General features: G+C 28.7%; 5 protein-coding genes and 1 long non-coding RNA gene across 10 annotated transcripts in view; 4 read left to right on the forward strand and 2 right to left on the reverse strand.

Annotated features, from left to right (window-relative positions):
* The window catches only part of LOC112594388 (toll-like receptor 6), a 26386-nt gene extending 21824 nt beyond the window's left edge, over positions 1-4562 (reverse strand). The window contains exon 1 of the mRNA XM_025339150.1: positions 850-4562. Within this exon, the coding sequence (XP_025194935.1) occupies positions 850-4185 (3336 nt within the window). The 5' untranslated portion in view covers positions 4186-4562. The remainder of the gene's footprint in view (positions 1-849) is intronic.
* A 15824-nt stretch (positions 4563-20386) lies between these two features.
* Positions 20387-23466, forward strand: LOC112599734. The gene is made up of 5 exons (XM_025346787.1): positions 20387-20394; positions 21099-21447; positions 21499-22046; positions 22485-23215; positions 23267-23466. Exons 1-5 carry the CDS (start codon positions 20387-20389, stop codon positions 23464-23466), a joined length of 1836 nt encoding a protein of 611 aa, XP_025202572.1.
* A 2861-nt stretch (positions 23467-26327) lies between these two features.
* On the reverse strand, positions 26328-32867 carry LOC112601713 (vang-like protein 2). The gene is made up of 9 exons (XM_025349464.1): positions 32747-32867; positions 32387-32512; positions 32180-32321; positions 30423-30636; positions 29939-30196; positions 29115-29266; positions 27524-27908; positions 27225-27433; positions 26328-27150 (listed from the first exon to the last, which is right to left on the reverse strand). The coding sequence occupies exons 2-9, from the start codon at positions 32482-32484 to the stop codon at positions 26932-26934; spliced, it is 1677 nt and encodes a 558-aa protein (XP_025205249.1). The 5' UTR covers positions 32485-32512; positions 32747-32867; the 3' UTR covers positions 26328-26931.
* Positions 32868-33170: 303 nt separating this feature from the next.
* Positions 33171-33716, forward strand: LOC112601744. Its single transcript, XR_003115063.1, has 2 exons — positions 33171-33247; positions 33525-33716. It is a non-coding gene; the product is annotated as an uncharacterized LOC112601744 (long non-coding RNA).
* A 1084-nt stretch (positions 33717-34800) lies between these two features.
* LOC112601723 (alpha-taxilin) lies at positions 34801-39067 on the forward strand. Of its 4 annotated transcripts, none has more exons than XM_025349493.1 (10): positions 34801-35022; positions 36027-36153; positions 36223-36513; positions 36586-36732; positions 36805-37011; positions 37101-37229; positions 37307-37465; positions 37526-37859; positions 37919-38196; positions 38875-39067. In XM_025349493.1, exons 2-10 carry the CDS (start codon positions 36100-36102, stop codon positions 38908-38910), a joined length of 1635 nt encoding a protein of 544 aa, XP_025205278.1. In that variant the 5' UTR covers positions 34801-35022; positions 36027-36099; the 3' UTR covers positions 38911-39067. The 4 variants fall into 4 exon arrangements, with proteins under 4 accessions (XP_025205278.1, XP_025205262.1, XP_025205287.1 ...); XM_025349477.1 differs by having other exon boundaries at positions 34803-35022; positions 37916-38196; positions 38875-39065; XM_025349502.1 differs by having other exon boundaries at positions 34804-35022; positions 36805-36999; positions 37916-38196; positions 38875-39064.
* A 3324-nt stretch (positions 39068-42391) lies between these two features.
* LOC112597628 (prostaglandin E2 receptor EP4 subtype-like) lies at positions 42392-53663 on the forward strand. 2 transcript variants are annotated; one of them, XM_025343751.1, is made up of 5 exons: positions 42473-42889; positions 47685-47874; positions 48673-48890; positions 50447-50731; positions 53389-53663. In XM_025343751.1, the coding sequence occupies exons 1-4, from the start codon at positions 42473-42475 to the stop codon at positions 50693-50695; spliced, it is 1074 nt and encodes a 357-aa protein (XP_025199536.1). In that variant the 3' UTR covers positions 50696-50731; positions 53389-53663. The 2 variants fall into 2 exon arrangements, with proteins under 2 accessions (XP_025199545.1, XP_025199536.1); XM_025343760.1 differs by lacking the exon at positions 53389-53663 and having other exon boundaries at positions 42392-42889; positions 50447-50918.
* Positions 53664-63567: the final 9904 nt, after the last annotated feature.

Consider the following 63567-nt stretch of genomic DNA (forward strand, 5'->3'; position numbering starts at 1 on the left):
AGGTACACAGCGGTCGACGTCCTGAGCCTGGATACGCATGAGTCCTGCCGATGCAGTCGGGCCCACACAGAGCTCGTGTATGTCCGAGGAATCGTCGCAGAGACCACGGACGAGGACGAGGATCCGTCCAACCCCAGTTACGTGTCCATTGACCAGAGAGACATAAGCGCACCATGTGTTAGCAGTACCGGACCTGATTTACACCGGGGAAGGACTTATTCATTAGAGAACGATGATGACAGAGTACTTACTAATATAAATCATATTACACATTGTTAAGCGCAACGGCGATACTCACAGATGATAATTGTCGATCCTTAACTGACGAGACGGACAGTTTAGTGACGGATTTCACAGGAAACCGCGGTTCGATAATTTGCGGTCTGTATAGTGTTTTATTTATTATATTTATGATTGTTCAGCTTTGCAAAATGATTTTCTTCGGGATGTTTATGGTCGAACCTGGTAGTTGCAATACGCTGTGATGGAAGTTAATAACATCGATACAACGTATATCGCTGCATTAAAGCATGCAGCGCATGCACCGAACGAAGCGTACTGGGCCACCGGCCGGCCGTCGCATATCACCTTCTTCAGGTCACCACCGGCGCTGGTCATGGGCTTGGGGTCGGGCATCAGGTACCGGAGCCGGTCCCAGAACCGCTTCTCGCCCCACGTAACCACGTCACAGGACTTGAGCAGCGCCTGTAGCTCCCGGTCGGGCGTGATCGTGGTGGTCAGCAACACGACCACCGACTGCTTTTTCGTCTTGGCCCGTTCTAGGCACGCTTGGAACGCGGTGCGGAACACCGGTTTCTCCCATTCGTTTTGCAGGAACGACAGCGACAGCACGACGATTATCCGCTTCGACGCGTCCGACGCCCCGAGGAAGCTGTCCATCAGGTACGCCGGGCTGATGACATGGATGTCCCGGTAGTGCAGGCACAGGCTGTACCCGAACCGCTCCAGGCTGGTGGACAGTATGTGGTTGACGAACTCTTCGTCCTTGATGCTGTACACCATGTACGCGTCGTACAGCTTGTCCGTCTCGCTTGACGACGGAGACTTGCACACGCGCACGCCGTACCGGGAATGAGCCCACAGGCACAGGTCGTCGCGGAACACCAAGGCCAGGGCAACCAACACAAAAACGACGATGAACAGGGCCAGGCTGGCGGCCACGAACGGCACGTAGTCGGTGCCCAGCACGGACGTGTTGTAGAACGGCCGGTGGATGCTGGGACCGGTGTCGCGCTCGGACTGACATTTTTGTATGGCCGCGGCCACCGGTGTGGTCTTGTCAGAGCACAGCATCGTCGACGGCGGGTAATCGTTGTTCTTGAGCCATCCCTCGAGCCCTACGATCACGTCGCATTCGCACAGCCACGTGTTGCCGGCCAGCGAGACGGACGTCAGCGTGTTGGCTGCGTTCAGTTGCTGCCACGGCCGGAATTCGTTGATCTGGTTATTCTCCAGGTGCAGCACTTGTAGCGACTTGAGCGGCGCGAACGACCGGTTCGCAACGCTCGTTATCCGGTTGTCGTTCAGGTACAGTTCGGCGAGCTTGGGCAGCGTTTCGAACTCGCCGCCGTTGAGCCGGTCCAGCTGGTTGTTCTCGATGTGCAGCACCCGCAGGTCTGGCACTCCGTTGAACGTCTTGTTGTGCAATGACACCACGTTGCTATTATTCATGTACAACACTTGCAGTTTCTTTTTGCCGAGGAATACGTGGCTGGACAGCTCGCCCAAGTCGTTGCCGTCCAAGTATATTTCGGTCGCGTCCATCGGGATCCGGGCTGGAATGGACTTGTACCCGGCGTTCGAGCAGTCCACGATGTTGGATGACCAAACGTGATCGTGATAGCATGTGCAGTTATCGGGGCACGTCATCTCGCAATCGCACGCGTCAAAGTCACAACACTCGCACACGGAAAAACAGTGCGACTCGTACTCGCATAAGAACTGCGACGGTTTAAGGTCCAACAGCGGTTTATACTTTTCGGTCTTGGAGTGCACAAGTCGGCACATGATAGAGTCCATGTCCATTATTCGGGGGTGTTGGCGTTGCACGCTCAGTTGGTTGATGCGCTGCAGCCATTCGGTGGTACAGTCGCATTTTAGCGGGTTGTCGCCGATGTAGAATTGCGGTAGTTCCTTGTTCTCCGGCACCGGGTCGAGTCGTAAGCTGGCGATGTCGATGTACTCCATTTTGTTAGCGTACAAAACTACCCGAGACAGGTTGGCTTTACGCAAGAACGTGTTAATTTTGATTTTATGAATTAGGTTGTTGTTAAGGAAAACGTTTTCCACGCTATCCGGTATCGACGTGTCCGTGATCTCGGTGAGACGGTTGAAACTGGCGTCCAACATTTTGATCTGTATCGTATCGCGTTGCACATAATAGTTGCCTAAGTCGCTGATGGCGTTCTTGTGCATATCCAACCACTCGACGCTGGACGGCAGGTACATATAATCAAAATTGGCAATTTGATTGTCAGACACGTTGAGCCACACCAGTTTGGAGAGTCCGTCGAACATACCGTTTATATCTGATAGCGCGTTTCCGTCCAGTCGGATGGCATGCAGCTTATTGGACGTTCCGAATGCTTGCTGGTCTACGTGCGTTAGTCGATTAAAAGCCAGATTCAGCACCTGAAGCAGAGGCATCGTGGAAAACGTGTACGCGGTCAAGTTACTAATCTCGTTGTTTGACAAAATTAAATTGTACAACAAGTCGAGTCCGTCGAACGACGAGTTTTTTATGTGTCTGATAACGTTACCGCCCAGATCAAGTGTCTTAAGCATGTGTAATTTCGATAAAGCGGCGGGTACCTGCCGGAGAGCGTTACCGTACAAGCCCAGATCGTGTAGGTTTGTACAATTTTGGAACGCGTGTTCGTCCACGGTGTCAATACGATTTCTATCGAGGAACAGCTGGTTTATAACGTAAAGCCCGGAAAAGTGGAGTGGTTCGATGTGCTTAAGTTTGTTGAACGACAGCGTGAGCGCATGTAGGTTGCTAAGCGCGGCGAACGCCTGATCCGCCAACATTTCGATGTTATTGTGCTCAAGATTAAGTATCTGCAAGCTGTACAAGTCCTGGAACACATGCGAATCAATTTTCATCAGCTGATTGTGGCCAAGGTTGAGAACGACCAGCCGGACAAGACCGGAGAACGTGTCACGGTTCACCCAAGTGCTGGTCAATTCGTTGTGCGACATGTCCAACACGAGCAACTGGTCGAGTCCTTCGAGTAGACCAGGAGCCAGTACGTTTATAGAGTTGTTATGCAGATAAATTTCGCGCAGATACCTAGTAGAATGGAACAGTTCGGGCGGCAAGGCGGAAAGGCGATTGCTCGACACGTTTAACACGTTTAAGGACGTGAGTCCGACGAACGCGCGGTCCGCGATTTGGTTGATTTGGTTTTCTTGCAAATATAATTTTTTCAGTGCTCTAAGACTGGTCAATCCATTGTCGGGCATAGAAATTATGTCGTTGTTGGCTAAGTTCAAGTCTTCGAGAGCGGTGTTGCACGTCTTACCGGGTGCTGTGGGCCCGTTTCCCCAGTCTGAGAAGCCCAACTCGAACACGTCCTGCAGCCGATTTTTTGTGAGGTTCAGGTTGGCGAGTCCGATTAACGGACAGAATAGCTCTTTCGGCAAGTTCCATATGTTGTTGTCAGACAAGTCGAGTTCCCGGAGTTGGACGAGACCACGTAGACTGTCCGAGTGGAAGTCCATGGTCATTGCGGACCAATCGGTGTTGTGTGTGCGGATACGCAATTTCCTTAGTTCTCTGGACGTGCTGAGTACCGCGGGCGGCACGTACTTGATCTTGCAGTACTCTAGGTCCAAATGGTTGAGGCGCCGGAGCTGCGTGAGAAAGCTGTTCTCCAGGCTACTCTCAAAAAATATTACGTCGCTGCACTTGAGCGTCAAACTGGTAATCATGTCCATCTGCGCGGACGTCAGGTTAGATATGACGCTGTCCGCGTTGTTTATGGTTCGCAACGAGCACTTGAGTACGACGCGCAACGGTTGCGCCTCGTCCGTGGCCATTACGCGCTGCCAGTCGCACACCGGGTCGCCGTTGTTAGCGCACGCGGTGCCCGACAGCAACAGCAGCACCGACATTAGCAGCCACGGCAACGGGCCGGCGGCGTATCGTCTACGGTACGTCATCGTCGGGGGTATACAGTTTTCGGCAGCACTCGGTCGTTCGTGGGGGTCAAAAAAAAAGTCACAACCGAAACCGTCACCGGACGCACATCGCGTGAAAAAAACAGATGAAAAATTTTTTATAATTTTTTTTAAAATTTTCCCAAAAAAATAAAAAATAAAATTAATATTAATATTCTGCGACACTGGCGTGTCTCCGTTCGCGTACGGCGTACGATCTAAAAATCAAAAAAAAAAAAATCACAAACACGTAAAACGACGCACGCACATAAAATAATACACACGGGCACGGAAAAAATAAATACGGACACTCGCGACGATACTCGCGGCGCGCGAAGGATCGAGCAAAACGTTTGCGAACCGAACGGTACGGTCGACGGTGAGAAACTGACGCGGCGATCGGCGGCGGCCGTGTGTGTCGGCCGGTGGCCGGCCAACGCGTTCCGGCCGCGAGAGTGCGCGACGGACGTTCGCAGTCTCTGCCGCCGCCGACGCCGAGCGCTGGCGCGCGAAGTGCAACCACTTGTTTGACGGCGGCAGCCACCCCACCGGGAATCGACGGCGGCGGCTTCTGTGCATAAGTAACAGCGGTGGTTACGCCGCCACCGAGTGATATTATTCTTTCGGTTCTGTATTTTCTCTTTTTCACTCTCTTCATTTCCCACCCCCCTTCCACTACGGGCCGTCGAAAATATGTGTCGCGCCGACAATAGACACAGAGGGGTCGGTCGTATAACGCAGGGTCGCACAATGGGCTCTCTTCGGGTAACATTATGTTTTCTTTCGGAGATTTTTTTTCACCACTTTTACATCCACTACACGACCCGAAGGTTTTAGGTACAAATATATAATAAAAACAACAATAAAAATACAATATCATGTTATACAATATGATATTATTGACCACCGCCACCACCTGATTTCGAGCGGTACGCGGGCGCATCATGCATCCCGCAACAACAATATTATTGTGCGTCTCTTTGTGTCCGGAATTTCTTTTACACTCGCCGATCGGACCCGGAATACACGCACCGCACCGCTTCTTACCGCCGCGCCACTTGGATTTCCGTATAATCCATCGGACTCGTCGCATTTCCGGAACGCATTTCCAGAGCACTGCAGTCATATAGTAATGTTCTGCACTTTAACGTCATCGATATCTTGTGTGTAATCCACCAAGCGATCTCGTTGACGCTCACGACGATACGCGTCGTATTATTATTATCATACTTACAATAATATATACAATAAAGGTGTGCGAAAACATATTGTCGCCGAACACCGTTTAGGACGTTTACGTCGTAACGTTTTGTCGTCGTTATTATAAAGTCTTATCCGCGCGCACATACCAGTCACCGGGTTGTCGTAGGACGCGGGTGTGCTTCTGTGTCAACAATAATATATTATTAGTGAAATATAGAGAACTGGCGTTCGGCCCCTCGTAGTTTGCGGTCACGCAACTAAATGTACACGCATGAACCCCTTGAACGTCGGAATAACACGCCCGGGCGGTACAAAGTCATGACGCAGACAAAACTTTTACAGTAACACGGCCAAGAGTTAATGGAAAAACACTATTAATCTATCGCGAAACGTCTCCGATGTTGTTTTACAATAATATTAACTACTCAACTATAATCAACTATAATAATATTACAATTATTATAACATTTGTCGTACTATTAGACATACTATATAACGAGGCCGTCCGTTTTTACGTTTAATCTTCAACGAGTTTTCAATATACATACGATGTTTGTGCGTGATATTTGTCTGCCATTGTCGTCGACGGTCCATTATTATTATCATCGTTATTATTGTTATTTATTTTTATTCATACAAGAATAGATACAAAACTAAATGGCAATTTAAAATAAAAAAGTGTATTATAAAAAACAGCATTGGAATTCACGACATAAATGAATGATAAGTGGTATGTTATTATTATTTTTTTCAATTTAGGGACGATTGTTACGCAGATGTCGCAATTCGCGACTATTATATTACTTCAGAAAATCGGAAACGTACCTACTCTGACAAAAGAGTACCACATATCGTGTACAGCTGCGCCGCTGCTCTTTATATCATATACACGCACGTGGTGAGTGGTGAATTTTTTTTACATTTCCCGTATTCTTACACGCGTAAAGACATTTCGTAAAATTGATCTTAATCGGTAAAATGTATGTATTTATTTCGTATCGGTACGCAAAATATATATTGTATAACATGATATTATTATTACCATTATTATAACTTAGGAGAATTCGTTTAGAAATCGTGTGCTCGTCGAATGTACTTATATTCATTCACTCCGACATCTGCTGGCCCCGATTTCAAAACAATAAACGAAACACGCGATATTGTAATAACGTCTGACGAGTTTATTGAAACGATTACTATATAGGTACTATTACTGGAATAGTTTCAAAACATTTAACAGTTAAATGATATTTTCTTTTAATTGTTTTATGACATTATTTTTGCCGTTATGTCAACCTATATTTTCCAAATTCCAAAATATTAGGAGATACAATAACCAGAAAAACATAGAAACTGTTGTTTTACTGAAATGTTATCCAACTATTTTTCTTCGTGGCCGTAACCATAATATCGTTTGATGCACTAAAATTTTCAATTTTCGCACAAAAACATATTTTCTGTTTGATTGGATTTTTTCAGTAATGATATGAATACCTATATATTGATTTAGAAATCGTATATTTATTCGTACAATACAGTGAAAAATAAATTTTTATACGACGATGAATATGAATTATAATGAATTCTAAAGTTTGATAAATCCATTAGGTAAATTTAAAATTCGTAGTATAATTTCTAATGTCAGTAAAAAAAAGCATTTAAACTCTTTGCCGAAAAACTGTTTTATGTTTAAGTAGCATAAATAAAAATTAATAGTAAATAAAATAATAAAATATACTCATGCCAAAATAAACACTTAAATAAAGTGAACATTTTTTGCTTAGAGTGAAACGTTTAGTATAGGTACTATTTAAATAGGTACCATTGGTATTTTAGTAGTTTACCAACGAGTAGGTAGCGTATGTGTGTTATGTGTATTTACTTGCTGTCATTAATTTCAAACTTTTTATCCACAGGACTAAATAAATAGAATTCGCTACGGTATCTCATTATGAAACTATTTTCTCGAATCGCCGGTTGTCACGCGAAAACGAAACCATGGGGTGGCGGTGAAAGGATAGTATATATTATAAAATATATGTAGAATTCACACAATTCCAAATATTCCTGCATAATAATATGTCTATATATATATATTATATGAGTTCGTGTACAAATAAATGAATAAAAAATAGTATTGAAAAAATTATTCAAAGAGTGGAATAAAATATAATATAATATTCAGCATTAAAACATTCGTCAATAAGAGTAATTAAAAAAAAAAAATAAAATATTGATTTATTTAACCTAGCTTTGTATAAATATTAATAATTAAGATTTTTTTGTAACCTATTTAAAATATATTATGTATTATCTTAGTGACATGAGTATAACCATTTTACCTAACTGTAGATAATCAAGTGTTAAGGAAATACAAAATAAAATTAAACCACGTATGAGGATTTTTTTTTAGAAATTTTGAGATATCATGGAATGTTCGTAAAGTTTGAAAGACGTGGTTAAAAATAGTTGCTGGTAATGAATAGCAAGACAATTATAGATCTTTTTCAAAATTATTTCTGAATTCACCTACAGATAATATGATATCACGGCGTTTTGTATAGGCAAATAAAGTACTCACTTATCGAAAGTACACCTTTTCGCCTTTTCGGTATTCTATAATCAATATTATGAAAGAAAGGTCAAATATTAATAAAAAAACAAGAAAATAATAAATAAATAAATAAAATTTATGGTTGACTTATTGTCAATTGCACTTTTGTCACTTATTTATTAATTAGCTAACATTATAAATGTCTGTGTAACCGATTTCAACCAAGTTACTCCAAAACTTGTGCTTTTGGATAATATTATATATTTGGGTATTTTGATATAATTTATCGATGTGTGACTCGTGTAATAAATTAATAATATTATATTAAACATAATACGAACGTGAGTAAGCGAAAGATTGTAAAGAAGGTAGGTGAATTTCTTTTTAATAAGATATAAGGTTTTATTATTAATTTTTAGTTATCTTTTTTTTTTTTATGCATAGTGTGTTGTCTCAATGTCTATATAAAATTTTTTTACCACAAATCGCATGTGTGCACATGAAAGCCGTGGACTGTATAAGAAGAATGAATGACTACGACGACAACGTAGTTGTTTTATAAATTCTTTTTAAAAATGTACCACTTGATCTATTCCCTGCGGCTCGTGTACGCTTATTCTGCAATTATTCTTCTACCCTCGTACACAAAGTTTATCTAGCCATACTGTATACACTCGTAAAACATTAAATATTAAATCCAATTTGTCTGCGGCCGTTGATTTGCAGTACTGTAGGAAGTCAATCAGTCAGCCGCGCTTATTCTAGACACGCGTATGTCTCAGTCATTAGTCATTACCAATGTTCGGTGAATTATCTTTTATCTATAGATGTATATTTTGTAAACTTAATATCGTCTAAATAGTTTGAAAAATATTTACTTATTATATTTTGTTTGATAATAAAAATAGCAATTTCCTTTATTATCATCAAGATAATTCTTTATTATATCGTTCATTTATTTTTTTCTTATGATTTCCTAATAACTATTTATTATATTATATATAAACGTACAATTTCGTTATTTTCATATACATGATGATAAGGTAAATATGGTAGTAATAAAATCATATTAAAAATAATATTTTATGTTTCGTGGCTAAAGATTACTTACAAGTAATATAATGTTATTAGAATATTGTGTAGCGAAGTGTAAAGTACAAATACGAAAGTATACCGTTTAAATTTAAATTTATTTTTTTGTAATCAGCTAGCGCAATTTTAAAATTATCCGAGTATTCAACAATTTCACTAGTATTGCAAGTTCTGGGCCAGCGTGCAGTACAGTATAGGTACCCGTTTATACAACAGCGACAAAAATCTGTTCACCAAAAGTTTTTTGGCATAATAGAACACAATAAAAGATTGACGGTGACTCGAAATTGTATTCCAGAACCAGAACGCAATAACAGTCTCTATCGTCGCGATAATGTTTGAAATTCCGGAAAAATATAGTTTTGAAATATATTCTTTATACTTATAGTCTACTTGTAGAACCGTATAAACGCGCGTATGTACCAACTAAACATACACATAGCCACATAAGTACATATAGTATATGAAAATACATATGAAAATATTTTACACATGAAAATCGCGTGATACATAGACAATGAGTTTTTCCGAATTGTCCACGTGTATTACTAGGTACAATTATACAGAGATACTTCTGCAGCTGCACGTATTGTATACAATATGTATTGTCGCGTTTGCCAATTATGGCTGATTTGCCTCACAACATACGAGCCAATACATAAGAAGATTTTGACGAAAAAACATTTTTGTAGATTTTATTTCGTTATATACATAATATGTTATATACTATATTAAATAATACAATATACTATGTTATCACGTATATCGTTTATACAAACTACAGAGTGGTTCACTAATCAAGTATACACCAATTTTTCCCTTACTAATGTATACATTCAAATTCTAATTTTTGAAATTTAAAATCACATAACTTATTATAAGAATTATATTTTTTTAACTACTTACATTTGTATATGCTGTATCCTGTAGTGATACAAACTTCTTTTTTAAATTGGTATCAACCCCTTCTTGCAGATTTTTTCTTAATTAAAGCATTATTGTTTTAATAATATATAAGTAACTGAAGTTTCAAATCATTTTATTACATATATTTTCTAAACGTATAACCAGGAACCTAGTATCATTACTGTACACAAAGTTAAATAGCACATAAACTATCGTTTTAGATAAATTAAAATTTTCAAAAAAAAAAATCATCTGCTTAACAATTTAAAGTTTATTAATTTATAATTGAAAAATAAGTTTGTATCACCATGACAAGGACACTTCTTAAATAGTATACAAATTCTATGTATATTAAAGTATAGTCGTTATGTGTACTTAAACATTTCAAAAATCATACATTATTGAAATATTAAAGCTATTGGTGAGCCTGATGGGTGAATAACACTGTATATGTTTAACTATACTTAATTTCAGTACAAGGGCAATATCGGTTGCGTGTTATATATTATTGCGAGAGCATTGTTCATTCATTTAGCAACAATACCATTGCAATTATTAAATTATTTCCGTCCGTCGTCTAAATTGACATTTCATGGAATCCTGTGCACGGACGCCATTTTCCTTATGTACATACCTCTGCAAATATATAACATACGTAAGTCGCGCCATATAGTTAGATACCTTTCTCAAACCGGAAACTGTGTTTTTTTTTTACAACGCGCCATGTGTTTTATATACAGACGTTGTATATTATATTATATTTTTATCATCGTTCATAATAATAAACCAGCAAGGTATAATGTTATTACTATCGTACCTATATGCACTATAACCACTACTTACATATCACTATTGTATGTATGTATATATAATACACAGTACACATTACCTATATGGCCAACACTTCTTTTGGTTTAGGCACACATCGAGTGTGTACACTGTACATAATATTAATATTATATTATTATGTATAAACAGCCGCGCACGTGTCCGACTAGTGTGCACAATATTTATAATAAATGGCATACGGATACTAAAACAATATAATATATTTTAATCACTATCATTGTTATTATTGTTCACAGACAACATATAAAAAAAAAAATGACTGGACAAAAACCATCTCTGCGACGGTGAAATTGTTATCGTTAATTCGATACCGCATTATTATTATTATTATTATTACCGCAGTATATTATTATCTATATATTTGTATAATATTATGGATATTATATACGATGCTTGTGTAAGTATGAACCGACGTACGAGCATATACCTATGTATACCACCGGATTTATCGCTCGCGCTCAACGCTGTTATCCTGCGATTAACAGGCAAGTGTCGTTTTTCCGACGCAAATTTTAATTAATTTCGAACGCGATGTACATTTCCATTTATTGTATATACATATTTCTCGAACAAATATGTATATACCACATGATATATTGTGTATATATTATTATTATAGTAGTCATCGTTCGGTTTAAATCATTTGTGAAATTCAACGCCTGCAGTGACGTTTACCCTCTCTAGTATATCGGCGCACGGTATATATATATATATATGATATAGACCTGTTCGTGTGGCTCATTGAAACGACAAAAAAAAAAATAAAAAATAAAAATACCGTCCTTGTTTTATGGGGTGCGCTAATTAGGTTGACAGAATTTCGAGGGTTCTCGTATCAAAGGTTCATAAACACGATGCCGCTACCGCCGAAAATGCGGTAAAATGAAAAAATATATATAATGGTAATAATAATAAAAAAAAATAACTGGTTTCTTTATATTATATTCGCATTTTTTTTAACCATCCGGTTATTTAACTTTGAAATAATTTTTGCTATGCTAAGACCTTGTGAAGTAAATATTATTAAAATGTTGTAATATATTTCATACAATAATGTTATTAAGGTTGTAGATAAAGAATAATTGAAATTAAGTTTTTAATTTTGTCTCGTATTATTATCATCATGAATGATGATCTCTGTGACTTTCTGTCTATCAGTTATAATTAAACATAGTAGGTTTATACTACATATATATATGAATATGTCGAAATTAAAAATGAATAAAATCAGCAAATTTTTAACATAAGCTAAATGTTTTTTAATCACATGTATTTTAAATAAAACTATGAGAGATAATATAGTTTTTTGGTTTCCTCGAAGTTTAATCAAGACTTTCGTTAAAGAATAAATAATTTATGATTTGAATGAATGAAACAATATCCCTGTTAACTAATTCATGATTAACACATTTGTTAAAAGCAAAATGGATAGGAGAAAACATCTCTTTGCATAAGTGTTGGGTGTATATTATAATATATTATGTATAACGTATAGATATACTATTATCTATTTATTATTTTATAATATAATAACTAATAATCGAAAATACACTATAATATAACTGCAGAGTAGACACAAGTTAAAATTTAAAAAATGTTCTTATTGTAAGAATGGTGTATTTTTACTTTATTATATACTACACAAAACCATGCAAATTATGATTTAACTTTTTAATATAAATTAAACAACCGATTAGGATTAGGGGATCTTTTTACTATCTACACTATATATACGAGTGTAGAAATAATCAATAATTCAAGACAGTCTTACGCTATGGAGCACGATAGTGACATGGTGTATTGGGACTATTCCTTAAATATCGAGAACCAATAACATTAAATAAATATAACACATATACGCGTTTCTTGTGCAATCGTCTACAATTAATATGTCGACGAATACGTGCTTTATATATTCGCTGATTTGTATAGTCTAAAATGACAATTATTAATATTGTTGAAAAGTTGTTTGACACTTCTAACGTTCACGATATCTTTCACATCCAAACACGATACATTTTACTAGTATCCTAAACTGTTATAATACGAATATACAATTCGTAAAAATTAAACATTTGTAAATATTTCATTCAAAAAAAATCTGCAATTATTAAATATTAAACAGCTAAAAAATATACAAAAAAAATTGTTTACATCCTCTCGTCGAAGACTTTTGAAGTGTATACTTACGTATATCCTTGTTATATTTCAAAACTCATTTTTGCTGTTATTAATTATATATATACCATAAGGAATATTCAAGTCTCAAAAAGGAAAGCGAAGGAGATGACTCACCTCTTCTCTCATAATTATTTCTGTATTATAACTAGTTATCGTATTTGATGGAAATATACGTAAATTAACGAACAAATAACGCGAATATATCTATAGTAGGTGTGCGTGCGAAATACATGGTAATTTTTCAGTTCACAGATGTTCAATAAGATGTATTATAATACAGTGTAATATAATATAGTCCATGTACACTTGCTGTCAGCCATCAGTAAGATGGTACTCAACTTGTAGCTAATTGTTTTCTACTATACGTATAACAGTTTCTAAGTTTTTGAGAAAATGATTAGATATGATATATTTATGTACCTACACACCTATCGCTTTAGTACTACGTTGTACGCGTAAATATTTTGTATATATATATATTATGTACGTTTCACTAATGGATTCTTTTTTTTTTTGATTAAAAACCATTAAAGTCGAAACTTAACGATTAAATGTCTTCTACTCTTCTTTATAAGTTTAGATAGAGGTATCTATGTATAATATATATATATATATATATACTATACTTTTATATATTTTTCGATTTCAACTTTGGGCCGCGATAAAGTTTCTTTGCAGACTTCATATCGACCATTATATACATATATGTATAATATATATAAATTGTACTTGGTAGATTGGTCGGCTATAGTGGCTAGTGATTACATACATGCCTAGAAGTTCTGTAATATACCTATCGTTCGCATGCATTCAAAATAATTTCGATTTCGTACATATACGTAATACTAAATATAATATTTTTTTATCGGACCTTCTTGGTAATACGGTCCGATTTGTGTGTATATAATAACGTTATTATTATGCCTTCATATATATACTTTCACATCTACAATATGTGTATGCCGTATATTGTATAATATATAGTGAAAAACTTACTCGGACGGAAAAAAATATAAGTGTAAGAAATTATTGTACACAAAACACGTTATTGTATTATATGTTATGCCTATAATACATAAATGTTACTTGTACGATATTATAACTGTATTAATAAGGTTTACAGGTACCTATTTATACTAAATTAATTATTAATATATACATGAAAATTCGAGAGTTGGTTTTTTATTGTCAAGTATGATAAAACGGCAATTTTTTTTCAAAGCTGTCACCTGCATTTTTTCGGTATGATATAGATTTCACTATTAATTACTACGGTAGGTAAACGTAAATACACAATAATAAAGGATGTTCATTGTTCAATATGTATATGACTTAAGGTAATTTTTAACTTAAAAATTTTAATTTTTTTTCACCTCACACCCTAAAACAGTGTATATACATTATACACACAAAAATTAACTACACGAAATATTGAATCAATCAAATAAAATTAACTCATGCCTATTTGAACTTAAAGTTTGAACTTTTAAAATTTTTCAAAATTTTTGAAGTTTTTGTACTTAAGCCATAAACCGTTGATCAAATTGAAATTTTTTATGGATACTAAATTAAATTAAACTATATTTTCGAACATTTTTATTCCATAATGTTTTTAATTTCTTCAATTGTTGATGAGATATATTGTACCTTAGTATAAAAACTTGTCTTTTTTGACATTTATATGAATATTTTAAAAACTAAAAATGCTAACATATCATATCAAAAATAAAATGTTGTATACAAAAATTGTATAATGTAGCTTAAACTGATAAAATGTATTTTTATAATTAATAATTTTTAGTAATATAATATTACTGTAGCATTGATTTGTTACTGTTAGGATAGTAGGATACTCAATTTTATAATTTTTGACAATTTATAGTAGATATTGTTTCTGTTCTTCGACATTGTGGCTTTAGCAGTGTTTTTAAACCTTATTAGATTTGCGACTCATTTAAGCTATTATTTATTTTTTGCGACTCACATCATATGTTTCAAAAAAAGTCAATTGATAACATTAATAATATTTTATATTATGTGTAAAAATGAACACTTTTTAATAATACATACTTCATTTTATTTAAATAATAAAATTGAATGAAATACATTTTTACTGTAAATATTTTTTTAATAATAATTAAAAGTATACGTGATTTCAAATACAAAATTTACGCAACCTAGATTTGGGTCGTAACTCATTGGTTAAAAACTATTGAGTTATAACGTTTTACACTGGTACTATTTTGTAACTTTTAATATCTGATTTTGGCGTATTGATAAAGACCATATAATAGTATATATATCAGGAATAATATGCTTCATTATAATTCTTCCTTCTTATTAAAGGAACAATAATATTTTAAGATTCTTAACATATAAGTATATATATATACTTTATTATTCAATTGAATACTATGAATTGACTTAATAGAATATTTATTTTTGATTTTTTCCCTATTTACAACTTAATAGATATATAATTACTACTATATAACATATTGTCGATCAATGAAAACTTCACTGTCAGATGCCCATAATATATAATGTAATTTTTATAAATATTTGTCATTTATATACGATATTAACACAAACATGAGGTGTATCATATATATATACTACTCAAAAGAATTTTAGTTTTAAATGATTATGTAAACAATATATATTTTATTATGGCACTGCATGACATGATATGAAGCTTGATAAAATTGATAAAATAATAATAGCATAGCTATTTTTTTATTTTAAATTAATTTGATTTTAGATACTAATAAGGAATGTATTAGTTTTAAAGTGATGTGGATTTATTTTTTATCCATCTAAGTAAAAACACTCGTATAATTAAATGGTATAAAAAATATATGATATTTAATAAAACTAGTATAAGATATAAAGTTACAAACAATAATAACACCCAAGAAGTTGATTTAAAAACTTGTACGTCATATGAAGACAAAAAAAAATTATCAACACCAATAACACTATAACAGAGAAAAATATAAGAGAATATATATGATAAGTAGGGTAGATGACTAGCAATATTTGCATATTTATTTTATATTTGTATACAGCTACAAAAATAACAAAGTTATAGACTATAATATAATAAGAATCACGTTTTTTCGAGGAGTGTTGTAAGTGGGACTTTGTTGTGTGGCATTTTGTGGTAAGTGGCAAAAAATGTTATTTTGAGAGATAAAAGTAGGTACATAATATAGTCTTATCATTTTGTAGATAATGTTAGGTTCATGGCGAAAAACCTTCAATAAATAATAAAAGTAAATTCAATAAAAATAATAATTTTAGTATATTTTTAGAGCACTGCAAGTCCATCCTGAATTATCAAGAAATAATACATATATTATATCAACCATTACAAAGAGTGTTTAGTGAAGTAATCGATATAATCGATATTACATTTTTAAACACTTAACTTGATAAAAAAAAATTTAAAAAAATATTTAAATTAATATATATATATATTTGCTTGAATGTAAATAATATACTAAAATTAGCTTTAACTGATAACTAGATTTAAGTGATATAGCATTTCCTTTAGTAAAATATGTTCATAATAATTTCCTATTAGAATTTCAAACAGAATATTATGACAATAGTACAAAACTGAAAATATTAACACAACTAGACAAGTTTTCTCCATTTTAATAGCTTTTGGTTACATCTACGAACCTTATATAAGTTTTAAAAATAAGTTAGTCAAGAGACGGCTGATAGACTGCTGTTGATCTGCTGTTTGGTATAATATGCAGATTATGACAAAGAAAATCTCAATGAGTATAACTGTATAAATAATATCAATTTTATAATTTTTCACGGTACACCGGTTGATACTTTACGTGTGAGTGACTATACACGTGTGACGACAACAATATCTGCAAAACTACTCCATACTTGTAGTTGAAGCTAAGTATTGTTATGTTTTGAAATCAAATTAATTTCTTACCATTTTTACAAAAAAACCAGCATAAGTAGTTGAAGGAATCAATGAAAATATGTTTGTAAACATTAAACAGATAGTACATATTATAATGTCTTAGTTAAGTAAAGAATAATAGGTATATTGTAATAAAAATAATAGTTATTGATTTATAAATGAATGTATCTATAGTATAAACTTTTGTTTCGATAATATAACTTAAAATTAAATTATAAGAAAACAAAAATCACTTGTATCAATAACTTTATTTAATGATTAATAATATTTTTATAAGAATGCTTAGAAATGGTCAGGTTTGCCACGAATTGTATGTTAATGCAGTTAATAAGATTTACATATTGGTATTAATAATGAATGTGCCTACCTATTTATGTAATAATGGTGTAATTTTAAATTTTCTAAAAGAATTTAAAGAATTGTCTAATGATATGGACATTTTTATGTAATACTAAAAACATATAAATGGAAAGAGCATGATTTTAAACAATTTTATTTCATACAAATATATTACATATACAAAAAAAATGTATTAAAATATTTTAGTATTCAAAGTTATTAAATTAGTATTAATTTTCACTTGCAAGCAAATGCAAGAATCTAATCCAATGTCACTAAACAAAAATATTTCATATTTCTTTTAAAAAGAAATACACTATATTTCTAAATCCTAAACCTATTATTCATTAGTCTTTAGTATTTCCTGCAGTATAGAAATGGTTCTATGTTTATAGCTCATAAATAAAATGTACAATAAAAATGAATAAGAAGAATATAAAATATTTACAGTTACTGCTTATCTATTACAGTCAATAGTTGAGTTCAAATTATGTAGATAATACCTACACAATACACTACAAATTGCGATATTAATTCAACTAAATTTTGCTTAAAATTAGCTGATTTTAAAAATAATTTTATATAATAAATACAATTTAATTTTTAAATTTCAATATTAATTTTTTTCTGTTATTATTATTTATAAAAGAATTATGAAAAAAAATTAAGTGATTACTATTTAAAAATGAATTTGTTTGATATAAAAAAAGGGGAGGGAACATTTTTAAAAATATTAACAAATGTGTGTATTAAAATTCAAAGCTTAGATTAATATACAAAAAAAAAAGAGCCAGAAGTAATAATTATTAATGGCTGAAAACGCTATGTGTAGTAGTATATTAAAAATACAAAACAGTAGTATAATCTATACATATTGATTGTTGAGGGTCTTAAAGACGTCATTATTTTATGAAATAAAAATATGTTGGGAGAATAATGCGCTCACCCGAATTTTATAAATGTATATTATATAATATATCAACAATAAAATTGAATACGAAAAAAAACAATAGTCATTATCCTTGGCCGATATGAAAAAAACGACTGAAAATAAAAAAACTGTACAAACGTGTCTGATCATTAAATTGTTAGTGTGTGAAACATTTGGCCAATTAGAATGGATTTCGTTTTGGCGAAAAGAGCGCACGCTGTATATTTATATATTATTATTATATTGTTTGTGTTCTTTTCGTTTTTTTTTTTTAATCTCATGAAATAAGAGTATAGCTATTATAGCAATATTTTTTACTTTTAAATCTTGAAAATCGGCTTGTCAAATTGATTAATTGACTATTGTCGAACGGTTCTTAATTGGCTATAATCCCTGAGACAATGTACACCGCGCGGAGACAAGCATGGGGTTAATATTATAGTATATAATATGATATTGTACCTACTATCATAAACTATATAAAATATTTAACTATATTTCATATTGTAGTCTGTGCAGCTATTATATTATGTCAAATAAGTATAATATGCATAGGTATCAGGTTTTTCCCAATTTCGTAGAATCATGCCTAAAGTCTTAAAAATAATGAATTCAAGCAAAAAAAATGATCATAAAATTTATTAAGAGTATGTGACACCTGCATAGGTTAGGTTAGATATTTATTTTTCTAATTAATTAGATATTGTTCTTACCTTAAATTAGTAGGTATATGATCGACAATTTACTTCAACATTAAAGCTAACAAATAACAAGACTGGTTGCAAATTTGATATTGGATAATACCTATGTTCGTAAGATGCCGCGGAGAAAAATGCGACAAAGCCCGACAAGGGTGTTATATAACAAATTTTATTTTTATTTTTAAATAAATAGGATATACCCAACATTCTTTTTACCAGAAATGAATTGGAAAAGTTATAAAATAATAACTTCGACATTTCAACAATTATTAAATATTAATGATGTTATAAATTAATTTCGAATATACTATGAACTTACTGTAAACGTATACACATTGGCCATTATTATTTTGATCATTTATTATTATTTCATATTTTCATGGGAACATGGAGTACTTGAGCTTGACAACACGTGGTTTATTGTCATATCAATATGTCATTTTAACTTCATTGCAAATTGTTTATGGGTGACGATCATCAACGAGTGGGTATAGTCATATTATGGACAACTTAATGGGGCTTTAGTAACCGAAATTACGAAATTCCCCGCAAATGGTAATAACTCGACAGCTATAATACGTAATAAATTGTAAAAAATAAATATTATACAAATATGAATTTGTTGACATTAGTGAACGCATACATAATATATTATAATACGTCATATTCATTTGAAATGATTAATAGTATGATCAGTGACGGCAGCGCTAGGTTAAGTCAAGTTGAATAACCACAATAAAATGTTTCGACTCTCGACTTCGTGCGCAGTCAACACTATCAGATAACTTTCAGTTAAAAAAAAATTGTAATTACATTTTATGAATTTAAATGGCTTCGTTGCGCCTTAGTTTGAGTTTGTGTATAACCATAGGCGAAACTACGGGTCAGGCCAGTCAGGCCATGGCCTGACCTAATACTGACTAAAAATTTGTATATATTATATATTTTAATAATTATTTAGTCATTATAAATAATAATATTATTATATTTATACATGTAAACGTATACATTTGTACGTTTTATATAATACCACTTGTACCTATTATTATAACTTATAATATAAGTGTACGAATATGTGGACTTGATATGATTTCTTAAATTAAATTGTACACACTACACAATGAATATAATAATAACATTTATTTTTAACATTGATTATGGAAATATGGCGTCGCAGTCTATTGAATAATATAATATAGACTCTATAATATGGTCTCTATTCTATGTACTCGAATAATCGATTTTATCAGTTATTGTTTAATTTAGACATTTGACGTTTATTTTTATATTATAGCTAATAATAGTTAATGTTACGTAACAAATCGCCAATCGGTAATACTAATGTTACCCGTAGTCTGAATGTGGCCGTAGACAATTATTATTGTCGATTCCACATACTATTTTCATATTATTTCTTTTTGACTTAGTATAAATTCTTGTTTTTATCGTTAACCGGCGATTGTTCAAAAATAACCAGATTCTTATATTACAAAATCATGGAGAGGTAATTATTAATTAGAATATTTTTTTTATAGATAGAAGATAAGTCAAATATTTTAATTATTATTTAAAATATAATACCATATTATTATTATACGCATTAGCCATTAGTATACATCACAAAATAATTTATTTATTAGGTATTAGCCCCCGTTAGTCGCATCGCTGTCTAAAAGACCAGGCATTTATAATTTTCCAATTACTCATTGTAAGTAATTACTAATTTTAAATTTACATTATTTCGTGTTCTTTAATATCTTCTATGTCCAAGTTACGCTATCATTTAATGCTATTTAAAACAATTAGGTATCTATTGTTTGTTGAATTTATATGTATTTTTAGTCACAAACCTGTCAAAAATAACGTTAGTGACTAAACTCGGAATTAATTTTGTTCAATATTATTTTTGTCAGTGATAATTTTTAGAAAAAAACAAAAAAAAAATAACATAATCGTTTCTTCTTATCGATAGTTATAGTCTATTTGTTCATATAGTTTCATTGAAAAATTCAATATTTCCAAAATTATTTTATATTTGACACGATACACCCATACAGGACAAGTAGTATGAATAAATTGTCAAAATTGTTATAATATAAAATTAATTTTTGTTTAAATATATTGTTTAATATACCGTAATGAATAAAAAATAATAATATAATTTTAAAATAAAAACTAATATTATTAATTATTATTCTTACAAAATAGATTTGTTATCCGAAAATTGAACAAAAATGGATCACCTCCACAAATTCCAAGTATTGAAACTGACAAAACTAATTTAGCTACAATAGCTACATCAAATTCTATTTCTTCCGAAGTACCTTTAACTATTGATCTAAATGACACTGATATTACTAAAACTGTTTTACCCAATGATCCTGCTTTACCACTTCCAAAAGAGCGTATAGAGCGTAATGTAAAACTATCTGAAGGGCCTTGCCAAATCCGTCTTCTTTCATATCCAAAAACTCTTTTTGGGAATAGACTTCGTAGCTTTCAAAATGCATGGTATGATAATTATGACTGGTTGGAATACAGTAAAAGTAAAAATGCAGTATACTGTTTTTATTGTCGAGCATTTTCTTTAAATAATGTGGCAATTAAGGGTCATATTGATCAAGCATTTATAAGTAAAGGATATTCAAATTGGAAAGATGCATGTAATGCTTTTAAATCCCATGTGAAATCAGTATGTCATACAAATTGTGTAGAATCTTGGTCAGTATTTAAGTCAGGTGTCTCTATTGATGTTCAATTAAAAATTCAAAACGAATTAGATTTAAAAAATAGAGAGAAGGACCGTCTTCATAACAGAGAAGTTTTAAAACGTCTAATCGATATAGTTATATTGTTATCGAAAACTGGACGATCATTTAGAGGCCACGATGAAAGTTCTAAAAGTATGAATAAAGGACTCTTCTTAGAAACTGTCAATCTACTAAAGAAATATGATCCTATAATTCAAGCTCACTTAGAAAAAGGCCCAAAAAATGCCCAATATTTAAGTAGTAAAATACAAAATGATTTAATTAAGTCTCTACATAACGTTATATTTCAACTTATTCTTAAGAATTTAAATGGAAAAAAAGTTTCAATTATGGCGGACGAAACTAGTGACTGTGGTCATATAGAACAAATGGCTATTGTCCTAAGGTACTTTGACGATGAACAAAATAAACCAATTGAAACATTTATAAGTCTAAAACAGTTGGAGTCAACTACTGCAGAATCTATTTTTAATGTTATAAAATTAATAATTTTGGAATTAAATTTAAAATGGGAATCAGTAGTATCTGTTTGTTTTGATGGAGCAGCATCAATGGCTGGTAAAATATCTGGTGTACAATCAAAGTGCAAAGAACAGAATTCGAAAATACTTTATGTGCATTGTTTTGCGCATTGTTTGAATCTTGTATTGGTTGACTCTTGTATTTCACGAATGGAAAATTCGATCATTTTCGACTTCTTTGGCGTTATTCAAATGGTTTACAATTTTATTGAGGGAAGTCCAACACGTCATGCAATATTTGAACAAATTAAAAATACTATGAATTTAAAATTAAAATCATTAAAATCTTTATCTACAACCAGATGGGCATGTAGAGCAGAGGCAGTATCTGCAATTCGTGAAAACTTTTCAGCTATAATAAAAACAATAATTGAAGTAAATAATATAACGAATTTGCCTGAAGTCAAAGTTAAAGGAAAAGGAATTATTATGCATTGTCAGAGTTTTAATTTTATTATTTCCTTAGAATTAATGCATCCCATACTACAAATGATTCTAAAAGTAAGTCAAACACTTCAAAATCCTTCAATTAATTTATTGGTTGCAATAAATGAAGTTAAGAATCTTCGTTCAGCTTTACAACAATTACGTTGTAATAATGATTTCTATGATGAAGCATATACAACAGTTTTAAAAATTTGCAAAGAATATGATATTGATGAACCATCGATTAAGTTAAGGAAAAAATCAAAACGTTTTGATGACAACATAGATAATGAACATATTTTCAATACAAAAAAAGAAGAAATTCGTGTTACTGTATTGATTCCCATGTTAGATTCTCTTATATATGGTATTGATCAACGTTTTAATCAAGATACAATATCTTTAATTACAGCAGTCGGGAAAATGTTAAAACTTGACTCAAATAAAGATGATATTAAATTGTTATCGTCATTTTTTAATATTTCTGAAGAGGAATTAATTTCTGAGATCCGTCTACTTTTGTCTCGTGACTTAGATTGTGTAACACAACTTGTTAAACAAGATTGTATGACGTGGCTAGATTGGTTCCGAAAAAATGAAATTGAAGGTATATATAATAATTTTATAAAAATTATTAGAGATTTTTGTGTGATTCCAGTAACCAGTGCTTCTTGTGAAAGAGCATTTTCTAAACTCACTCATGTAAAAAGTAAACTTCGATCCACCATGAAACAAGACCGTTTAGATGACCTTATGCTACCATACATGGAACAGTCTTTGGCTAATAATGTTAATGTTGAGAATGTCATTGAAGAATTTAAAAAATTGGTACCATTTAATCGTCGTCTATTATTATAAATGTATTAATTAATTATTATATTTTTTTATTTATTATTAAATATTTAAATTGTAAAAAAATATTCATTATAATATAATTAATATATATATATATATTATGTATACATTAAACAAAATTACTACATTATAAAGTTGTTAATAGAAGTATTTTTTCATTTGGCCTGACCTAATAAAAATGTCTAGTTTCGCCTATGTGTATAACCCATAAGTACTTTGGGCGTAGGGTATCTTTTCGATGCTAGAGCGACATTTTTAGATCAACATAATTACGAGTGTATAATATAATGGTGATAGATCAGTCGTTTGGTTATAAACCATCTGAGTCAAATTGATGGCAAAATAACCTAACCTTTCTTGTCGTAAGAGCATTAGCGCTAAAATAATTTAAAACTTATTTAGTATAAGTACCATATAGGTAGAGCTACTATGAATTTTAAAGAATCGTATAGATACTAATACAATAGTAAATAAATATAAAATAGGTATTGAGAAGACATACCTACTGGTTACCACATAAAGCAACAGTGAAGCATATAACATATACAATACCTACTGCAATAGGTATAACATAGGTAATATAGCCTTTGCTGTGTGATCATAACCATTGATTAAAAATTAAAATAAATAATAAACGTTTTTAAAATATTTTTCTTTAGGTACGCTATATGGACATAATATAACATATATAACTATTGATAGTTTTAAATAATTGTAATAATTTATTCATTAAATATACTTATAATACATATCATTTTATTTTTGTCCGTTTACGCGTAATAATAAAATATCATTATTATGAAATATGTATTTTGAAAATGAATCTATGGTAATAAATAATAATTCATGACTTTTTAAAATGTTACACAATTTTATTGTTTTATTGAAACATATTTAAAATGTATGTGATAAATTATAATATAATAATTGTGAGTTATGACACAGTAGGTATTACCTATTATTAGGCTTCTTACTTGTTACCGATGTAATGAGTTTATTTTACAGATTATAATAAATTATATTTAAATAATTTGTTAAGATTAATTTCAATAATACAATAAAATTAGATACAAAAATCAATTGTTTCAACCAACTTGTACACAAGCATGGAATACTATAATATAGTTTAGTACGTACCAGTACTTATTTAAACTAGAAAGATTGCATTTTTGATAAAAATTTCTTAACCTTTTTTTATCTAGATGACCGACCACTAGACACTAGTTGGCAGTTAAAACATTAACTACTTATTACCTATATCTATATCAGACTCTACTAATGGATGATTTTATTTGGAGGATTGATTTTTAGTTAACTAAGAGATAAGTAGTATATTCAATTTCGCATATCCTTGGGCAAAGCATTTTATTTAAATGAATTTTCCACATCAGTTTTTTATGTCAGAATACACCAAGGTACTTGACAAAGTCATATTTATTATTTTAATCTATTGCTTGGTTGTCTATGAATATGTGCTGGGGAACTTAATATTATTTTAGAGTTAAGATTTTTGCTGCACTTTTTGTTGGGTTCAAGTTCAGTTTCCATTTTTTGAATCACATAGTCACGGTGTTAAGAGATGTTTGGAAGTTTTCAACTAAAAATTTAAGTTACTTTAGATTATAACGATGTATAGCGTCATTCAAGTTTCAAACAACAGTAACTTATGACTTATTTATATTTGGTTAGAAGGTTTTTAAATTTATTAAAAATAAAACTAAATAATTTACAGAATTTTTTTTCTTATATTTCATATTAAAATATTAACATTTCATGTTAAATTAATATATTTTTAATTAGTTCATATATCACGTATGTTATATACGTTACATTTGGACTTATAACTAAAACTTAAATATAATTTGGTATAAAAAAATTATTGAAAAATGTATAAATAAAAAAAATTGCACTACAAAAATGTATTATAATAATATTATTAGTTAACTAGGTTTATAATTCATACATTGAGTAAAAATAATCTTATCAATAAATTTAGAATAGATTTTTTGTGCGTATATAAACCCACCCATTCAGCCTAAAAACAATATTGAGTACCACAATAATTTTATAAAACAGGTACTAAATGTAGGCTATTTAAATACAATAATATATTTTTATCTCTAATAAAATAATAATATAATTTAAAATATAAAAAGTTAATAAACAAAAAAAAAAAAATAATAATAATAATAATAACTAAATTAAATGAGTTAAAACTTCAAAGTATAAAACATAATAGTAATAAAATTTAATACTGAAAATAAAACTGTGGTGAGAATATCTTGACACATTGTAAGGAATAAATTTTTAGACCATTATGGCAATATTGTTATCGTATTAAAAAAAAAATAAATACATGGCCCCGATGAATTGAGCTTTAAAATATTACAATTGGTATTTCAATAGAAAAAATAATTTTATTTTATTTAACAGTCTTTTTGATAAAATGACATTATTTTTTTTTGTAAAATTATTCAAAATGATCTAGTTAAAATCAAATAATATTATGGAAGAATATCTAATTTTAATTATGTCATTTTTATTAATTTATCAAGATAAGGAAAAAAATGCAGATCAATCAATAATTGCAATAGGATATTCAATTATATATTAAGTACATAAATAATATATATGAAAGTCGATAGATAACTAATACATTAATTGTAGTCAGTTGTTGAAAATAAGCAGATGTGTTATACAAAACGCCTTAATACTATGATAGTTATATACGAGGTATGTCCCAAAAGTAAGTGTATTAAATTAATTAGTGTGCACATTATGAAAATTTAAGACTATAATATAGTATACTAGTGAATCAGTTACATGACAATTAATTTATAAAAAATTTTAATCTAATGCCAAAATATTGATCAATACACAATAAAATGTGTGAACAATTAAAAATTTGCTCACAAAAAGTTTAAAAAAATATTAAATTGCACCCTATAGACTGACAATTACTACAGATATTACCAATAGTAGGGTTTTTAATTGGCACAAAGCTTACCCAAATAGTTGAGAAAATATTGAAAAACAAACCTAACCTACAAACAAATAATGAAATGTTAATTTAAAGTGAAAACAATGATCATCTTCTTTGTTAAAAACAGCAAAATTGTTCATTGAAAATTTTTACTTAAAATAACTGAGCACTTTTGTTGATGATTAAGTGCTTTTACTATGACAAAACACCTACTCACTCACCATTATTAGTTTGAGTTTTTATCCAAAAACAATATCACTAAAAATAAAACCACCTAAGGATTATACTTAGAAAGATATAACTTGTAATTATATATATATATATATCCTAAATTGATAAGAAAAAAATAGTACACTTAATTTTGAGGCATACCTAATATACTTTAAAAAATTAAGTAGTTTATACTCAATTAAATTTGAAGACTAGAAAATACATTGAATCTTGGTTTGTCAAGTCTAATAGTTATGTCAAAAATAATAAAACATTTAGACTGAAGTTTCAGAGTTCAACTTAAGAACAAATCTATTTGATTTTGGATTGATAACTTCCTCGATAATACTAAAATGGGGAAGCTTATGTATTGTACACAAAAGTGAAAGATCATTTTGCCGTAATTGAAACACAGTTCCATCTTTGAGTGCTCGAGTCAATAATTCATTACAAATTAATGACCAAGATTGAAGTGATTTTTGTTCTTTTTCGTTCTAAAAATATAAAGTTTGTAGAAAATTACAATAACAAAAATAAAAAATATTAATTAATTAATAAGAAAAATTACTTGTAATACAGGAGATGCACTCAAGTAAGGTTCTAAAAATGCCTTTGGTGAAGCATCATGAGTTAAACATAAAGCAAGGTGAGACAAAATTGACTCTACAGTATGCCTTGGCTGTTGCCTAGTTACTCTTAAATATTTTTGAAGAGATCGTGCAATAGTTGGGAAAACAGCTTGAGCAGCTTCATATGGATCCATTGCAGAACCACCACCTTTAAACACAAAATTAATTACTTATAAATCATAACTTATAATAATTTTGTAATTAAAATAAAATATAATGTTAATTATATAATAATTACCAGGATCGTGATGTGATCGTTTAACATGGGTGAATGCTTCTTCTGCAGCTGTTAAGAGTCTGGCTCTTCGCTTCTTAACTCTTCGTTCATAGTCATGTTCTTCATAGAATCGTTCATTATGACTTGAGTCTCGACGTCTAGCATGACCATTCATTGTACCTCTTGATTGGCTCATTTGAAGCGTATTACTTCCAATACCTTCAATATCATAAAATTTAAAGCTGGAAGCATTTTTTTTTGACTTTGAGACTGGTAAACGCTCTAGGTATGGATTGTATATGGAAAATTCAGTATAATATCGTTCAAGAACCCAAACAGCGGCACGCTGAATGCTTAACTGACCAATAGGATATGATCGACTTTCACCATCAGGACTCCGAACAACCTGTAATTTAAGATAAGAATTTAAAGATATATTATATAATAAATAGTTAGAATGCAAATTCTTTTTTTTTTCATTACAATTTAATACATCTTTACTTATTTTGTTTTAAGCATTAGCACCAATTACTATTATTTTTTACTTTTGTAATAATTAAAAGTACTTAGGTAATATAACATTAGCAACGACAAATATTATACCTACTCAACAATGTTAGTCTAATTTTTATACCAAAATTGAGCTTTAGTTTCAAGTAAAGTATAAAATAATAATTATTATATTAAAGTATGTTTCAGTTTTCTATTACCAAACAAAATGCATAGTCCAACACCACACACAGCATAGTATGATGTATCAGAAATGCATCATCTCATAGCCTAGCATAAATTCATCAAATTACATAGCCCTATTTAACATAAGCTATTACACATATAAATTAATTAATAGATTTTGTTCAAATTATAATAAAATAGTATTTCAAGTAAAGAAAATCATAACTAAAGATATATTGATTTATTTAAAAATATATACAAATAGACATTTTAAGCAGACAATTAAGGTCATCATTTATAAAAAGGGATCTATTTAAGTGTTAACACTTGATAATTAGAAGTTAACTTTTTTTTTAAATATTTTTTTCTCTAAATTTTATGCATTAAAACATTTATGAAAAATTATAATTTTTAGTTTTATTTTTTTGAACGACAACATACATTTTTTTCATATTCTAAATCTCAATATAAATGTTTAACAACATAAAAACACAAAAATGTCCTAAAAATCTATAAAATGTTTTAAACTAAAAATTAATTTGAAATTTATAAACATAAAAATGCTTAAAATTGTTAAGATTATTATTTTTTTTTTAAATGATTAGTTATAATATATATACATATGTATTATATGTTATATTTTTTATTTTTATATCAAAATAATTTGTGTATACTAAGAGGACTACTTTTAATATTGACATGTTAAAATACGTTAATTAAATTATGTAAACAATTGATAGTGATGTTATCTAATCTGATTATCTATGATGGAATGTTGATAAAATTTAAAAATATTATACTTGGATATCCTAGTAATAAGTTATTGGTAGTATAAAAAATTGAGTGGTTTTGTCCTTTCTGTTATTTTAATAATGTATGTGGTAATTTGTGACATGTTTAATAATCCAATGTTGCTTAATTTATTGGGGATACATACCTTGATGTAGAAAGCTGGCTGAAGATGTCTTATTTCCATTAACACTATGGCAACATAATGAATACAAAGTAAACAATCACATAGGGAAGAAGAATAAGATACTAAGGCACGATACTCAAGTAAATCTTCACCTGTAGCTGTTGCTCGTACTCCTGAAAAATAAGATTTTCTATAAAATAAATTTTATATTTTACAACTCATAATCTCATAAATAGAAACATCAAGATAATAATTTATATAAATCACATAAACTTCATAAATTCAAAAATAAGCTAGATAAAGAAGCACAAGTATTAAATACAATTTCTTATTTTTTAACTCATTTAGAGAACAAAATTAATTTTTTTTTTTTTTATCAGCATCTCAATATTTTTAATACATTAGGAAAAGTGAAATCTGTTAATGAAAATAACTATCAGTATTTTCTACAACAATTAATCTTTAAGAAAAATACTAATACTTCATTTGAAATAAAATAATAAATATATTTTTTTAATTGAGCTATTCTAATAATTCATGTATTTAATATAAAAAAATTGCCTAATAATTAAAAGTATTAGATTTATCCTGTGAAAATTTTCCAATGCAAGTTTTTACATAATTTTTTACTCATTTCAGATTTAATATACAAGTTCAAGTAAGAAAAAATTATATTTTTCTTTGTAAATATATTTTTACTATCTATTTATGATGACAATTTAGATTTAATATAATTATCTCATAGAAAAAATAGATGGTTAAAGTTTCTTAATTTAGAAAATATATATTACATAATTAAAATAATATAAACAATTAATTATTAAATAATAATATCAAAAACTTACCTTCCGTGACTTGAACTACATAGAAAAGCCAAAAAATACCACAGCAAATCGACACTAATGCTAAAACGATTGCTCTAAAAACATAAATACGGGGCATGGTTGCTTTCATGGGACGTAGGAAAATTGCCCATGACGCCACAGCCAATAAAAACATTTTAAATGCTAATGAAACTAACACTCCTTTACATTCTGCGCCACAGTTTAACAGGGTTTCTCTTTGTTGAGGGCTAAGATTTGTAGCTGCGGGACTAAAAACACCTAATTAAAAGAATAACAACATTAATTTAATATAAAATTTATACTATATTGGAATAATAAATGTTGTTTTAATTCCTACAAATAACCTTAGAGTTCATTGAAAGACATATTATACATATATAGGCATTCAGTTTGTTAGTGTATTAAATATAAGTAAATAAGGTAAAAATTTAGCTTGCTTATTTACAAATATCAAATATTTAATAATGCATTTTGAATAAATTACCTAATTTTGGTAAAACTAGCATAGCTAACGGGCTAAGAAAAGCGACTAGAGACAAAAGCCCAGTCAAGGTAGTAGCTATATAACGATGGCACAATATTGGAAAAGCACTTTTTTGTTCAGTATCTGGCCAAAGAGCGCCCATTTCTTCCATTGATCCAGACTGTACTGAAGTATTACCAGTAATTGCTGTAGTGTTTTCACCCCAATTTTCATCCTATAAAAACATAATAATATGTTAAACATTTAAAATCAATACCATGATAATTTATTACTAATGTTACTTAACAATAAAAAAATTATATTTCATAAAATATATTTTTGCTCAAGATAATTTTATAATCGGTACAAAACAACATAATAAGCATGCTTAAAGAAAGTAGAAATAAAAATAACAAGAGATTACAAGTTAAAAGTCATCCAATAGTAATTACTTAATTTGGAGATGAAAAAAAAGAAGAGAAACATGTGATTTAAAGTAAAAGATCTCTACATAATTTTCTTTTCAGTGAGTATCAAGAAATAGAATTTTTGATAAGAGGGTTTTCAAAATTATCTAGATGTGAGAAAAATTACTTTTAAAATATTGCAATTGTTTTGATTATATAAGTCATCACTCATCATAAAGATTTAAAATGTATGAAGTGTTAGTGACTTTACATAGTGTAATTCTGGTAAATTTAGATTTTGTTTAAATTAATTTTTTTAGCGGTTTATATTGATTTATTAATTAGAGTACCACAATGAAATAAGATTGAGGTGAGATTTCAAATTTACCAAAGCTATTAAATTATTTCATGGATTGAGATTATAGTTTTTTCATCAACATAATCAATAACAAGGATATCTTGCAATATGAATTGACTTATTACATTAATATTAAACAACACGATAGATAGTATACCTCCTAGAAGTAAATATGCATTGATTAAAACCAGTACAAAAGTCTAAGAAAATTCAAAAACTCTCTGTTAGTTAGAATTTCCACCAAGCAATATTTGATTAAACACCTAAGAAATAACTAGGAAAACATAGAGCAGATAATTGCTTATGTATGAAAACCAAATTGAGTTGTAGAGTAGTTGGTTAATGATAGTGTGAAGGAAAAAGTATAAAAGAATATGACTTTCACATATTTTTAACAAAAAAAAAAAGGTATAAGTCTGATCAATTTACATGAGTTTGTTGAGTTTGGGAGTTTATTCAATTTAGGAAACTATAACTATGCAAGAGATAAACATAAAATAGTAAAAATTAGTTAATCTCAAGATCAACTTCAAGATTTATATCAAAAGAATTATTGTTATATTTGGTAAACATTTCATAACTTTTGGATTTTTTTTAAATTTTCTAGAATTGTTTTTAATCTTATTTTACGTGATATATTTGGTAATGGAGAATCTAAGATTTTTTTACATAATCTATATGGCAGTGATCATGCATATTGACATGATACAAAATATTTGAAATATTATTATTAATACTGATTAGATGCAATTAGAAAATAAATTTAATATGTTATATAAGTTCATTTAATGATGAAATTGCTTAAAATGATTTAAAGTTATAATAAAAGCAAAGTAAACTCTATTAGATATTGAGCAAGTTAAATAATTTCATAACAACATAAGTATTGAACAAACTTAGTTACCTTAATTTTATAAAATATGAATAAATTTAAGTTGGATAAGTAATAACTTGAGTAATTTAAGAAAAAAAAAAAAAAATTAAAGCTCTAAAATTATAAAAACATAAATTACTTGTGGTAATATTTGCACTTCAACAACATCTTGTCCATCTCTTGTATCATCTAACATCACAGTAGTTTGATATGGTGCCATAGTTGTTTCGTATGGATTATTTAAGCTATCAGAATATTTGCGAGCAGTTCGAGTATTATTTCTAAAAATAAAGATATTAAAAATGATTTAGAACAATAAGTTATGAATCAAGAAATAGAAACTTACTTATAACTGTTAGATCTATGATTACTACCAGATTTTAGTGAGTGACTCTTGTATTTGGAACTGTACTCACTCATGGACCTTATAGACTCGGTGTCCATAATGACAACCCAATGTCTTGCACATCACCTGTAGAAAGTAAAACTCAAAGGTGAAAAATCTAGGGAAGAAAATGAAAAGAAATCTCACACACTGATAAATATCAAACGAACATTCTAAAATAGTTTTTTTGATATTTTAATTAGGGTAAATTAAATATTATGCCTAACACAGGTAATATTAATATTTAATGATAAATTGATTGGACTATTATTATTAAACGTAAAAGAATTAGAAGGTAAGTAAAAAAAAAAAAATAATTACCCTTTATTTACAAACATTACTCAATCGTAGCCTGTGCACGGTGCACGTATACAATTATACACATTTTTGTTGTACTCGACAATCGTAGTCGTAACTATTTTCAATTTTGTTTACATCCGTCATCTAGCCATGATAAATTATATATCTTGTCCGCAGTCCTGCAGAGTAACGAGCGTTTAATGACCCTAAAGTATGTGATGATTTCATGATAAATATTTTTTGTAGGTTATGCCCGTAGTAAAGACATTTTACGTTGCATCGTTTGACACCCTGCTGATAGCGCTTATTCTGGGAATTCATTATCAACGCCTATCGATAAATCATAATATTATTATTTATTATATTTATTATCTAATATATTTTAACATCATACAGTATACATCACCATTTATGTTGTAAAAAATACTTTAAAAATTGTAAATACAAATATATATATATAATATATTATATCCATAAGAAAATATTCACAATAAGTTGCAAGGGAACAAATTCAAATACTTGGTAAGTACTTAAATACTTTTTTAGTTGTAAGCTTGGGTAAAAAAATCAATTGGATAATTAAAAATTTCTAAATTAGAATTTTAATGTACTTACTTGCCACGTGTAAGTAATTTATAATTAAAAACTTTTTACTACTTACTTAATTTTATACATAAAAGTTCTAAATTAATACTTTATTATTAAATAAATAATAAGTGCAGGTTGTTAATAAAATATAAAATATAAATTTAATAAATTGATTTTAATTGTGTAAAAATAATTAAGTGCTATAATTAAGATTGGACAGGTTACGAAATGGAAGCCAAATACAAAAAGGCCTAGAGGACGTCCTAGACAAAGATGGAAGGATAGAGTGGTCAAGGACTTGAGGGAACTTGGAATAGAGGACGGGGAAGAGCTGGCAAGAGACCGAGACAGGTGGAGGCAAGTGGTTGTTGCGGCAATGGGCCTGAATGGCCTGTAAACGCCTAAAAAAAAAAAAAAAAATAATTAAGATTACTGATTACTAAAAGATAATTTAAGATTTGACAAATAATTATTTTAAATTTTGAAAAGCATTTATCAGCATAAAATTATAGAAATATTGGATTTTTAACTACTAAGACGTCCAAGATAGTAGGTATTTAAATTAATTTACCGAAATACTTGACAAGACCGATCAACTCGTTCTAAAATTATTCATAAAAAAATCCTGTACCTAATAATAGTATCATTTGGTTTAGGCTTCTAAGATGGACAATTATTTTGAAGTTCATTTTTTTCAAACCCACTAATATAAACAATAAAATAATTAGTATTTTAAAAACATTTAATAAATAAAAATGAATGTCAGGCTTCTAAAATATTTTTACACCAAGCCTGATGGACCTCACAATTATTTTCTTTTTTAAACCTTTCAAATTTTAAGAACTCAAATCTTTATCATTGGTGTATAATATACCAATAGTTCTTATTATTGATACATTATTTAGGTATGGGCATTGGATTAATGTGGCATACCGAACAAAACTTACCGAAATATTAAAGAGTTGTGGGAATGTCCCAAGTTCTAATCGCAGCGTCAAGTGCACATGTGAATCCGACGTTAGTTTTACTCATCGGTACAACTACAATCACGTAACAACGTCATATACATATAGTTAGCTCTGTAATACTACGACGTCATGGGCACAGTCTAAGATTGTTTTATTATCATCAATCATATTATATTTTAATCAATTGTAATACAATGGATTTGAATTTTGGAAAAAGGCGGCGACGGCATACAGTGTTACCATTTCACAAACTGGTATCTCGGGTACCGGCGTGCCGGTTCACGATTCTCGTCCGTCACCGGGGACCAGTCGCCGCGGTCACCATTCTACATGTAGACAAGTCTACTCCCCACCACCACCGCAGTCGCAGACCCTTTAGAAATGCAACGCACACACGCGCGCTCAACATTGCTATATTAAACATATATTTTAATGTATATATATATTAGTAGCTACATATATTGAATATATATATATACATATTCTACTCGGTTCGACGTTACCCATCCCGTTTCTTCATACGGGTCCGTCCCGCACCGACCGATTACCGTTTTAGGTCATTTACTAGTGCATTATCGTCCAACGCCATATAATTATTCCGGACTTAGCATTTATAATAACATAGCTTCCGCCGCCGCCTCTCGCCAATCGTTTGCACCGCCACCGCCCGTCCACGACTACGACGACGACGACAAAGTACAAACACTACAAACATTAATCATTCAACGTGCTTACATTTCGGTCAGTGAACGAGATACCCGATAATATTATTTATTATTATTGTTATTATTGTTATTTACAAATTAATTACAATCGTCCATTCTGTTAGCATCACGCAAATGCTCATTTCTCGAAACTGGTAAGTCATGTCCCCAATGATCAAACATGCGTTCCGTTCGCCACCATGGCCCCCGGACTGAATTTTGGGAGTTGTTCGTAGCATTTTGTCAGCACATACGTCCATCGTCTTGTTCATGTAATATATTACCTTAGCGTTTCAGCTCGACGGAATTGTGCATGTTTCGTTGTTTGATGAAACCATGTGTCCCATTTCGCTATCAGTCATGTTTCAGTAGCTTGTTCGTGGACAATCCACACACTTTTAAGTACTCTATCGTTGCTAATAAATTGTATGTGTGTACAGTAATTAGTAGGGCTTAAGTTTTTTATAGCTTCACGTAAGTGGGTACACCTAGTTTATTTCTGGAAAATTTTCAAAAGAACTATTAAAAATGTATTCAATCTAAAATTGAACCTATATCATGTTACTGTTGTTTTTATTAATACATTATTACTAGCAAGTCTATAGAAAGATATATGTGTAAATAGTTTTGAACACAATGTAATTGAATTTTAACATTGGCATTTTCATTTAATTTCTGTGAAAATAGCCTAAGTGTGTATATCGTGCTGTTACATCCTGTTTTAACACATTGACTGTGCATAATATGTATTTTAAGTCACTTCCCATTGACCATTGTGCATGTAACTTCTCAAAATACTGCACGTTCATTGAAATAATACATAAATAAGTGGCTACCATCTATTTATATTAAGAAATATCCTATGATTATATATCAAATTATGATCCTATACAAATACTTAAAAATCAAGAATTTATCAGTAATGTATGTAAGTATGACATCAAATGATGTCAAGCACATTGTTGAAGCACCCGTAATATTCCATTTAGTGTTCTTGTTAAAATAATATAAAATTTTATTAACCAACATTTTTTCTTACAGTCTTAGAACATTTGAATAAATGCACTATTGAAGTTTATTGTTGAATACAAAATACTTAGTTAATTTTATTGACATGGAGACTACATCTACCGTGTCAGAAGAACCTTCTGTTGACAAGATTACTCAGGTTAGAAAATTTTATTAAAGTTTTATTGTAACTGTAGTTGTATATTAATTATATTTTTTTTTTTTTTAGCCAAGTAATCAAAAAGATACGTCATGCGTGTCCAGTACAGTAACAGAATCCTTGCCCAAACAGGTAGATGCTGCTGATAGCACATCTGTTGCCACTCAAGCTTCCGAGTTAGATATAGCAGATTCAAATAATCCGTCTAATGATAAGAATCGTAAAAAAAAAGACCGTCACTTAGCTCAAGCATTGAAAACTGTTTTGAATAGTATGAATTCATTAAAAACACCTGAAGAAAAATTAGCAGCATTATGCATTAAGTATGCAGACCTTATTGAAGACAACAATAAGCTTAAAGTAAATATAATTTAAAAAATGTAAAAGTAGCAATATTTATTATTTTTTTGATTTTTTAATTTTGTATATTAGACTGCTTATAAACAAACTGAAAAAAGAGTATCTCAGGCATTAACAGAACGTGATATAGTTAGAGGTGAAATGAATAAAGCAGTTATGACAAGAAGTCGATTGGAGAGCTTGTGCAGGGAATTGCAGAAACAAAATAAAGCAATAAGAGTAATAATTAGATTTATATTCATTCATTTTAATTTATTAAAAAAAAAACTGTTTTTTTTTTTTTTTTTCCAGGAAGAGAGTCTGAAACGTGTCAAAGAAGCTGAAGATAAACGTATTGAAATGACAAATAAATTTCAAAACACATTAAGTGAAATAGCTTCAGTGATGCAACAAAACAGTGAGAAAAACAACAAGCTTCGAGATGATAATATGGATATGTCTTCTAGGCTTAAGAATGTGTGTGAACAGTATGAGCTTAGAGAACAGGTAAATGGCGCTGTAAGCACATATAAGTTTATTACTATTATTATTGTACAGTTTTAACTAGGAATTGATTCTTAGTATAGAATACTTGTTAATTGTTGTAGCAAGTAGTTAAGTTAGCTAAACAAATTGAGCTTGAGACCCAATTATGTGATGCTAAGTTGGCCAAAGCAAATATGGAAATCAGTGTAGAACGAGAAACTATTTTAAACGAGAAGACTCATTTATTAAAGGTTTGTATTAATCATTTGATTTTGCTTTAAATTTATTTAAATTGTAATTTAAAAAATAATTATTTTTTTTTCAAAAGGAAATACGACTTTATCAAACTAGAATTGAGGAAATGCAAAATACTGAAATTGACTTACGAAACCAAATTTCTCTATATAATGAAAAATATGAAGAATTTCAAAATGCTCTAGCACGAAGCAATAAAGTTTTTGCTGGATTTAAAGGAGACATGGAATTAGTGAGTAACAAATAGTAAAAAATAAATTATTTATATTGAATATATTATTTTAATTTTTAGATGTCAAAAAAAATAGTTAAACAAGAAAAAGAGTCTGCTAGTTGGAAAATGCGTTACGAGCGCTGTCAGCAACTTTTAGATGAAATGACTACTGAACGTACAAGAATGATAAGTGATTTATCTGTAGCGACTCGACAATTGAGTACCTTACAAAAATTATGTCGAACTCTCCACTCTGAACGACAGGCACTTTTATCTAAGTTGGAACATGGGAAAAAAATGCCTGAATTACCACCAGATGTAATATCCGGAGAAGTGGCTGAACGTTTCACAGATGTCAACATGTGTGCAATGGCGGAATGGTTTGCACGCACAGATAATGCAAAATCTAAACGTAAATAAATTTAAATTTTTGGCCGACTTTGTACTCATTTCATCGTCGCATTTCAGCAGATCAGTCCAAAGAAGAGACATTACAATCAGTCATTGATAACCAAATGAAATCAGCCAAGGACTCGGGTGAGCCACCACTTATAAATGGAGAAGATATGTCACCGGAATCCCCTTCATCGACTCAATCACATATATCGGATGAACCTGCCTATGATACTGGTGTAAGCAGTAGTTCGTCAGTTAATGGAGATAAAGTAGAATGCATTGTAGAAAATAATGTTGAAAATAAGTCAGTTAATGAACAAGAGTCTAAAAAGGCTGACATTAAAAAAGCCAAGGTAATTATAATTATTTACTTTACATGATATTTGTTTTTTGTATCTGTAATTTGTTCTTTTGTAATAAATATATAATAAGATTCAAGAGACATCGGTTTAATATTACTGTACATTAAAAAATGTATCTTATACAGTTTTATATAAAAACAACGTACAAATATTATATTATTGTACTTCTTTAGATGTTCTAAATAAATATAATATGTTAAAATCTTAGTGTCAATTTAGTTCAACAATATTACTTATTAGTAGTTCGATACAAAATTGTATAAAATTGTATACATTATTGTGATAAAGGCAAATCACAATTATTCTGTTACCAAATTTAATGTAGGTATTAAGAAAACACTTAAAGTTATCAAAAAAATAAGAACTATTTCAATATAAAAACTATATATTGTACAACACTATTAATTTAATCATAATTTTTAAATTAAATTAATTTTAATTTTTTCTTATAAAGGTATTAATTTAACTATTATGAGTTAAATAAATACTTTTTAAATTGACATGTGACACTTTGTTTACTATCCATCTTAAATACCTATTAAACTTTACTACTAAAAAAAAAAAAAACACCTAACCTGTGTATCTTATACAATGCCAAATGTAAAAATAAATCAACTGTACGTTACTCACCTAACTGCTATGTTTAATTCTTTCAATTGAATGTTTCAGGAAACTCAATCGAAACGGAAGGCTAAGAAAACGTAGTAATTTTTGCCTTTGCTTAACATGTAGTAGTTCACTAATACTAAATTTATGAGTTGAAACTGCCAACTGTATTTATGAAACAGTGGATGTTTCTTATAAGCAAAATTTTTATTATCGTTTTATTTTCAAGTCATTATTTATCTAAAGATTATTATCTGTAATCGATTTTAATTTTTAATTGAATTAAGCTATGTATTGAATTTATGAAAACAAAAATTTTATTATTAATTATTATGATGGTATTCATTTATACATTGTAATTATTGTAATATCTATTATCATTTATTTTATTTATATAGCTTTGCCAATTTTGCTTTTATCGTAAAACAAATAATAAAAAAAAAAATTATTTAAACAAAACAAAATTTTATTTTTTTCCAATATAATGATCTTGTGTTTTTAAATGGTGCCAAAAATATTATTAAATTATGATTTATGTGAAAAGTATCTGTCATATTTTATTGAATAAATTCAAATTGTTAATATTGTCCTTGAACTATTTTCCTTTTCAGTTTTTATTTGGAATAATTATCTATTTTAAATTTTAAATTTTAAACTTTTGTTATTTGTAGTTTAAGTAAGTAGTAACCTATTTATTATTAATATTGGCGATCTAACAAAAACTGAGTTCATTTTGTGTAACTTACAAAATTATAGCACGTCTAGTAGTTTATCCAGCTGTGGTTAAAGGATAAAAGGGACTATTATTTCTTGATTCATTATTTAAAATTATGATAGAGTGATGATTGTCCAGTGTATTTAATTTTTTATCTTCCTACTCCCTACTTATTGTACTTGCAACATAATGCTTGAGTAAATTATTTAACAAGAAAGATAACAATGTGAAATGAATCAATTTAATTATTAATAAGTAAAAATGTGATAATTCATAAAACCCATTCAATTCACTTGAAAGTGGTAGTCCATAATTGATAGAAATAATCTACTATAAATGTAATTAACTATTGAATGCTAATCACAAATTAAATTAAATTTTATGTGTGCAAATATGTATTAATATTTTATGTTATATAATTAAAGAAAGGTGGGCATTTTCATTTTACTTCAGGGTACATGTAGTTAATAATAAAATAGATAAAATTTGATCAGTGAAATTAGAGTTTGATTAATAAGTTCGCTAATTAATGATTTAATTTAATTACATATAAATAAATGCAGCCAATTTTCTAGACTACTTGTACTTCAGTATCTCCATAGATATACTACAATATCAATGGAAAAACTCCTTTTTTGATATAATTAAAATTTAATTGATATATTAGTATTTATAATTTATTAATATTGTCATTCAATTTGAATGGTATTGAAAATTGAAAATTTGTATTACAGCCATTTTATCACTTAAATATTCATAATAGAGAATATTTTTTTATATGTGGAATTTTTTTATTTAGAACTATTTAAAACGATTAGTAATTTTTATATTATTTATATTATTTTAGGGGGGAAAGTTTGAGGTTCATCATATTTTTTTGCATTCATAATGTTAAGAATTTTTTTTAATAAATCATAGTGATTGCGTTTTGAACACACACTGCCTATAATAACAGCTAAATGCTTTAGCATCGTGATTCTTCCGCGAATTCACATAAGTAAATAAGTTGCTAAGCTAAGCATAATCATGTTGCAATTAAAATTTTCCTACCTAGAGGAGAATTTGTAATAATTAGTAATTTCATTTTTTTTATTACTATTGATAATTAATATTTAATATCTTTATTAAATTACTTCTTTTACAAAAAATGGATCCATAAAGTTTAAGCAAAATAATATTTGTTGATTGAAAGGTTTTAACACATAAACATAATTTTGTAATTACTTATTACCATTCGCCGCCACTATTGTAAACCACTATAATATTAGCAGATCGATAAAAATATGCATAATAATATTAAAAATTAAATCTATTAATAAATTACACATAATAGTATAATGTTAAAACATTATATTATTTTCATTTATCTATTCTAATTATTTATCTGTTTCATATTATATCCTATTACTGCTATCACATTCAAGCTTCCGTGCTTATCAGTTACAATTATCACAAAAAAACTAATAAAAACTCAAGGAAATTAACGTGTTCTTAGAAAACCATGAAATTAAATATCAATACCTATTCACTATTCAGTGTATCACGCATTCGCGCATAACTTAAGTACTGCGTAGTGGTGATTTGTGACGAGGCCCTAGGTATGAAAATTGAAAAATTAAAATGTTGTATTTATGTATAGAAAGATGTTTATGTATGTTATATAGTCTTTATTGTACTAAAATTATTATTAGGTGTGTGTTTGGATATATGTCAAATATTATGGTAAACACTAAAAACTAAGTTCGAATTTTTATGTAAATAGAGCCAATAGAGGATAGGAAATTAACCGATTTTGACAAGTGTTTAGTATACCTCTAAAGATTTATTCCATTTTTATTTTTTTTCATACCTACCTATACTATTTTATATATTTTTATAAATAGATAATAAATATATGCTTAAAATAATTTATTTGCATGACTATCGTACACAGACAAAAATATAACAACACATATTATAGTAAAATCAAAACACATTCATTAATCCACTCAGAATTTAAAATACCAAACTGAATAAATCTCTAGAATTAATTACCTATCTGAAAATTATAGCATTGAATAGTCAATCAAATAGAAATATTATAAATATTAGTACACTCACTCAATATTTTAAAAATGGTTGTAAGCCAAAATAATTAAATAAATAATAATAACCAAATATTCTTGGGGGTAAGCCAGTTAACTTTTTAAATGAATAGTATTAGGACGCACTTGGGCTACATCAAAATATGATTTTTTTTCTTAAGTAGCTTCTTTTTCAGTATATTTCAGGGTGCATACAGTTATAGTTTTATAAATTATTAATGTGAATCTGTATGAAAATTAAATAAATTAATGAATTAAACTAAAATTGTAATACCTACATTAGTGAGATTCTATAATATTTGAGTTCAAAATATTAATCTTATTTACGTAATGTTACAAATAATTTTGTAGTTTTCTTGTAACACAAAATATTTTTATAGATTAAATTTATTTATAGTCTAGATCATATGTTATATAGACTACAAGAGTACCTATAAATGTACGATTTTATTTTAGGTAGGATCATAACATTTTAAATAATCATACGATTTGACTTTTCTAAAATAGATGCTATTAAAATTTTGAAAATTAAACTCACGCGTATATTTATTTACTTTTAATCATAGTTAGCGCTTGTTTGTTTGCTCGCATATAGATAGGTCTAGATACATCGCGAGTAGGTATACGATTAAATGCGACAATAACGCCCTTACCAAGTAAAAATGTTTTTTCGAATTCATAAAAAAAAAATTAATTATAATACGTGATACACGCACGTATAATAATAATAGCCATGGTCAATAGAACAACATCATCATTTTGTCGTTGCGTCGTGCCGTGTTGAGTGCGAGAGGGATTATTGTGGGAGTGGGACAAACAGCGCACCGGTTACATTGCTCACGCACAACGCGAACGCGATCCGATGGAGCTGGTCGTGGCGAACGCGACCGCGTCGTCACCGCTCGCGACTCCGGTGCTTCCGGTCCCGTCCGCCGTCCGTTCAACGAGCGTCGGCGTGCAGATTGCCTTTACCGGGCTGTCCGCGTTCGGAATTTTCGGCAACCTGCTGGCGCTGTTCATACTGCACCGGATCCGATCGACCAGCAACAAGAAACACGTGTTCATGTTGCGGTGTCTGGTCACCAACGATCTCGTCTTGCTCGTCGGTCGGGTGGTCCACATGTTCGTGAACGTCTCGTTGCCGTACACCAAGAAGAACGTGTGGTCCTGCCGGTTCAGCGTCCTGTGGCGGTTCTTCGGGCTGAACTCTGGGTGCGTGGCTCTCATGATGGCCGTCGAACGCTGGCTGGCGCTTACCAAACCGTTTTTTTACAAAAAGGTGCGTACCTAGTTGTCGCTGCTTCACGCGGTCGTAACTCTCGAGCCGTGCAAACAGTTGCGTCGTCTGTCGCGGCTAGTAGTCGCGGACTACTCGAGGTCCGCCCGATTCGAGGTAGATCACGGTTTAGTAAATTATACCGCGATCGCAATGGCCGATTAGAATCCATACTATACATGTATGAATATACAGTATACAGGAACATTAGGAACACAATACGACAGACGACGTAGCTGTGAGCCTGCAGGCTTTATAGAGCACGTTAAAAAAATGAGTAAATAACAAAAAAGTAGAATGTTTTTCATAGTTGTACATTAAAAGATGAAATGACCAATGATTACCAGCCGTGTAATCAATGTTATAGTTACTTGTGATAAGAAAAATAAAAATGTCCATCTACCAAAGTCGATACGTGCGTATCTATAAAACAAATGCTTTGAAATATACTTTAGAAATAAAACGTTGTACACGTTTTGCGTATTTAAAATCTTATTGAAACGTCAAAAGAATTTTGGGTTTATCGTTGTTTAGAATAGAAGAATCATACTACTGTGTTCATTTAGTTTATTGCAAGTTAAAGATTTTTATACTTTTGGATACATTTTATTTTTCAAACTGATTATTAGGTGAACTACCTTCCAATTTGAATCTATGCCTACTACAATGTTCAACAAAATATATAATTAAATTTATTCTGGAGTACTACCTATTAAGTGACAAAATTTTGATATTTTTATTGATTTACATACAAATTTAAAAAAAAAATATGGGTCATTGAGATAGACATGTTAAATTTAAATTTAATGATATATTATATCATTGTATACGAATATCGATTCTAAAAGGAGACATTATGTCAGTAGTCGGTATATCAGCCTAATCACTTAGTTTATTTCGTGTTAAAGTTTTTAATGAAGTAATTTATTTTACAATTAGTATTACAGAGTGTTGTATTAATTTTTGATAATAGCGTTGAATTTGGAAATATTATTGTGTGTTACAATAAATATTAACATTTTGATGTCAGTAAAAAATGTTAATGTTTTTTGTTTTTATTAATTTCATAATGTTTTTTGGGTTTATAAATTAAAGTAGATTATATCTTTTTGTAATAAATATTATCATATTATCACTCATAATACGAGTGGTCGCGACCGACGATAGTGATCATGCGAATAATTTATTATATTATGTTTAATGTTTCTTCTACTTGTCACTCATCACTCAAACATTATTAACCTAACCTAACCTAACCTATGCTACCACGCATTTCGAATACATTGTATATTAATAAATTATAAATAAAATACGTTTACTACTGACCATAAATTAATCAAACAAATATATTAGTGCATTGTTATTGGTTTAATTATATAAAAAAAATAATAATTTTAATCTAGATTTTATTATTTTCTAGCCAGGAATGGGCAAGATAATCAAAAGTCAGTATCGCGAAACTAGATACTTGGATTTAGAGTATTGAGATAATAGATACAAAATACAATTGTTTCTAAAAATATTAGATACTTGTATCGAAGATACTGCTCAACCCTGTTTCTTACTTAGTTCACAAACACTAAACCCACTTGATCTCACATTCTCATCTCTTCACATGCAAATAGACAATGGATTCAATAGAACTTTAATAACTTGAATTGGTTGGGGACAAAAAAAAATCGAGGTAGGTGCTTATAGAAAATATTTTATCAGACAACACAATACTTAATTTATAAAAAATTTCAAAAAAGTATTCTATAGTAATAATTTATAATTCTAGTAGTATAAAATTCTAAAAAATTGGCTATTCCTGATTATTTTTTTTACTATAGATCAGTGGACGGTAACTTTTTTGAAATCTTGGGCCACATTCACAAATAAGTTTAAATGGATTTATGAGAGTATTTTGTGATTGTAAAACTATAATTTCTATTTGAAGATCAATAAGAATTTAATTAATATCTATATTAAATGTATTTGAGAGTAGTGTTAAATATTGTGAACATTGTTTAAAATCTTAAAAGCGTTTATTAAATTCATGTTGAAGTGTCGAAATATCTTCATCAAACTTAATTATCGAAAACGAGGATTTCGACGGTTTAAATAACTTATATATATTGGAAAATGTGTTAGTTCATTTAATTCAATATGAGACTGTAAAAGTTTTGACTTAGCTTCAAACAATTTAATATGAGACCACGGATCAGGAATGAATTGATTTTTACCTTGATGTTTTATATTAAGATCATTTATATACTTTAATATATCAACGAAAAATAGCATAGGTACACTATACTACACACATAATGTTATATTTTATCACGACTGATTAAATGAAATGTGCAGTTAAATTATTTTTATTGAATATGTTTGAAATTTTGTTATACACATGTAGTTATAGGTATAATATGAAATTAAATTTCGTTAAACGGGCCACTTAAAAAGACGTGCGGACCGGATGCGGCCCGCGGGCCTTCGGTTGCCGACCACTGCTATAGATAATATAATTATAATTGAACCAAAATATAAATTTATTAATAATGCACAGTAGATAAACGTTAATTAAATATCAGCCGGAAATCTATTGAATTTATGGATCGTGCCTTTTGATTTTTGAATATTATACTATAAAGATTAGAGTGGTCTGATTACAATCGTTAATTTATGCATATTCATGTCGTATCCATGTCGCGTTTGATGTTTCGCGTAATGAACAACGTTTACGTCTATTTTTTGAAATAGAACCGTGATTTCTTCACTTCGCGTAATTACACAATATTGATTACATTTTTTGAATATTATACTAAATTGAACTTATTCCGTCATTTGGATGTTCTCATATAATGAATTAAAAAACTTTAATTTATATTTTAATTTTATTCTATATTATAACGAGCTAAACAATAAATTTGATGTTTTACACTTAATTTAATTATTATATATTACTATATTTAATTAACTGCATTACTAAAGATGAACTTTGTCCAAATTGAGAATATTCTGGCCTAATTTCCGTGGGAGATCCTTGATAAATTATAAAATCATAAATCATTCCAGATATTCCACATAAACAAAATAATTTTACGCCCCATTTGGTTGGTTTGTTTTTAATATATTGTTTTACATTTAATTGTCCCTTAAAAGGAACCATTTGTTCATCAACACTGAATGTTGGTTCTAGCTGTAAACTAGCACAATATTTTCGTATAGCTTCATATAAAGGCCTCACCTTCCAAAACCTATCATTAGTATTCGGGTCTTTATCGATTATAAAATGTAAATTATTTCTCAATTTAAAAAATCTATTTGAAGTCATATTTTCCGAAATTAATGGGACGGCGAATTTTGGCTCCCAGTACATACGCACTCGTGGTAAACCAAGATTTCCCATCAAAATATTTATGCCTATAAACGTTTTCAATTCCGCTACTGTAGTAGGAGGAAAGTTTGGTACATTATTACGAACAGCGAATAAATTTGTGTTAAAAACAGCGGTTTTTAATAATTCGTCTGAAAAATAATTACTAAACAATTGAAGTGGAGAAGATAAGTCGAAAGTTATATTTAGATGTGGTTCAAAAATATCAAAAGGTAGAGTTATGTATTCACCACGAATCCAAGTAACATTTTTTTTTGTCAGTCAAATCTTGTTTGGTGAAATAGTCGCTAGATGACACGGAGGAAGTAGGAACAACATTTTGAATATTATCTACTATATTTTCGTCAACTGCGTTTTCGTCGATTTCGACTTAAATATTTTCACCCATATCATCAAAATCTTCATTATTAGTTAAAAAGTCTGACAATAAAAAGAAACCATGAGTATTAAAATTGAAAATTGTATGAAATAAAATATTACAGAATGTAGTAAAAAGTAACATAATTTAGTATAAAACATAAATTACCTTCAAGTAATTTTAAATCCTCGTGACAATAATTATTTCCCAAATCATCGTCGTTAGCAAATTCCTCGATGTCGGAGTCATCACCATTTTCAAGTAAATTTAAAATATCATCGTCTAATAATTTACGTCAATCTTGACGAATCATATTTATTATATTTATACAACTTTAAAAAAAAAATAAAACAGTTATCACTATTCCGGAGCGTCACAATGTCCTTTACAGAGTACACGTACATAACGCACGATAACGTTCGATCGAATAAAAATTTTTAATATCTAACCCACAGATTGAATTCAGAAATACATATATTATTTATAAAAATAATCAACAATACTAAAAAGCGATAAAGATTAGGATAAATGACAAAACAAAAATGTACAATAATAGCATGTTTACGCTATTATAATAACGGAATAACGCAGATTAATACTAAAAATTCAGCCAATGAAGATAATAAGATAATAGGCGAAGCAACCGGGCAAATAAGAAATATATACTTGTCCTCTGGAGAGTACACTATGACTGAACACAGTTCCATATCATATTTGTCTATAAAGCTTATGGAAATCAAGTGTCCTCTTTATTATTATTTTTTTGAAAATATTTTACAAATAGGGTACTTTTAAACAAAACTATTATCAATTTAAATTTTAAACAAATATTTGATTTATGACAAAATTAAAATCGATATTTTAATTTTATTGGTTTAATTTAATGGTTATAGGATATACAAATATAATTAGAGTTTCTTAAACAACTTTAATAATTTAATGGATGACTGATGAAGGCATCAAATAATTTTATATATTTTGTACATTTTCTACCAATTATAATTTTTATCACATAATAAAAATCGAAATCAATATTAACTGTAAAATGTATGTGATTTCAGTACATTAGCCTACATTTAATCAAAGGAATGATGGCTATACTTTGTTTTGAAATATTGTGTTTAATGTGTGCACCATACTTTGGATTTGGATATGGTCGTTACTGGGACGAGAAATCGTCAACGTGTGTGGGTTATCGAAATGCCAAGAAGACTTTGGACGTGTTACACGTTTATGTATATTTAGGTCATGGTAAGTAAGTAATCTTATCTCCTGGTTTTAGGCAATATAGCTAATTAATAATATATAAACAATATAACAACAACACATGGTTTGACATTATTTAAAATAAAATTTATACACTCCTTCATTTGCGTATAATATAATATAATTATAATTACCTACCAGAAATACATACATTTTAAAAGGAATTCGATGTCCGTATTATAAGTAAGCGTATAATATAATACTTTATTTTACTATAAATAATATATTGCAGTTTATTGTGTATTCTAAATTAATGTCTTATCAAAAATATCATAAAAATGTTTAATTTGAATCATGAGTTTTATTTAAAATTATATAATTGGTTGTAAACCACATAATAGAATGCAAACGAAAATAAATAATTTAAATGTAAATTATTATTGATTGCAGGTAAAAATTAAGCTAAGCATTTAGACAAAATTAGATTTGAATTTTTATATAAAATAAAATATTTATAATATTTTGATTTTTGAGCTATTTATAGTTTTGAGACATTTTTGATTTTTAACATTTTTTTCAATAACTGTTAATAAAAAATATTTTTGATTGGTTAAAAATGTTGTATAAAGAACTTTATCAAATTTCAAAAATATTTTTTTACAAGTAGTAGATTTTATGATAATGAGGAATTTTGAAAAAATCATGAACATATACAAATCAAATAGTTTAAAATTCCTAAAAATTTTCTTTTATTTACATCTAAGATTTAAAAGTTTAATTAGAGATTCCTTATAATTTCTTCAACCCATAATAAAAATTAATGTTTTTGTTATTTTAATATAGGTGTATTTTTATGCTTTGCAATAGTCTACACGAACTTGGCTGTTATGAAAGCACTGTGCATGAAAAATAGTCCTCACAACCAGCATATTGTGACAATAAGACGCACCAACCAAGAATCGTCATTGCCTTGCAACATAGCTACCAAAGAAGAAAGATCATTCGGTTGGCTCATGTTTTTGCTGTGCGTTACGTTTATCATTTGTTGGGTTCCACAAATGGTTAGTGTAATAAATAACACGTTATAAAACAATACATTAATAGTGATATTGAATATTGGTCTATTGTTTAAAAACTTTTGTGTCATTTAATATTAGTAATTCACGCGACACATTTGGACTTCCTTGGTGACACACCGGTTGAGTACCACGGATTTAGAAAACTGTGCGTATACTAACCAGTACAGCCGTGTTTGTGCTTTGTACCCGTATTTATAATCGCGGACTTACTTCTCACGTCGGTAACGCAGTGACTGACGGTAACATTTGGAAAAATCCATTATTATACAAAAATACACGGCAGTGCTGAGGAAAACTCATCGCCACAATGGTATCGGTGGCGGTTATCGTTATTGTCGGTGGTGGTTGTTGTTCCTCACGATTTATTTCTTTTGATTCTGCCGGTGCTTTTTTAATTTGTTATGATTTTTAACCATTTAGTTTGCATCAGTAACTCAATTTAAGTTACCTATACAATATGATCCCGAAATTTGACATTATCATATGCGCATAATAGTAAAATATTAATTTATCGTTAATGCGCGTGTGGTTTCCAAGAATAGATCGCATGTCCAAATTTGCACGTTATGTTGTGCCTTGTGCAACCAGTACATGCCATTGGACAGACCCGGACTCCATTTAATCCAGCTGCGCAGTTGTGATTAGTAGACTCTTTATAGATCTCTCGACGCCAAACGTAAACATATACAATGACAATCGGCATGCTAGCCTAACCTAACCTATTCGCTCACATATATCGTCTGTTGGCACTCTTATTTTAAGACAGTTATACAGTGTAAATTATAATACATAATACTAGCTCAATACTATTTTAAACAATGTACATAATGCTTAGAAAAGGTATTGTAAATTTTGAAAGATCATATTTTATTTCGAAAAAAATTGTCATACGATATAAACTGTTTACCAACAATTATTGTAAACAACAGGTTCGCAGGAATATTTTTCGGGTATATTGAATATCACATCACTTTAAATTTTTGATGTGATCTCCACCATAGACTATAACGACGCATATTTGATACACGAAAAATGCTTTTTGTTGAGTTGTGTTGTCATCACGTTAGGAATTTATAGGAAAAAAAAACCATTCTTTCCCATCACTCGTGTTGGTATACAAAGAAGTATCTACCAATAGCTAAAAAAAATTTTTGAACTATCCTTAGAAAATGTTATGTGCCAGACTCGTATAGCTTGATTACTTTCCGCTCCATGATTTTTTTAAATTCTACTCATCTTTTATAGACCCCCTGAATTATTTATCTATATTCTGTATTAATAAAAGTTAATATTTGTGTATTACAATGTTTATTTTTATGTAAGCAAAAAATTATTCAATTTTCGTGAGTCAAAACGAAATTTATAATATGTTAGCTAGGATGACTTACATGGTAAGTAATTTACTATTAAAGTTGAAATCTCATCTTATCTCGAGAAATATACTGATATACCTAAATTTATTGAAATTGAAATAGTAGTTTTTAAAATTAACATTGAAAACTCATTTCATATTTATACGTTTGTATGCTTTTCGACAGATATCGATACCATTATCTAGGTTTGTCGAGGATGAGTCGGAAATTCGGCCGTTTATCATTACCACAGAAATGCTGTTGGTTATACATTTAGCGCTTAACCCATATCTGTATGTGCTCCAGCACTGGACGTTAGTAAAGACCATCTTCTTGAGCTCGAAGATCAATAATAACGTTAATTCTAGTAGCACGAGTGGAACTCTAGAAGTCTATGAAAACAGCGAAAAAGTATTATCAGAGCAGCCTCTCTAATTCCGATGTACGATGGCTGTAGTTTGCTGTTTATAAGTATGTATAAGCGTGTATTTGGACATAAATGCATAATAAAATACAATTGTAATATATATACATATTATACACGCACACACACAATTATATGTGTTAAGATGATATTATATTAATATTTTTCATTTTTGGAAAATTACCAGTGAATGTGCTTGTGATTGTGTGCCAAATATATATACGAATATGTATAATATTGAATTTATATATATGTAAAATAATTGAACATACGTTCAATAACAAATTTATTTTCCAATTACAGGATAAAGTCTAATGAAAAATTATATTTTTGTTCTAAATGATATATAATACATCATATATTAACTCTGCACTAAACAAGTTAGCATTAGTTTTTATACCATATTTTGATTACTTTTATAATTTTATCTCGGTGATAATTTTATTTAACTTGGTGTAAGACAATAATTTATAGTTCTTAATGAAGATAATATTTTTTTAATAAGCGATATTGGTGTTTGATATTGGTATTCGTACATGCGTCATTCGGAATTTGTATCGTATATACTTTAGTGATCGTTTCATATGTGATAAATGTAATGTAAAGTGTATACTGAATTAAGTATTGAAATTGACTAAAAAAATTCAAAAAAAATATCATAATGGAAATGGTAATTCGTTTATTTTAGCCAATGGACAGATATAGACAATCCAAAATGTTAAAAAAATGTGGTAATACACCGATGTATTTATGAAAATTGTCTTTCTAGTCTGCTTGTTAATGATTATGTTACAATAATTATTACTATGTTTCATGATCATAATCGTGAAATAAATCAAGAGCAAGATAGTTTAAAAATAATAAAAGTTCAATGAATGATTATTTGCAGGTAATGGGACTTTCTTTTTATGCTAGCCACAAAATATAATTTTTAAATACACGTGTAACATACCATGACATTGTGAACTAACTGTACGATGTTCTTCGAAGAACCTCGTCATGGTATGTAGTATATTAGTAAATTTGTAGTTATAATTCATAATATGTTTTAATTTTGTACGAACAAAAATAATATTGATTATAGATTATGTCATTTATATACTATAATAATTTAGAACAAAAATTCAAAGAAAAATATAATTTTTAACCAAGCCAACGATGGTAAATTGTTGTCAGTTCTAATTCTGTAATTGGGAGAATTTATTTGAATTAACATTTAGTTATTAAATGCTTATATATGAAAATTATAAAATATATGACTTATTGTAACTGTACATTTTATATAATGTAGTATATGTATAAATTTTTTTTTTGTTATTTACCAATAAATTATATTATATTATGTTTTTATTTATTTTCCATACACCATGCGATATATTATATTATATTTAATTTATTTTTATGAAAAATAAAAATATAATGAAATATATATATATATATTATAATATACCAGTATAATTGTATATTATATATTATAAATGGCTTTGTGTTACCTTTAAGGTATAATTATTATGAAATTATATCCTTATTATATTATTTTACAACAATTCATTACGACATAGATTATTACATTTAAATAGCGTGTTATTTTAAAACATAAACTCAGACTGATAGGCAACTTTACACGAACAAGACAAAATCGTTGCTCTCCTAATATTTTAATAATTTCTGGCAGTGAAAATTCAACATTTTATCAACTTGGTCATTAGTGAAAAATTATTGAATTGTTGATTCTTCAAACATTTACTACTGAACTATCCTTAATAGTACACCATATTTTTGTTCCAAGCTTTTGCAATCCTTTATGTTTTGTTTCGTGATTACACAAATTGTGTTTGGATCTATAGGTTCTAAAGTTTCGGTACCCAGAATACAATGCATTTATTAAATTATTTCAAAATCGTCTACTATTTTTCAATCAAAAATAATTTTAAATTGAAATCTAAAAGAACATTTTACCGTATTCTATTATCTATCTTGATTATTTTTTTTGCATCTATAATTTGACTTCCGTTTCCTCACGTTCACGTTGAATTAATATTTTCTTACTTGAATCGCATAATTGGCAGATAATTTTATAATTTTCAGCAATTCCTGATAAAAGCAATCTCATTTAAACTTTACAAATACTGCAGGGAATTGAACGTTTTTCAATTTTCTTGATTTGAGATTTGTGTTCGAGATCTTTTTCCGTTGTTAATTACTTTAACATATCAAATGGTAAATTTGATGTAATACTTTCGTTTATAAAATATTATACTCAATTATATATTATAATTTAATAAATATTATATAGTTTATTGGTAAATAACAAAAATAATTGTTTTATAATAATCACACAAATTACACAATATAGGTATTGTCTATTTCATGAAATGGATGTCCATTTAATGTATTTTCGTCAAAATTCATGATTTGGATGAATTTTACAATCTAAATATTATACAGTTCATAAAATGAGTAGTTTCACTATATGGACGTGATATAATATATAGTATATACACTCATTATTTAATGCGCAATCTTGTAGTAATTAGTTAATTAGTGGGATCGAAAAAGGGAAAAGTGCGTGATTGTATTGCACTGCATCTCAATATCATTTATTTTTAAGGCATCTTAAAAAATGTTCACCAAATAACTTTCATGATCTTATACCAGAAAATGTGTATCTCCTCTCATGAAACCAATTTTTAAAATTTTGCAGTTTAAAAAGATGTTTGCGCAGGGATTTGCTGGCTCATGAAAAACAAATATTATTTTGTTTACGGGAAAATCGACATTGATGTTCCTCGTTTTGTAAAGAAATTCTGTCACAAAGATATTTGGAATATTTTTTGAATGTTATTTCAAACTACCACTAAAATTTCTGATCGATTCTTTAAAAGAACTATCTTTGGAACTTTGTTATTAGATTTGTTTAGATTTTTTTCGTAGCTTATATTGTTGGTTTTCATTGAACAAATAAAATCAAATTTATCATGTCATTTAACTATATTAATTACTTTATGTATCAGTACATTTTATTATACCTATGTGAAGTTAATATTTTATATGTTATGTTATATTATTGTAATTAAATAATGATTTCGAGCGGAGACCGTCTATCAACCTTTATCACTAAGTATATTGTAGGTATGTTATATTTGTTGATACTGCTATTAGTTAAAGTAATTAATTTCACTATTAGTTATATAGAAAGTTGAATTCATTTTTGATGAAAACGTTGCAGTTAAAAAGACCTATCATTGTGTTTTATAGTAAATGTTAACTTTTTGTTGTTAACATTATTTGTTTTTATTGTTAATAATATAAATACATTTATATTTACAATTACATTTTATGTAAGTTTTGGTCCAATTACTGTTGTATATTATGAATATTATTGAATTTTGCTTTATTAATAAAATAGTGTAGGTACTAAATTTTAATTCAATGTCATACTCATATTATATAATGTATAATTATTGTATACGAAAAAAAATTCTTCGCTGAAACTGATTATTAACCTATATGACTTAATATATTCCATGGTATGTTTTTTGATATATCTATTAAAGTAATTAATTTTTTTATTGGTTTTACGGTATTTTTGCTTAAAACATTGAATTTATTATTTTATTAGTATTGAATTATTACAATATATGTTTTTTTGTTTATACCATATATTATCATTATTAACTTTTGTGTTATTACACCTTACTATTTTAAAGCAGTGTGATCAATTTATAACAGATTCATCGAATAAATTGTTATCTTATAATGTATCTTTTTATTTTAAAAACAGCATTGTGTATTAGTAAATTCATAATATAGATGTAGAAAATTAAAGTTTCCATGAATAATGTTTTGAATAAAACTTACATTGTTTTTCATCGTTTAACTATGTAATTTTGTCCAAATTTGTACTTCAAATGTTTAAAAAAAATATTTGAATTTATTAATTAAATAGATTTTTGTTGGTTTTACTATGAACAAAATGAGGGGTATTGTCTTAAACTTTCAAACTATGGCTATAAAAATTGAATATTTTATAAATTATTTACTACAAAATACTTATAGTTAGTAAATTACTGTGATTTCGAGGAATTATGTCAAATTTTGAATATAATTATGATGAATTTGATACATTATTATTATAGTTATCGGAATTTATTGATAGTAAAATTACAATTCTTTATTGTGCTTTATTATCTTTCAATATTATTAATGATTTTATGAATAGAATGAGGGATATTTTAGATAGAGAAAAAGTATATTATTGACTATAATGATTATTGTACTATAATTATGGAATATAAATATTAATATTAATAGTTAGTTAATAATTATTTTATAGGTAATAGATATGTCTCATGACAGTTATAAAACGTATATAAAAATTAAATATAGGTACATGTTAACTAAAATGTCTTTTATAAATAATAATTCTTATTTAGACTATATTTAAGCTAAGAAACTCGATCAGGACTTAAGAATATAATTTCAAACAAATTGAAACATTTGTCAAATAACTCAGATAACCGAATATTTAAAAATAGTAATAGCTATACTATTGTCAAGGTTCAGAACAAAATTTTAATACTAGAAATAATCTTCAAAATGTAAAAAATTTAAACTATATAAGTATTATTTTGTATGTAAAGTATACTAAAGAGGAACATTTGTTTACTTTTACAATATAACTACAGAACTGATGTAAATAAGTATGTTAATTTTTTTATTATGAGTATCTATTAATGTAATTGAGAAAGCAAGCAGTATCAAAAATGTAAATTCTAAAAATTTCAGAATAATAAATAATAGATAAAAAAAAAAAATATTAATCTAAAAATTCATTTTAGTATTTCTTATAACTATGTTAAATTTAATAAATCTTAATATATGTATACTTTATAATAATTTATTATTGAAATAAATTTAATACAGTTATAAGAAAAGCTAGAATGAATTAATTTCTACAAAAATAAGTTTTTTAAATTCTAAGTTATAACGTAGCTTAAAAATAACTTAACAGTAAGAATACTGGCATATTTTTGGTAGTTTAGTAGTTGGAGATTTGGAAATAAAGTCTATGATTTGTAAAAGTATCCTCTTGATTTAGTAAATAAAAATCAAAGCATTTTTGTCACCCTAAAAGTGATAATTAATAACAGAAAGAAAAAAAATACAAATCATTGTAAAATCAATACATTTGTTGCTGTACAGAATATAACATTAGTAGTTATCATTACAAGTAAGTACATATATTTTTATTTCTTATTTTCATCACTACTTTCTATACTTTCTTTAATGACCCAGTAATGGTAGATAGGTAAGAATTATAGGTATATTATATAACAAAAGAATTTTATTTTACAAAAATGAAACATTTTAAATAATATAAATTATTAAATATTTCACAAAATATAACAAAATATTTGCAGACCAATGACGTATAAAGTTGCAATGTAATAACCTGTGTAAAATCATTATGTACTATGTATAGATACTCTATATTTAGACAAATTCAATTTTCAATTTATTTTGGAACGTTTTTCAGCATAAATAACGTTAGATGCTTACCACGAAAAAGAAATGCTATGTCGCCGTAGTAAACAGTAAATTGCATATGTAGGCTAAATCCTAATAACGGAAGAAACATTTAAGAAACTAGTAAATCTGAACGAAAACAAAAAGATTTGTTTGCTGGGCTTTCAAAATTCTATTGAGTATAGTGATGAAAAAAAAGTGACAGACGTCAAGAACATAAAGTAGTTTAAACGACACTAGTAGATGGCACTGTTGTATTAGTCCCGTCCAGATGACTCCATAATTTTATTTTGTGAGATAATAGTGGTGTAGTATAATGATGGTGACTGGTGAGGGCACCAAATATTACAAACTTGCATAATTTTATCAACCACAAGTTCACAATAATTAGTTAGTACTAATAAAAAAATCAGCTTAACCTTTTTTTTTACTAATTAGATAGACTTATAGTGTAGACGTAGTGAAGTTATTATCAATATTTTTTGGAAAATTTGTACTTATTTGATTTAGCAATTGATTTTTAAAATCGTATTACAAATTTTTTTGTAATTTTTTTGACTGAAAATATCAAATAAATACCTACAGTACCTAGAACTGTAGATATTTAATTTAATTTTTAGAACCCTTAGTAATTTATTTACTAGAATTTGTCTAAAGTATAGACAGTATAATTAGCATTGGTTCATTGAATTTAAAATTCAATTCAAATATTATTAATTATGTTTAGATAAATGTGCTGATTTATGTATTAAATCGTATTAGAAAGGGATTCAAATTTTAAATATTTTTACCTACATTGAAACATATTGAATCGTAATAATAGTATACACCAATGTTCTCGAAGTTGTATAAATAATAATAATTGCTCGTACACAGAAAAAAACAATGATGGGGGACGGTCAATATAAATATTCCTAAATTAAATAATTAAATATTAAAATGAGTTATTTTAAATAGTTATTTCTTGAATTTTTTTTTATTTATGTTTTAATTTTTTATATTATAGGTATTAATATATATTGGCTTATATTTATGTAAAGTTCTTATTTGTGTAAGTCTTGGAAACCGGGTGATGTAAATATTTTATAAATACAATATAGATAAATACATTTTTTTTAAATTTTTTTTTTTTTTTTATTTAACGGTTTGAAATACACAATCTGTACAACGTAGAACAATAAGTTTATGTGATATTATAATAGTAACATGAATATTTTGAATTAAAAAATCACCCATTGGTGACACTTGGCTGGAAATTATTGATGTCTAGAGTCTAGAACTTCATTATTTTTTTATTTTTATTTTTTTATGACAAGTCACGGCACCAGTTCCTTTTTAGACGACGCTCGGGGTTTCCTGGTATAATTTGAGTGTGGAGGCTCTTTATCAATGGATTTTGGTGGGTTTGTAGGCGATTATGAAAGTGTTTGTAGAAATCTACAGCTTCTTCCGTCACAATTTTCATTGTGAGGTCTTTATGTAAAGTATAGTTGGACACGAAAGGTGGAGCACTTATAATTTTCTTAAGAGTAATATTCTAGAACTGTTAGATTTTGTTGGTATTAGATACTTTTACAGCACCCCACAATTGAAGACCATAGGTCCACATTGGTTTAAGTAATGTTTTATACATGAGAACTATAACTTATAATTTAGAGTGTTTATTATTTGTAAGCAAGGAACGTAGTCTGCAGAGTCGGACATTTAAGGCAAGTCTTTTGATACGGATGTGGGCGTTCCAAGTAAGGTGTTTATCCAAATCGAGTCCTAGGTATCTGACTGTGTTAGACGTTGGAATAGGAGCATTATGTAAAGAGACATTTGAACAGAAGGAGTGATATAAAGTGAATGTTGTATGTACTGACTTATTTGGATTTGGTTTAATTCGCCATTTCATGTACCGCATTCTGATATTAAATTGAGATGAATTTGAAGGTTCGAAGATGCAATTTGAGGGTTTTTGTCAATTGAGATAATGGCTTTGTCATCTGTGTAATCGGTTACTATAGTATTTTGAGAGACGGTTGGTCTGATGTGTAAATATTAAATAAAAGGGACGAGAAGATTCCACCCTGAGGGACATCAGCGAAAATTTTTTTCAATTTTCGAGACAAAAGATCCAAACCGGATTTGGAATTGGCGGTTTGTTAGATAAGACTTAAGAAGTAAGTATAAGGAGGGGCAAAGGAAAGTAAATAATTTAAATTTTAAATATTTAAGTTTTAGAGTGAATAACTATTTTAAAATTTTTTTTTGGAAAAAATAATAAAATAATTTAATGTTCTACGCAAGGGTGTCATTTTAGGTTTTTTTTGGGTGTGTGAGATTTTAAGCAGACCACTTTGAAATTTCACCAGGCCATATAAAAAAAAAAGATATACATATATATATCCATATAATACTGTTTTCAGTTATTTCCATTTTTCACATGTACCGAATTATTGCATCAATATAATGTGAGAAAAAATTAATTAAAATACTAAAATATAATAAATAATTAATAATTATATTAATTGATAGAGCACCAATATTAACAAATGTTAAAATTAAAATAAAAATATCTTAAGAAGATTTAATTTTTAACATTATTTCAACAGGACGTGGGCTAATTAGTATTATTTTAAAAGTAATGGGTACAACCGCATTAGATGAGACGCAAGAACAAAATGAGCATAAAGAGGTAAAAATATACAACTTTTTTTTTCTTTTATGGCCCATAGTCACTCTTGTTAATTTTTTTTTTATTGAAAACATAATAATTCATATTTTTAGAGCGTAAGGTATTTGTGAATTTGTTTGAAATAAGCTTAAACGTTTAATAGAATGTCGCTCTACCTTTTGATGTACTTACTTATTAAATTGATTTACAAAAAATTTACAAAAAAAGGCCACATAAAAACGTTTTTTTTATGATAACCACATTTGACGCAAAATCTAAGTAAAGGAATAAGTTTTGAATTTCGAAACTTCATAATTGCCATTAAATAAGGGGCGTCATTTCAGGTTTTTGTTTTAGGTGTGCGAGGTTCCAAGTATGCCATTTTGAAATTTTACTAGACCTTATAAAATTAGATTTTTGTATATTATATGCACATAATCCTACTTTCAATTATTTCCATGCAGGGCATACACCGAATTATTTCATCAATATAAATAAAGAAAATCAAATTAAAAATTAAAATATAATGAATAATTAACAATCATAATAATTGACAGTGTACCAAAGTCTATAAATGTCAAAATAAAAATAAAAATGCTAATTAAGAAGATTTAATTTTGTATATTATCTCAGCAGGGTGTAAGCAATTAGTACTATTTTAAAAGTAAAGTATGCGACCCTCCACTCTGATTTCCCCCTCTCAAATTATGTCCCTAGTTTTACGTATTATAACCGGCTTAAATGACATAAATTTGACAATCATTAATATTTCAGTTTAAATTAGTTTGATCTTTGAGTATTTAATTAATCTTGTATAAAATTATTATAAAATCAAAATTTGTTAAATCATATTTTTGTAGGAAGTAAATATTTACCATACTTCAGTAATTATTTCACATTATCGAATCATATTAACACTATTAAATATAAATTAACATTAAGTAAAAATCATCATGTGATTTTATAATTTATTAATTATAATTCATTTTTTTAGTGTCGTATGGTATGTTCAATGGACTGCAGTAGATTGGGAAAATACCTAATACTTATCGTTGTTTATTCGATTTTTCATAAGTAAACAAAACTTTATGAAGTTGTAAGTATATTATCAGAATAATTGGGTTTATTCTAATGGAATTATAATGTGGATGTGCGATGTAATATTGTAATTATTATTTATTTCTAGCAAATTCCTATTGAAAATATAATTTTAATTATTTATTTAAGGTTGATGTTATAGCAGTTAATTTTTCACAGTTTGTGGGTATTTGCTATTTGGACTCATTATTTAGTTATATTTACCTCCAATATACTTTGTAATAAAGAATATTAATATTATAGCAGCTAAAATTGATAAATTATTTAAAGAAATATTATATAATAATTAGAATATAAGTAATTCATATATAAATATGCTTTTTTTAAAAATTATTCAATTGCATTTCACTGTAAAACATTGCACATATTGTTACTAATTAATGTATTTTATATGTTGCAATGTTGCATTTAATTTTTAATTTTATTATAATGTTTTCCTTTACTTTACTTGTTATCCCGTATCTTGACTTGATATATTATACTGAAAACAAAATATGTGATATGCCATTATGGATTATCTTGAAGTTTTGAGTTTTAATATTTGTAGTAATTTAATCAACTTTTTTCATTTATCTACGGTTCAACTATTAAAAAAAAAAAAGTGCAGTACATGATGCATTATTTTAAAATAAAAGTACGTTATGACGATACACACTATGTGGCCTCTAAAGTAAAATTTGAATGTTGAAGAAGTTGGATATTGTAAACAGTTTCACATTTTTAAGAACATAGTAAAAACTATATCGATATATATATTTATTATTTTAATTATTATTTTGTGGTGATTTAAAATTACGAAAAAAAAATTATTTTTAAAAAATTTTTAATGAAAGTATAGTGTTTATTATTGATTCTATAAAGAATTTCAGCGTGCATAGATAAGTTGAATAAAATAATTGAGAATTATCCATCTAATCCATGTTGTAGGTACAGTAAGTAAAAATCTAAATGTTCATCTAGCAAAGACAATATCTATATAAAAATACTCAACAATGAATAAAATATTCTCGAAATAATAATATTTGTATTATAATTGGAAAAATGTAAAAAAGAATATTGCCTATTTTAAATTTTAAACTTTGACCCAAATTTATACTTTGACTCATGGTTTGCCATCCTGTAACTATTGATGCATGTAAATTCTAAAACATCTCATTTATAATAATAAATACATAAAAATCACTTATTTCGTGTTTCGATGAAAGCAGTTGAAACAGTAGGTATTTTTGTTGATTGTAGTTAACTGACTGTTAATGTTTCAACATTGTACACTAAAAAATCTAATATAACGTAACATAATAGATAGATGGTAATCTACGTTAATATTATTTTATATTAATATTTTATTCAAAATTGTTATCTGTAAAATTATAAAAATTTATATCATAACTATGAATAGGTAATAATAAAAATAAGTTTTGGTTTATCTTTGAAGATAGGTGACCTATATATTATTACTATAGTATTTACCTATAAACGTGCACCTATTATTTGATAATATATAATAGCTTTAAATGTATACCGGAGAGCTCACTTATGCTATTTAGTAGATCTGAATTCTAAAATAAACTATTACACAGATATGTAAAAACGATTTTAAGTGAAGGCACCAGATGACTTGAATTTAAAATTTTTATAGGTAGGTAAATATTTTATTTATTGAATAAAACTTATATTTTTGATATTTCTTATTTATTTTAAAAAAACTTGCGAAGAACATAGTATTGTATTATATTTTCATGTACCTATTAATATATTGGGAATAAATTTAAAAAAACATTATTTGTATGCATTTTTTATACATAAATAATAATAAGTAGTTTGAAATTTTTTGAATATTTTGAAAATTACATTGTTTATACATAGAAAATAATTATAAAAGCGTGTACTGTTGGAAAGTTTCAAAACTTCACTGTTACAATTTTTAATAATAAAAATTACTTATAATAATTTGATATATATAGTTATTTTTTGTTTAGATATCAAATTTTGAAACGCTCATAAAACCATAAGTATATTTACGCTAAACATTTTTAATTCCAATGAAAATAAATGAATTGAATATTTTTATTCAATTTTTAAGACTTGTGAAGCCAGGTAGATATTTAAATTGGAAACGTTATGAATTTTTCATACAAAATAATTTGCAAATTTTTGTGATTTTAAATATCCATAAATTAAAAAAAAAGAAAATAATAACGTTTTTCGAGTGAAGCAGGAAATTTATTTTAATATAATGTTTAAGCGTTTTAATTTGTTAGCTTTTCTCTAATAATAGTTGTAATGGATTTCCGTCTAAATATATTTTACACGCTGTATAAAATATTTGTTTCAGCAGTCATTTGTTTTTCAAATCATTGTAAAAAGACTTAGCGTGAACGGAGTCGTTACCGTTTTAGAGTACCTTTTACTTTTAGCCGCGGTCGGATTTTGCCGATTTTAGCTCAAAAATCAAATATTATAAATTATTTTAGGTAAATATACATTTTTGCTAAAAGCCTAGAGTTTAAAAGCTCAATTTTAAAAATGTGACGTTACAATAGTATAAGTATAGTGTATGGGTTTAGGTGTAATATCATAATAACGCGATGTGGGGACTTCGTGAATTACTTGAGGTTCTATGACGATGCGTGATGCAGAGTTTGTACCTTATCGCCACTATTCTCGGGGTTCAGCAGTTGGACGGTCGTCGGAGATAAGACGCGTTTACAATAATGTACTATGTATAAATATATAATAATATACGATAAAAATTTGAACCTAGTTATTATACAGTACGAAAACCACGTAATGATTTATTATACCGTTGTATATCGATGAACATAAAATATATTATAATCATATGATGTTGGTCAGTTATAATTCGGTTAGCATTAATGCCAATCATAGACAGACAGTTGAAGTATACTTGTATACTTTTGCTTCTCGCGGAAAGGTATACATTAACATATTAATAATATTAAACAGTATAACGCGCTATATTCACGTTTAGCGTGTACACAATAATACGTAATACGTTCTGCCAAAACAATGTGACAACGACAGTGAACTTGTGCGTATAGCGAATTTCATATTATTTATTTTGTGACAATAGTATTGAATTTCTCGTTGTTTTTTTTACCCATTATGTGCGCGTTAACTTCAGTAAGTCCGCCATTGTAACATAATCACATCATATTATAATTATCGATAGAGTTTTATAATAAATATAATATTTATAGCGTATTATTATTATTGCAGTAATATTAAATTATGTTATTATTATCATCGTCAACCGCCGGAAAGTTTTTGAGTACAGTAAAAACCTTGTATTATTGTATCTATACCGAGAACGTCGTCATAAAAATATAAAGTTCCAATAACGGGACGTGTGTCGTTCGTAATAATTGCAAACAAACGGCGGAGTTTTGAGTATTACAGCAGTCGTTAATTGCTACCGACGGGGATGACGACAGTCGTTTGTCATACACACACACACATCGCATTTAAGGATATTACGAGAAAACCGTCGAACGCGTAGCGAGCTCTATGAAAATCGTGACAAAACTTTTCCGTTTCGATTTATTCGAACACCATTATAATATAAATATATCGATA

Source organism: Melanaphis sacchari, unplaced genomic scaffold (assembly GCF_002803265.2).
Source record: "Melanaphis sacchari strain LSU unplaced genomic scaffold, SCAv2.0 Contig0_pilon_pilon, whole genome shotgun sequence".
In the NCBI taxonomy this organism is placed as follows: domain Eukaryota; kingdom Metazoa; phylum Arthropoda; class Insecta; order Hemiptera; family Aphididae; genus Melanaphis; species Melanaphis sacchari.

Coding starts and splice junctions, on each gene's coding strand:
- LOC112601713 (XM_025349464.1), bottom strand. CDS start 32,484: ATGGACACCGAGTCTATAAGGTCCATGAGTGAGTACAGTTCCAAATAC. Junction 32,322..32,386: donor CATAGATCTAACAGTTATAA/GTAAGTTTCTAT, acceptor CTTTATTTTTAG/AAATAATACTCGAACTGCTC. Junction 27,151..27,224: donor GTGCATCTCCTGTATTACAA/GTAATTTTTCTT, acceptor TTATATTTTTAG/AACGAAAAAGAACAAAAATC.
- LOC112601723 (XM_025349477.1), top strand. CDS start 36,100: ATGGAGACTACATCTACCGTGTCAGAAGAACCTTCTGTTGACAAGATT. Junction 36,154..36,222: donor CTGTTGACAAGATTACTCAG/GTTAGAAAATTT, acceptor TTTTTTTTTTAG/CCAAGTAATCAAAAAGATAC. Junction 37,230..37,306: donor AGAAGACTCATTTATTAAAG/GTTTGTATTAAT, acceptor TTTTTTCAAAAG/GAAATACGACTTTATCAAAC.
- LOC112599734 (XM_025346787.1), top strand. Junction 21,448..21,498: donor ACAGTAAAAGTAAAAATGCA/GTATACTGTTTT, acceptor GTGGCAATTAAG/GGTCATATTGATCAAGCATT. Junction 22,047..22,484: donor CAAATGGCTATTGTCCTAAG/GTACTTTGACGA, acceptor ATCTACAACCAG/ATGGGCATGTAGAGCAGAGG.
- LOC112597628 (XM_025343760.1), top strand. CDS start 42,473: ATGGAGCTGGTCGTGGCGAACGCGACCGCGTCGTCACCGCTCGCGACT. Junction 42,890..47,684: donor AACCGTTTTTTTACAAAAAG/GTGCGTACCTAG, acceptor ATGTGATTTCAG/TACATTAGCCTACATTTAAT. Junction 48,891..50,446: donor TTTGTTGGGTTCCACAAATG/GTTAGTGTAATA, acceptor GCTTTTCGACAG/ATATCGATACCATTATCTAG.